The 72,089-nt window shown below is 41.3% G+C and overlaps 3 protein-coding genes across 6 annotated transcripts in view; 2 read left to right on the plus strand and 1 right to left on the minus strand.

Moving 5' to 3' along the window:
* Positions 1-950, plus strand: part of hpse2 (heparanase 2) — a 125,802-nt gene extending 124,852 nt beyond the window's left edge. The window contains exon 12 of the mRNA XM_080449480.1: positions 180-950. Coding sequence (XP_080305606.1) covers positions 180-342 — 163 coding nt within the window. The 3' untranslated portion in view covers positions 343-950. The remainder of the gene's footprint in view (positions 1-179) is intronic.
* A 13,452-nt stretch (positions 951-14,402) lies between these two features.
* hps1 (HPS1 biogenesis of lysosomal organelles complex 3 subunit 1) lies at positions 14,403-49,670 on the plus strand. 4 transcript variants are annotated; one of them, XM_080449111.1, is made up of 18 exons: positions 14,403-14,540; positions 18,516-18,747; positions 19,824-19,958; positions 22,307-22,449; positions 23,012-23,120; positions 24,637-24,797; positions 28,253-28,352; positions 28,890-28,980; positions 30,569-30,624; positions 31,140-31,307; positions 32,989-33,168; positions 35,556-35,632; positions 36,562-36,702; positions 40,130-40,194; positions 43,021-43,166; positions 44,289-44,402; positions 45,294-45,376; positions 46,908-49,670. In XM_080449111.1, exons 2-18 carry the CDS (start codon positions 18,631-18,633, stop codon positions 47,068-47,070), a joined length of 2,049 nt encoding a protein of 682 aa, XP_080305237.1. In that variant the 5' UTR covers positions 14,403-14,540; positions 18,516-18,630; the 3' UTR covers positions 47,071-49,670. The 4 variants fall into 4 exon arrangements, with proteins under 4 accessions (XP_080305237.1, XP_080305239.1, XP_080305238.1 ...); XM_080449113.1 differs by having other exon boundaries at positions 14,423-14,544; positions 18,523-18,747; XM_080449112.1 differs by lacking the exon at positions 14,403-14,540 and adding an exon at positions 17,766-17,859.
* A 1,732-nt stretch (positions 49,671-51,402) lies between these two features.
* Positions 51,403-56,147, minus strand: st3gal7 (ST3 beta-galactoside alpha-2,3-sialyltransferase 7; the record flags this gene model as incomplete). The annotated part of the gene is made up of 7 exons (XM_080449727.1): positions 51,403-51,489; positions 51,644-51,793; positions 52,369-52,509; positions 53,039-53,225; positions 55,089-55,435; positions 55,765-55,888; positions 56,023-56,147. The coding sequence occupies 7 exons, from the start codon at positions 56,145-56,147 to the stop codon at positions 51,403-51,405; spliced, it is 1,161 nt and encodes a 386-aa protein (XP_080305853.1).
* Between the last annotated feature and the right edge of the window lie 15,942 nt (positions 56,148-72,089).

Consider the following 72,089-nt stretch of genomic DNA (forward strand, 5'->3'; position numbering starts at 1 on the left):
CGTACAGTACAGAGTAAATGTAATGGTTACTTTCCACCACTGTCAGCATCTACAGAAAACCACCTCACTCAGTTATCTGCACTCTGACTCATCTGGAGCATGCATGAAACAGCTCCTCTCTCCCTTCTTTATGCTTTAGAGATGATGTGTTTTATTTATTGATGACTTTTTCCTGGCAGGCACATCCAGCTGAATGGAGAGAAGCTTCTCATGGTGGACAGTGAGACATTCCCAGAGCTCAAGCCCAGGACACTGAGGGCTGGACGGACAATAGCCATGCCCCCCATGACCATAGGCTTCTACGTCATCAAGAACATCAACGCATATGCTTGCAGAAGATAATATTCGACTCCTCGAGCCTGACGGTGTCGTGTGCTGAAAATAGCTTGACTTACGAGCTCACAACGCGGCCAGATGCGACACGTTGTCAAGTCAAGTACATTTTATTTATAAAGCACCATTTAAAAACAACCCAAGTTGACCAAAGTGCTGTACAACATAATAAAACAGCCTAAAAAGTGTAAGATAGTAAACAACATTAAAACTACTGGATTAAAACGTTAGATGACACCAATATACAATGGCAGAAGGTATGGTTGATAAAAACAAGGTGCGTGGATGAGATGGAAACAGTCTATACTGGTTCAAAGGCCAGCGAGAAGAGGTGTGTTTTTAATCTAGATTTAAATGTGTTGAGGGAAGAGGCTGATCTGACATGAAGTGATAGGCTCTTTCCATAGTTTTGGGCCAGCCACAGTGAACGCTCCATCACTCCATTAGTTTCAGGCGGGTCCGTTGTCTGTGAGCATGTAGGTCGACTATTTTGGGCATGTGGCACCGAAGTACGACAAAGTATAAATCAGGCTTCAACCCCATGAGCTGCAAGCCCCCCCCCCCCCATTGGCCCCATTGCCCCCATTGCCCATTGGCCCCACCCACACAACACTTTGCCCAGCCCACCGTCTTGACCAGCAGCAGAGTTGATTAGAGCCATATCCTTTCACCTGCCTTCACCAGTCCTGCATAAGGGAGACTTATACCCTTCGTTCACAACAAGGGTTGCACTGAACACCTTTCCGCCGGTTTTCCTTCACTATTCCTCACATGCACCGAGACTCATGATGTGGACAGTATACGTCTTTTGCATTGTTTTGAAACTCTGTTTGAAGTGTTTTGAGTTGTGTTGCGTGGCTGAGGTTGTGTGTGTGTGTGTGTGTGTGTGTGTGTGTGTGTGTGTGTGTGTGTGTGTGTGTGTGTGTGTGTGTGTGTGTGCGTGTGTGTGCGCGTGCGTGCGTGCGTGCGTGCGTGCGTGAGAGAGAGAGAGAGATATATTTCAGTGATTCTCAACATAAGGCCTGAGGACCCCCAGGGGTCCTTGAAGGGGTTCCAAGCTAAATGAGAGATAGGTAATATTCACTATTATTACAACTAGAGAACGTTTTAGAGATGTTTGCGGTTACTGTATATATACGTACAGTAAACAGTTAAGGAATTGTGGATCAAATGACACACCATATCAGACCAAATCATGTCTAACAATAAACGTTTTCTATATTAGATTAAACAGCTGGTGGGGGGTGGGCAAATTTGGTGTACTTGAAATTAAAAAGGTTGAGAATCACTGATAACAGTATATTTCAAGTCTGCCAAGAACATTCCTTATGTGAAATCCTTTTCCTAATATTTGACTTACTGACAAAATAAAAGAATATGAGAAAGAACAAAAAAAGATGAAATTTAAAACACTTCGAACAGCACCGCTAAAGAATAATTAAGTAAATTACAATAAGTCAGTTCGACCTGTTTGGAGTTTGACTTGAACCTGCCCTGTGTGTGTGTGTGTGTGTGTGTGTGTGTGTGTGTGTGTGTGTGTGTGTGTGTGTGTGTGTGTGTGTGTGTGTGTGTGTGTGTGTGTGTGTGTGTGTGTGTGTGTGTGTGTGTGTGTGTGTGTGTGTGTGTGTGTGTGTGTGTGTGTGTGTGTGTGTGTGTGTGTGTGTGTGTGTGTGTGTGTGTGTGTGTGTGTGCGCGCGCGCGCGTGTGTGTGTGTGCGCATGTGTTGGTGTGAGCATGTGTCCCGACAATGCTACTGATGTGTCCACTGTCTGTCTGTCTGTCTGTCTGTCTTCTCTGGCTCGTTGACACAGCTCAGTTCTCATCACAGCTCAGTTCTTCGTCCACTAGCTACAGGATTCAGGGTTATAAAACAGTCTACTGTCAAGTGTTTATGTTCAAATGTAAAACCGTTGCCTTTTTTGGTACACTGTGAAATCCTGAGCGTTGCTTTACTTAACACTTGAGATTTCACTGTGAATGGTGTCATTGATGTGCAGAGTTGGAGGCTGCTACGTCACGTGTCACCGTCACATTCCAAAATCCTAGGTGTTTTTATGACCCCGCTGAGTCTATCTGTCCCATATGATCCCCTGTGTACACTGTGAAATCCTGTGTGTTCATTTACTGTAACTCTGAGAGGGTACAAATGGGTTCCATTTTCACACTCACAGAGGTAAACACCAGTAATGGTCCACACTCATTTGTACACACTCAGAGTTAAATTAACACGCAGGACTTTACTGTGTAATAATTCTATCATGCTGCTAGCTTTGTTTTTGTTTTTTACTTTTTTATACATACACACATTATATATTTTACATATTTTGTACAGATTGACCTTAGCTATGAGATTATGCAATGTACATAAACGGCACGTTGAAGGTGAGAAATGCGTGCTTGGTGTTTATTTACACACATCTAATTTATATGAAATAATACATTTTTTTTGTGATAATGATTTCTAATGTAGATGACTCGACCATTTTGGTGTTAACTGAAGCCCCAGCTCAAAACCGGAAGAAAATTGTCATCCTTATTCAATATGATGCAACTTCTCATTCTTGCATTCATGTGCTGTAGGTGATATTTTTGCGGGTAAAACAAAGAGTTGATTATCAAAAAGCTGAAGCCTTGTAGATTTGTCTGTGCAGTAGCAGGGGTCTCTCCATCTCTCCAGCTCTTTAGTGATCAGAAAATAAATTTTCAGGGTGGGTGCAATTCTTTATCTAATCAGGAGTGAGAACCTACTCAAAGATCATTCATCAGCTTGTGTTCCAGTTCCAATTTTGTCTGTTCATTAATTTGTTTATCCTGCACACTGTATGAGTTCTCTCTCCTGATTTGATGAAATTGGTATCCCCACTTGAAGATGTATTTTTTTGTGTTTACTAAAGAGCTGGGGAGACTATTGTTATGGGAATATAGAGCTATTTAACATTATTATTTTAACAAAACAATATCACTTACAGCACCTTCTATATATTTACTATATAGTATAAATTAGGCTTCAGAATGGCGTGGTTAGCCTACTATATAACAGCATTTTGTTTTGCAAAGAGCAGGAATGTTTTTGAGGTGTTTATGGTTCATTGTCAATGTCTGACAACTGTAATAACTTCATTTTCTCTCAATTGCTGGTTGCTTTCCTTTTCAAGACAGGCTTCTTTAGCAGTGGTGGAAGAAGTACACAGAATGAATATGAAAGGAACACGTCACCCCATTTCCGGCTCCTCACTAATGCTCATTATCAGATGGCACCATTTCTGTCTAGTCACTCTATGCCTCAGAGGTGGGCTGTGGAGTGTGGACAGTTACGAAACCTGCCTACCAATGACACCATCGATGGGGATTTCAAGCTAATAGAAACTACAGCCTTTCTCTTCCTGGAAAGTTAGCATGATGAAATAGAAGCCATTGTTCTTGCATCAATAAATAAAAAAAACATAAAAAAATGACTAACGATGATGTCATCGGTAGGCACATGTTATAACCATCCACGTTCCACCTCTGACACACGAGTGTAGACAGAAACGGAAACAGTGAGGACCCATATATGGAGAAGATGATTTAGAAAAAAGGCAACATTTTCATTTATGTAGAAGTAGCAATACCACAACGTAGAAATACTCTGTTTCAAGTAAAAGTCCTGTGATAAAAATGTTACTTCAGTACAAAGGCACTGGCATCAAAATAGACTTTCATTACCAAAGGTAAAAGTACTCATTATGCAGAATGGCCCAATACGCAATCACATTTTTGGACTGTAAATAGTAATGCATTAAAACATCACTTTATCGTAGCTGGTGAAGGTGGAGCTGATTTTAACTACTTTATTTGCTGCTGGGTAGATGAACGACCTATAGTGTACAATATAATAAAAATTGTGCTGAAGTACAGTGCTTGAGTAAATTTACGTAGTTACTTTCCACCACTGCTCTTTAATAAAGTTACTGTTTTGAATAAGTACAAGAAAAGATATGAAGTTTGAAAGGATATTGTAGTTGTATGACTCACTTGTAAACGATAAAGGATTGAGAGTTAATCCAGTGCCTGAATGTGTGGAATAATAAGGATATTTGTCCTCTGAATGTGTTTATAGTTCATGTAGAGGTGTTTATATTTCGTATTGAGAGCATTATTTTATTATGTAAATTGTGTGATTGAATATTATTTTTTTGTAAAAGAATTGTTTACAGTGATAATAAAAACTTTTCAAGTATTTAACTATTTGCAGTTTGAGCCTGTGTGTTTATAATGCTTAGCATCCAGTAGACAGTAAAATCCTCAGTGTTTATTTAACACTGGGAGTGTACAAATGGGGTACTTACTGTACGGGGTCTGTAACCAATTGGTCAATTTGGTTTCATTTGTACTCTCACAGATAAATTAACATTGGATAATCATACAAATTGCCAATAATGCCCTAAACGGCATCCAACAAAAAAGTTTATCTAAAAGTAGATCAACAGGTCTTGTGTAAAACGACTCACCGTTTAACATAAACATTCTAAATCAGTGTTTCTCAACGGGGCAGTACAGCCCCTCAGAGGGCATACAGAGAAGTTTGGGGGGATGCTGACATGATACTGATACATGTCATCAGTATCATGTCAGTATCATGTCAGTATCATGGTCAGTATCATGTCAATATCATGGTCTGTATCATGGTTGGTCAGTATCATGGTAAGTATCATGTCAGTATCATGGTTGGTCAGTATCATGGTCAGTATCATGTCAGTATCATGGTTGGTCAGTATCATGGTCAGTATCATGTCAGTATCATGGTTGGTCAGTATCATGGTCAGTATCATGTCAGTATCATGGTCAGTATCATGTCAATATCATGGTTGGTCAGTATCATGGTCAGTATCATGTCAGTATCATGGTCAGTATCATGGTTGGTCAGTATCATGATCAGTATCATGGTTGGTCAGTATCATGTCAGTATCATGGTCAGTATCATGTCAGTATCATGGTTGGTTGGTTAGTCAGTATCATGGTTGGTCAGTATCATGGTCAGTATCATGGTCAGTATCATGGTTGGTCAGTATCATGGTGTAACTAGAAAAAGTGCTCCTCGGAGCACAAGTCTCCGCCAGGTCAGGTAGGTTATTATGGCCTCCTGGTGGCGCTATAATAGGCCAATGTGAAAAGGGTGCCATTTATTCCTAGGCTGTGCACGGCAATCTGACACTGTATGCATGATTTGAGGCATTTTGTTCTAAAAATGTGTTTTGCAAATTTTGACCTGCTGGTGGCGCTATAACATGCCAATGTTAAAAGGTTCCTCAACGTAGTGCAAATGTGCATTCAAAAATTCACCACAATCGGACGCTGCGTTCATGATTTGCGGCATTTTGTTCAAAACGGGCCACTCCTGCAAACATTACATGTCAATGTTAGCCAATCAGGATGGAATACGAAAAATCAAACAGATCCGTCTTGATCACATGACTATAGAGATCATGTGTACCTATTTGCGTGAAATTTGGATCAAATCTGAAGGCTTAATATCAAAAAAATTGTTTTACATAAGTCTGCCTCCTGGTGGCGCTATAAAAGGCAAATGTGAAAAATGCAGGGCAAAGGTTTTTCCTTGGCCTCTAGAGAGTGTGCATACAAAGTTTTACACAGATCGGTGCAGTTATAGGTAAAAACACGAATCGGCCTGTTACAGCGCCACCATGAGGCTGATTTGAACATTTTCAAATGGCATTTCTTCCTCGGCCTAATGGAAATGTGTGAGCAAAATTTCACGGAAATTGCATGCTGTGTTCATGATTTGAGGCATTTTGTTCGAAACGAAGTACTCCTGCAAACTTTGAAAGCCAATTTTTGCCAATCAGGATGGAATATGAAAAATCTGAAATTAGCCGTTTCTTTTAATGACTATAGAGATACTGTGTACCGATTTGGGGGATTTTTGGCCAAAATCTGTAGGAGTACTGTCCAAAAATGTGTTTTGCAAAAAGCGGCCTCCTGGTGGCGCTATAACAGGCCCATGTGAAAAATTTGGGGCAGAGGTTCTGCTCTGGCATCCAGGGAGTGTGTGTGCACAGTTTCTCTGCGATCAAGCCAACGGTGCCGGAGATTAGCTGTACACAAAATGACAGAATGACGGACACACACACGGACGGACGGACGGACGGACAGGGGCGAAAACATACTCTCGCCATGCCTTTCGGCCTGGCGGAGACAATAATCACATACTAACAGTCCAGTTTAATGTAAAAACTGATATTTGGAAAATCCGGATGTTTTCTAAATTATACACAATGCACAATAACAAATAAAGCTTACGTTTTAATTGTGTGTGTGTGTGTGTGTGTGTGTGTGTGTGTGGGGGGGGGGGGGGGGTAAGGGACCTGGATATTGGATAGGGGGCACTGGCCCAAAAAAGGTTGAGAAACACTGTTCTAAATAGACCTTTTCCAAGGCAGCCATATAGACATGAATTTGTAGGGTAAACACATGTGTTACCAATGATACTAATTAAGGCTTTGTTCCATTGAGTGTAGAGAGACTTTACAGTGAGCCAACATGAACAACAGCAGCACCCTGACTCTCATTACTATAGTAACACCTGTGTCTACCCTACTATTTAATGGGCTACCGTGAAAAGGGTATTGGTCCAAGTTAGTTTCATGTTGCAGTGTATGTGTATATCAGTTGCTGACAGGAAAAGAAAATCTGATTTTTTTCCCCCCAGCTCTAGGAACCACAGGCTGCATGGATGCCCACCACGGGGCTCTCTTAGTCGGGTAATAATAATAATAATAATAATAATAATAAATAATAGTAGAAGCAGTGCAGTTGTCCCCATGGGCACTGCCAGAGAGGAATGATGGCAAAAAATAAACAAACTGTTCCCATAGCAACATATTTCCTATATATGTGAAACCTAACATACTGTACTGGTTCTCAATCTGTGGGCCGGGTCCCCACATGATTTTTTGGGGGGGTCCACAGATGACAGTGAAGAGACAATTTAAGGACTTTTAAGACCTTTTTAATCCCTAAAAAAAAGAAAAGAAAAAGACCATTACTGCATCAAAAGTAAACAACAAAGTATACTATAAAAACTGGTGAAACATTGGCCAAATTGTCAAATAATGTACAAAATAGGCACATTTTTTGAAAATAGCTGATCTACAAGCTCACAACGGCTGGCAACGCGAGGCGTTGTGAGCTTGTAGATCTGCTATTTTCAATAAGAACGTAAAGTATACTATTGATCCATGGTCGAACACAATCGATTGATTTATCATTAAAATAAACATGCTCTGAAAATGCATGATTTAACACAGCCACCTTCCATTGTAGTACTGTATATGTTTAGGGTGCTGTGTGTAGGTCCAGCCTTAATAAATGTGCAGGTTGTTTGCCTATTTGTGTGTGATTGTGTAGGCCTACTAGGCCCTGCCTCTGAGTGTGTGTGTGTGTGTGTGTGTGTGTGTGTGTGTGTGTGTGTGTGTGTTTGTGTGTGTGTGTGTGTGTGTGTGTGTGTGTGTGTGTGTGTGTGTGTGTGTGTGTGTGTGTGTGTGTGTGTGTGTGTGTGTGTGTGTGTGCGTGCGTGTGTGATTGTGTATGCCGGCCTCTGAGCGTGCGCGCGTGCGTGGGTGGGTGCGTGCGTAACAAGCAGACAGGCAACAGGCCGGTGACCACTTCAAACCCCAGCATCTAAATTCTGGGGAAAAACTCTTGCAGAAAATAGATCTACAAGCGTGGCTATTTTCAGAGAAGATATTTATTTAAGAGCGAAAAACAGAAAAGAAACTTGTAGTATAGAGCCTGAGGGACTCCGGTCAACCAACTTTGTGGGTGTGAGTGGTTAAAATCCACTGTTTATAAGCCTGGTTGCCTGGTGGATCAAGCAGTGCAGGAGCCTGCTGGTGTGCTGCAGTACCACTCTGCCAGACAGTAGCGGCTGAAACACTCGGGCTCTTTGAGAATTCTACCAGCTGTACTGATATATTCGCCGTAATAAAGAGATGAAAGCATGTGATTTATACGGGACTCATACAGAAGCACAAAAGAAAAAGAGAAGTAACCTGTTACAGAAGGAGCCTATAAATATTGTCTGAGCCGCCTTTACCGGGCAACTCTCTCGCCAAATATCCGTGTCTTTCTCTGCTCCACAGTCAAGCCATCAAACGATAACGAACGAGAATTAACGTTCCTGCCCTATGCCTGCAAATCCTCAGCAGCATTAGGTGTTGCCTTCTGAACTCACTGTCTCTCTCTCTCACATGCATGCAGAGACCCGAGGTACACGTGCACCCCTGCACACACACACATGCACTAACGCATGCACGTGTGAAAAGCACGCACGCACGCACGCACGCACGCACGCACGCACGCACGCACGCACGCACACACACACACGCACATACATAATACACAAAGGCTCTCCTTTGCTCTCTTTTGTGTGTGTCTTTCTCTCTCCCACACACACACACACACACACACGCGCACGCACAAACACATGCACGGACACAGACACACTTACGTGCACACTCGTGCATGCACACACTAATGCAGCCTCTCTTTAGCTTTGCCTCTCTCTCTCACCCTCAAACACACACACACACGCGCGCACACGCACGCACGTGCGCACACACACACACACACACACACAGAGAGAAACTGTTACACTCTCCGGCCCCAGATGTAAAGGCAGCTGCAGTGAGTCTTTGTAGTGTGTGGAGTGCTGTCTTGTCGCTGCATGAGGCAGGCCTTGATGGGAAGCATGAGTCTTCATGGGTTTGTTGGGCTGAACCTCTGGACCCGACGCTATGGCCCAGACAGGATAAAACCTGACCCAGACTCCACACAGTGTCTACTGATCCGTGGACCAACTGGGATCTGCTTGACAGCGCGATGAGGAGGTAGAGGTAGAGCAGGGGTTCCCAAAACCTTTTTTCTAGCTCGAGACCCAAAAGACACACATTTGGGACAGTGGTGGAAAAAGTAGGCTACTCAAATGTTTTACTTAAGTAAAAGTATCAATACTGCAATGTAGATACTCTGTTACAAGTAAAGTCCGGAATTAAAAATGTACTTGAGTAAAAGTACAGTAATGGTATCAAAATGTACCAAAAGTAAAAGTACTAAAATGCTTGAAATAGCAGTTCTACAAGCTCACAACGCGTCGCGAGTAAAGTAACTAGTAACTAAGGTTTTCAAATAATTGTAGGGGAGTAAAAGTACAATATTTGCCTCTGAGATGTACTGTAGTGGAGTAGAAGTAAAAGTATAGAAAATTGGAAATACTCCGGTAAAGTAAAAGTACCTCAAAATTGTACTTAAGTACAGTACTTGAGTAAATGTACTTAGTTACTTTACACCACTGCAAAAAAAATACATTATGAATTAATCACTTAAGCCCTGTAAGACCTCAGGCGATTCTACAAATGCCAGTAGCCTATAGTTTTCAAACATTTTCCCATCTGAAAATGTTTTGTGCCAGGGACCCCCAGAGGAGAAGATTTGAGCTTAAAAAAAATCAACATCTTTGATATCTTTCAAAAATGTTCAAAAATAGCACATGTACAAGCTCAAGCTTGTATCTGCTATTTTTGAGAACCACTGTTCTAAACCGATGTTCTAAATCCTAAAGAGTTTTCTGAAAAACTGAAATCTAAAATGACACAGATGCTTTCCCGGTTTGAATGGGTTAGGCCCTATTTGAAAAATAGTGAAAATAGCCTATCTACAAGGTCACAACGAAATGGTAGATTGTGTAATTTCAAAATTTTGAAAAAGACATTTTAATTCATGGAAGTTTGTACAATTGTATTTGTTTCCTGAAACATTCTTTGGAGAAAAGAAAAAAAATCTTTTGAAATTTTGTCGAGCGTAAAACAAAGGGCTATCCCGACGCATTGTTTGGGAACCTCTGAGGTAGAGGATGGTTTGTGCTGAACTGTGTTCCCAGTCCCCATTTTATCATACATGAGGGGCTACCCCCCTCGCTTTCCTCTCTCAGGCGACCTGAGCTACGTCCAGTCAAGCGTGACACTGGAAAACTGCAACACAATGGCTTCTCCGTAGTACGGACAATTGAATTACAGTACAAGACAGACTGAACTGTAGCCTGTTTGAGTTTCATGACAGCGACTTGTTACTCTGGCAGCCCTTCAGTCGTGATCCCGAACATGTCGTACCTTTGATTTTGCATTATTGCTTTAGGTTCCATTTACGGGAAATGGGCTTTTTGGCTTTTATGTAAATAATAAAGTTGGAGTCAGAAAGCGTCCGCAAGAACTCCCCCCCATTCCAGTCTCCTTGTCACATATGGTTCATTTTAAACAGGCCAACTCGGTTGACTTGTAAACAGTGTCCCAGACTCGTTCACACTTGGGTTCATTTATTCAGGAAGGCCCTGTGAAGAAGAGTTTCTGTCTCCCTGTCGTTGTCGTGTTATCTTACCATGAAGGCCACGCATTGATCCATCACTTCACCCTCACAGTTGCACAGGGATTTTCTTAAGCACAAACACACCACTGCTGTGCACGGAAAGGAGAGAGGGAGAGAGAGAGAGAGAGAGAGAGAGAGAGAGAGAGAGAGAGAGAGAGAGAGAGAGAGAGAGAGAGAGAGAGACAGAGAGAGAGAGAGAGCAAATATGTCAGGACAAGGAATCAAGAGCAAATTGAATTGGACTGTGCTTTCTCAAGCCAGCAACTTCACAGAGGGGTCAAGGTTAGTTTGAGAAGAACCATAGTGATCCGTTGTACATTAAACATTTCTCTGTTGCAGCGCAGTCTAGTGGGGCTTGACAGGGCAAGGTCAATATTAAGGTATTTAGTGGTGCACAGAATTGAAAGTATTGTGTGGTTACTGGAAACGGTAACTCAATATCTCATCTTCAAACAGAGCTACAATAATGAGGTTTTGTAGGTAAACTGAGTGACCTTAAGCACTTAAACCCTGTATACTTTGTTGACCAGAGTCCCCCAGGGCAGAGTTTCCCAACCTGGGGTTCTGGGGTGTGTGTGTGTGTGTGTGTGTGTGTGTGTGTGTGTGTGTGTGTGTGTGTGTGTGTGTGTGTGTGTGTGTGTGTGTGTGTGTGTGTGTGTGTGTGTGTGTGTGTGTGTGTGTGTGTGTGTGTGTGTGTGTGTGTGTGTGTGTGTGTGTGTGTGTGTGTGTGTGTGTGTGTGGGGTGGGGGGTCTGTTTGGAGGTAGTCCAAAATTGTTGCACAAAATCATAACTTGGTTTCATCCACTGTCTGCCAGTATGCTCGATTTGATATCAGTCCAACTTGTCATATGGAAAAACTTTTTTGAAAGAGCTTGTATCTTGGCTATATTCCCCATCTATATTTCCCTACAAGTATATAGGGTTTAATTGGTTACATGAAGTGAGTGTGTGCGTTTGCGCACGTGTGTGTGTGTGTGTGTGTGTGTGTGTGTGTGTGTGTGTGTGTGTGTGGGTGGGGGGGGGTCTCAGCTTTAGTCAGATGTAAGAAGGGGGGGGGCTGCAAGGAACAGAGGTTGGGAACCACTGCCCCCCCCAGGGGTCTATATAAGCCCCCTCCTTTTTTCCCTCTACACACACCAGGCATAGACGCTATAGGGTTCATGTGGTTTGTTTAAGTAATGACTTAAGAAGAAATGACAAAATGTATAAATTATCCTAAGCGAGGTTCTTTCAAATAGCAGTGAAGCTGCTGACATTCGGGCGAACTTAGTAAGCGGGATGTTATCGCCGGGGCCATTTCATGGAAATAGTTCTGTTTGAAAGGCTTTGGTTCTTATAAACCTTGCGATAATAACAGTTGAGCGTCACTTCCTCCGACAAAAGCCTGATTGTGTTGTGGGCTTTCGGGGCAACTGAACTGTACCATGTCTGGCTATAGTTCTGCGTGACAGCGCCTCCTTAGTGGACGTAACCATAACCAAGGCTTGCTTAACACTGTTTATACGCACTGATCCTTTTTGAGACATGCAAGGCCCCCTCTGCTCTGTTAGCAAACATTGAGGATTTGGTGATGTTTACTCTATATATACAGGAGTCAGCTTAAATAAGACTTCCACCAAACGCTGGGTCTCTGAAAACTGATGGACTAGATTAGATCCTGACCCGACACTTGGATCTCTTGGCATTTTGTACCGTTTTTTTTTTTTTACCCAAGCAAGGTTAATAAAACATAAATATTTATGTCCCAATGCTTTTCTTTGCTTTGCTCTGCCCAAGCAAATGGATGTCAGAAACCAAGCAAGCATAGCCTAAAATCTGAACGGAATACTCTGAAGAGAAAAAAAAAGACAGATCTGTGTATAAAGAAAGACATCTATCTAGGAATGGCGTGGCATTTTGTATGCACATGTATGCCATCTTGAATCAAATATTATGTTTTCATTTCAAGGACCCCCAGTTTGATATGCATTAGGCCACGGACCTCCATTTGATATGCTTTTTTAATCTCTGGGACACCAATCTATATACCGTAGAATCCTCAGTGTTAATTAAACTCCAGTGTGTGCAAATGTACAAACATTTGTACTGTAGCCTACTCTCTTGGAGTTACAGACCTGTAGCCTTGGACCCCCGGGGACCCCCTCAAGGACCCCTGGGGGCCCCGAGACCCCATGTTGAAAACCACTTATCTACCGAATGCATTTTGAAGGTTCATGTGGTCACTTTAATCCCATCAGATTCTCAGAAAGGTGTTGCAATGAAAAAGGCCTCTAATCCATGTTAAACATGCCTATACTGTTGAATTCCAGGAATACCAAACCATTGTTATACTGACTCTCAGTCCTATGCCCATGTTTAGCCTATAGCACATGACTTAGTCAGTCAGTCAGCATTGTATTAAGCACTGATCCTAAATAACTTTCTCACAAAGTCCCCCTTTTTACATTGATGCAGAACATACTGTAGCCGTTTCAAGATATTTATTCCTTACAGGATCAACATTGCAGTCGGAATGTTTTCTACAATAATGATAGGTAATACATGTATTATATAATCAGTTTGTTAAGTTTTAGCTGAATTTCATTATACAATTACACATTTTGCAATTCAGCCTTTATTCTTGAAAATGACACCAAACAGTGAATTAAAACAAATAATAAATAAGAAAGCTGCGCAGCACAAATTGTCTTATTTGTGTTCATTAATTAAAGTCTTCTCATTCCCCTGTCTGTGTTAATGACTTATTTGTTTGTAATGTGCTTTTTATTGTCAATAAACAGTGGTGGAGAGTAACTAAGTACATTTACTCAAGTACTTTACTTAAGTACAATTTTAAGGTATGTTTTACTTTACTGGAGTACCAATTTTCAAAGATTTTACTTCTACTCCATTACACCTCAAAGGCAAATATTGTACTTTTACTCCACTCTAATTACTTGATTTTTATACATTTTATACATTTGAAAACTTGGGAAATGGGACCTTCTGCATATGCAGTAAAAATGTACTTAAAGTACCAAAAGTAAAAGTACTCATTAACGCTTTTACTTTTGGTACTTAAAGTACCAAAAGTACTGTACCTTTTACTCAAGTACATTTTTGAATGCCAAACTTGTACTTTGTAACATACCATTTCTACAATAGGGGTATAGACCAATTATTTGTTTACTAACATTGAGACTGGATGCACAGCAGGTGATTGTTTCATGCAATCAATGTTGTTTTGGGATGCACCCCAACCCCCCTCTTGTGTTGGCTAGTGAGGCGCGTCCTAGCGAGACCTGACAGAATGGGTTTCATTTGCAACCAGTATGACACTAGTTGCAACCAGTGTGACGTCGTCTGTTAAGGGGTCTATAGATACTTTTACTTAACCACTTAAACCCCAGCATCCGTATTGTGGGCATAGCTTTCGCAGAAAATAGCCGATCAAAGCTTTCCCCCACAATAACAGAAAACAGAAAACAGAAAATACACTAGTATAGAGCCCTGACTCCACTCAACCACATGGGGTTCAAAGTGGTTGTTAAAGTAAAACAAATGTGAGTGCTTCTTCCATCACTGTCAATAAAGATGTGTAAAAAAAAAAAAAAGAAGGAAAAAAAGAGAAAAAATAGGAAGCCTGGCGGTGATAATAATAATGTCACATGACTCACATGGACCACGGAAGCAGCAGACAGTTTGGAACTGTTTAAACTGTTACATTGTTGCTACAGAACTACTAAGTCTGAACTGTGATCGACTTTGACATTGGAGCGCAGTGTCTGCCTCGTCACTACTATATGGAGTAAGTTGATACATTACAGGTTGCTTTATTATTATTATTGTACAGTTACAGATACTTCACACTGTATGTCCGTGCGGTCAGGAGTTTCGAGGGGAATTTTATACGGTAGTAAACAGTGGTGGAAAAAGTACCCACATTTGTTTTACTTAAGTGAAAGTATCAATACTGCAATGTAGAAATTCTCTGTTCAAAATTCGAAATTTTACTCGAGTAAAAGTTCAAAAGTATTGGCATCAAAATGTACCAAAAAAAAGTAACAAAAGTAGAAAGTACTCATTGTGCAGAATGTCCCATTCAGTTTTCATGATGTCTAAAATGTATAAAGATTTTTTTTTAAATAGCCGATCTACAAGCTCACAACGTGTAGCAATTTATGTTTTGTAATAATAACCTAAATCTACAAAGTAACTCAAGTTTTCCAATAATTGTAGTGGAATTATTGTCAATGTTGTCTCTGAGATGTAATGGAGTAGAAGTAAAAGTACTGAAAACTCAAAATTGTACTTAAGTACAGTACTTGAGTACATGTAATTAGTTACTTTACACCACTGTACAGTAGTAGTCTAGGATGGTATCGCTTGTCAAAGAGAATAGATCTACAAGCTCACAATGCATCATGCCTTATGTGCATGGTTTTATATCTGTTCAATTTAGTGTTGAATGTCATGTTAACTAACTGTTGTCACAACAATTCAAAGCAACTTTTTAAACCACAACAGATGTTTGCATTACATTATTATAGCTTATGCATTTAATACTTAAGCATGCAATTAAAAATGTAATATAATGTATAGACACAAAATGTCACGTAAGTGACTGATAGTCATAGTAGTAAGGAATAATGGCGTGTGTGTGTGTGTGTGTGTGTGTGTGTGTGTGTGTGTGTGTGTGTGTGTGTGTGTGTGTGTGTGTGTGTGTGTGTGTGTGTGTGTGTGTGTGTGTGTGTCTGTCTGTCTGTCTGTCTGTCTGTCTGTCTGTCTGTCTGTCTGTCTGTCTGTCTGTCTGTCTGTCTGTCTGTCTGTCTGTCTGTCTGTCTGTCTGTCTGTCTGTCTGTCTGTCTGTCTGTCTGTCTGTCTGTCTGTCTGTCTGTCTGTCTGTCTGTCTGTCTGTCTGTCTGTCTGTCTGTCTGTCTGTCTGTCTGTCTGTCTGTCTGTCTGTCTGTCTGTCTGTCTGTCTGTCTGTCTGTCTGTCTGTCTGTCTGTCTGTCTGTCTGTCTGTCTGTCTGTCTGTCTGTCTGTCTGTCTGTCTGTCTGTCTGTCTGTCTGTCTGTCTGTCTGTCTGTCTGTCTGTCTGTCTGTCTGTCTGTCTGTCTGTCTGTCTGTCTGTCTGTCTGTCTGTCTGTCTGTCTGTCTGTCTGTCTGTCTGTCTGTCTGTCTGTCTGTCTGTCTGTCTGTCTGTCTGTCTGTCTGTCTGTCTGTCTGTCTGTCTGTCTGTCTGTCTGTCTGTCTGTCTGTCTGTCTGTCTGTCTGTCTGTCTGTCTGTCTGTCTGTCTGTCTGTCTGTCTGTCTGTCTGTCTGTCTGTCTGTCTGTCTGTCTGTCTGTCTGTCTGTCTGTCTGTCTGTCTGTCTGTCTGTCTGTCTGTCTGTCTGTCTGTCTGTCTGTCTGTCTGTCTGTCTGTCTGTCTGTCTGTCTGTCTGTCTGTCTGTCTGTCTGTCTGTCTGTCTGTCTGTCTGTCTGTCTGTCTGTCTGTCTGTCTGTCTGTCTGTCTGTCTGTCTGTCTGTCTGTCTGACTGACTGACTGTCTTAAGCAGTAATAGCAGTTAATAAGAAAAATGTAACAGAACTGAGTCACCAACATGCATATATTTGCTTGATAATAATACATTTTCTTAATTCAAAAATGGGAAAAGATTAAGCCAGTTGAAATATTTAGCATTTTTATGCCAGTAAGAATAGACTGAAAAGTATTGAGCTTTTAAAGCCTTGATAATATTTATGCAAAGACTTGCATCCAGATCATCCACACTGGTCCTCTGATATCGTTGCTGTCGGCCTGAAACCTTGTATCTCCATTATTAAAACAGGTCTTTTTTTTCTTTTCGTAAATGAATGCCCTACTACGTCATACAGGAGTGTCGCACATACGAGGCATTGTGAGCTAGTAGATTCACTTCACTATGTTCAAAAAAAAATTAAATGTATGTTTTCAATAATATTAAAAAAGTAATGGTTTTGGACTTTCCAAATTTTATGTAATGTAATTCTCTCCTTGATGCGGGTGAACAGAAGAATTGGTCTAATCTGCAGAGCGATAATATCAGCAAATCTAACGCAATCTAGATGGGATGGGACACGTTATCTTGAAGCGCCATCCCTTCTTTTTGACAAGCCAGTAGCCACACCATGGTACTACAGAGTACAAATTAGGTTTAGGATGAGATGGAACCTTTTGGTTCAGATGACGGTCTGTAGGACAACAAATATTTAAGTGTAGTATAGATGTATGTAACATTCATCGTCTCTGTCGGGTGGAAAAAACCTCATATGTCCAAAACTAACTTTTTCAGGATTCAAATTCAAAAATAGCAAAAGCAGCAGATCAAAACGCAGCTTCGAGCTTCGAGCTTGTAGATCTGCTACTTTTGATACTTTTGTGTGACACTGTAGTATGATCAAGTAGGGCGTTAATTTATGAAAAAACACAAAAAGTCGGAATATGGAGATAAGAGGTTTCTGCCCGACAACAACGATATGTGGGTCTCACAGTTGACGTATTTTTTTTAACATCTGTAATCGACACACGAATGCTGGTGTTCCCGATTTCTTTCCATAAATCAGTGTTATTGAACACCCTTTACAACTGTGTGTTGGTAAAACAAATATTGAACCAAAAAAATAAAAAATTTAAAAGTGCTTCTGACAGAACCAGCTAACTCCATTGGATCCTCAAACTTTCTTCTAAACCAGCTAACTCTAATAAAGGGGGGTGGAGTTAGCTGGTTTTGCTGAGTCCAGGCTCCACCCCCTTTTGACCTCCAACCTCATTGTGAGCTTGGAGGTCCATTCAGCTGTTCTTATCAATGATGAACAAAACCTCCTAACTCACAGAGATATACAACTGGGGGTCCTTAAATGGAAAAGGTTGAGAATCAGTGCATCATACAACGAGTAACGCATGATTTCATGACAATCAGATAAGAGAGAAGGAGGCCAATCGAGGCAACACATTTCTTTCCACTCTGACATTCCAGGGCTTTATCAAGACCTTTCAGATATGCCTCAGGACTCAGGTGAGATTTACATTCCAGGCACTGAGCATCTTGTTCTAGTGAAGATAACCGAAATACCAAATATTCCTCTCCTCTCCCATACAGTTTCAGTGAGTCGCTAAATGACACTTTCACTGCTACAAACGCCGTTGCCGATTTTGAGTCACTGAATGATTTGCTCACCAGTGGTGGAAAAAGTATTCACATTTTTTACTTAAGTAAAAGTATCAATACCGCAATATAGAAATACTCTGTAAAAGTCCGGAATTCAATATTTACTTGAGTAAAAGTGCAAAAGTATTGGTATAAAAATTGACTTAAAGTACCAAAAGTAGAAAGTACTCATTATGCAGAATGTCCCATTTCTCAAGTTTTGTATATGTATAAATTGTATACACATCTTTTGAAAATAGCTGATCCACAAGCTCACAATGCGTCGCATCGCAACACATTGTGAGCTTGTAGATCGACTATTTTCAAATGGCCGAAATGTATATGGCTGAAGTGGTTAATATATGTCTTAATAATAATCTGAATCTACAAAGTAACTAGTAACTAAAGTTTTCAAATAATTGTAGTGGAGTAAAACTACAGTATTTGCCTCTGAGATGTACAGTAGTGGAGTAGAAGCGAAAGCACTGAAAACTGGAAATACTCCAGTAAAGTCAAAATACCTCAAAATTGTACCTGGTACAGTACTTGGGTAAATGTACTTAGTTACTTTACACCACTGTTACTCACATGAAATATTATTATTTGTTCATAGAGCCCAGTGCTGCCAACCCCTCCTCAAAACGACACACGAGTTGTGCGCCATGGGTGCAGTGAACGGGCCACTACAGTGATACATACAGCAAGACGGGATTGGATCCGTGCTCCAGATGAAGTGTCTGCTGATAACCAGCGAGAGCGCCGAGGTTCTCTTCCACTGGACCGACCCGGAGTTTCAGCAGAAGATCACACAGCAGTATGGAGCGTCTCAGGAGGAGGACCAGAGTGTAAGCCTCGCAATCATCCTCCTATAATTCGACAAAGCTCTGTGCGGGTGGTGAGACCAACATCTCTTCTGCCCGGTTCTCCTCAGTGGCTGGATCAATTGATCTGAATTTGCACACAGCCATTGACCATTACCATGTGCACAGAACAGCGAAGCCCGTTTTTCGCTTGCCCCAAATGTCAGCTGTTTATTGGCGGTTTTGTGTTCGCTGGCTCCCGGGTTGCCAAATCATGTGTGCATATCCCCCCACGGGTATGGTCTAGTTTGAGATAATCGCAATTATTTCGTGGCAATTATTTTCATGGTGAAAAATTTTCACACGTTTTCAAACGTATTCCAAAAATAGCGGGACAATTGATGCTCAACAAGCTCACAGCGCATCGCTTCGCCTCGCATTGTGAGCTTGTTGATCAGCAATTTTTCTAAAGTCTGAAATTATTACAAATATCAGTCATTTCTTTATAGCCTACATTTAAGTTATTTGTCTGCCCTGTGCAACTTTTTTTTACAAAGCCTAAAAGTCAAATAGAAATGCAATTTTTATTTATATGTTATGTATATATTCAATGCCAAAAACATTATTTAAGTGTAAGGAGGAACGATGGGTGGTTTTAAGTCACTCTCTCTTATGGTTGGGTTATTTCCCTTATATCACTTTCACATTATGTGTAGGGCTGCAACAGTTAAAAGAAACTAATCAAATATAATAAATATATTTAAAATAAATTGTGAGAGTGCCACGCTACAAGCTTGTAGATCTGCTTTTTTTTTTTTAAGTGAAAATGTGTGCAAATCTTTGAATATATATGTTTTCTAAAGCAGTTTTATTTATTTTATTATGTTGCTATAATATCATTGGTTCTCAAACTTTTTTCATGTCAAGGACCACCCAAAACGTTGTTCCAGGGACCCCCCAGAAGCAAAGATTTGAGTTAAAAATGTTCGCTTTAAAAAACTATATATATGAATTGAAAAAGTAATGGATAGTTGCAGCCCTATGTATGGATTGTTGTTTTGCTTCAAAGTGTGCCGTGTGTGTGTGTGTGTGTGTGTGTGTGTGTGTGTGTGTGTCCTCAGCCTCCAGCCTTTGAGGACAGCATCAACACGCTGTTTGCGCCCATCATCATCTCCTGCAGTACCATGGTGGACAGACTGGGGGACAGCTATGCTTGTTTCACCACAGAGAACGACCACACCTACGTGTTACACCAGGTAACCACTAACAACCTCTTAACCCATTAACCCCTTAAGACCGGGGACGCATCTGTGTCGTTTTAAGATTTCATTCAAAAATAGCAGATCTACAAGCTCATTCATTCAAAAATAGCAGATCTACAAGCTCAAATAGCAGATCTACAAGCTCATAGCACGGCACCGAGTGCCGCACTATGAGCTTGTAGATCTGCTATAAATCGTGATATTTTTTTTGCAAATCTTTGAATATATTTATTCAGTTTTAACTCAAATCTTTGCTTCTGGGGGTCCCTGGAACAACATATTTTGAGATGGGGGGGTGGGTCCGTGGTTTAATTAACGCCATACGTGATCATACTAGAGCGTCACACGAAAGCATCAAAAGTAGCACATCTTCTGCTTCGCGCCGCGTTTCGAGCTTGTAGATCTGCTACTTTTGCTTTTTTTTTTTTTTTATCCTGAAAAGTAACAGTTTTGGACATATGAGGTTTCCACCCGACAGAGACGATTTGAAGCAGATCGTAACACGGAGCAGTGAGCACGTTGTGATCAACATGCAGTGTCTCTTTAACACATTATATCATGTGGTGTGAGCCGTGTTGGCGCATCAGAGCAGGCTTTGTCTGACTGCACCGCATGATGTGAATGCTGATTCACTGGTTCACTTCCTCTCCTCACTGCCTGATGGGGCGTTTCATATTAAGTTTGGATCATAAAGGAGGAAAAAAAAAACATACAATGATGTCAATAACAATTCAGAAATAAAATGCTTGAAATGCATGAGATGCAAAAAATGTGTGACTGTGACCATATTTTATGTGCCGTTGCATTCATCCCCCTGGCTAGTCCTACACACATGTACTATGTACATGTACATATACCACTTGATCATATTACAGCGTCACACAGAAGTAGCAGATCTACAAGCTCGCGCTGGGTTTCGAGCTTGAAGATTGCTACTTTTTGCTGTTTTTGAATTTGAATCCTGAAAAGTAACAGTTTTGGAAATATGAGGATTTCCACCCGACAGAGACGATATGTACATACTATTTAGAAGTAGGACCCATGCCCACAGCACCTTCAAAGCACCTCAAAGTGTGCTACTGTATGATTAACCACTTACGCCCTATTTTATACTTGGTCATATGATAGTATCGTACGAAAATATCCCAGCGAAAATGGCTCACAACGTGTCGCCGAGGTTGTAGATTTGCAATTTTTGCTATGTTTGAATTTTTTTTTAACATGTTTTCCTATAATGACATGCCCAAAATGGAGACACCAGGGTTAATGTACGCATTTGCCTTTCCTTTAAGGCTTTAACTTACTACTTATTGTTATTCTTAATGATTTGTTTTGTTGTTGTTATTGCTGCTACGATGTTGCAAACCAAAGTATTTTACTCTTGTGTACTCGTGAGATAACAAATCATCTCTGTCGGGTGGAAATCTCTTTTGTCCAAAACTGTTACTTTTCAGGATTCAAGTAAAAAAATGGCAAAAGTAACAGATCTACAAGCTTGAAACGTGCCACTTCGCGCCGCGTTTCAAGCTTGTAGATCTGCTACTTTTGATGCTTTTGTGTGACGCGGTAGTATGATCACTTGACGTAAACCCTTTTGCTCTTTGAGGAGCATTAGGTCATTTGTGAATTTCCTCCAGCTGGTTCGGTGTTGGGCGATCTTCTCTGCTTCCTTCCAAGATGTTCCTTTTTCCCCCAGAGTTCCGCCACGACAGACATTTTCCAGCTGTTTCTGGGTCTTCCTGGTTTCCTTTTCCCCTGAGGGTTCCAGGTTAAGGCCTGCCCGGTTATGTTGGAGGATGGTTTCCTCAGGGTGTGCCCAATCCAGCCCCATTTCCTGCGTTTAATTTCAATTGGTTCTTGTTGTGTGGTTTGCCAGAGCTCTTAATTTTGTGATGGTATTAGGCCAATACATTACCAGGATGTGTCGTAAGCATCTTTTGATGAATGTTTGCAGTTTGTTTGATGTTGCTTTTGTGGTTCTCCATGTTTCCGCCCCGTAGAGTAAAACTGACTTTACGTTGGCGTTGAAGATGTTAGATTTGTGTGAAGATGTGTTTTGAGTTCCATACTTGCCTTAGTATTAAAAATGCTGTCCTAGCCTTCCCTATTCTTGCTTGCATGTCTTTGTCGCTGCCTCCGTCCTTCCCAACAATGCTTCCCAGGTAGATGTATGTGTCCACCTCTTCTAGTAGGGCATTAATTTACGAAGAAACTAAACAAAAAAAGTTAAAATATGGAGATGAGCGGTTTCTACCAGACAGCAAATGAAATAGAATCTTGAATCTAGATTAAAAAGTCAAATTTTCATGAGTGTCTATACATTTATTTTGCTCCTGTCACAGTTTGACGAGTGTCTGTACATCGCTGTGAACGGCGACGGCGAGGAGGGAGAGGACGACCTGCGGAGGAAGATCTATGCGCTGAAGAAGATGATCGAGGTTCTCTTCGGCATGGTGACCCTCAGCAGTAACCTCCTCAGGAGAGAGTGCGTCAAGTTGCAGCACATCCATTATTTTATACTTTTGTAGGGGTGTGCCGATTTCACGATACGATACACGATATTGGGCTCACGATATTGAAACGATACGATATACGGAAATATCATATTATGAAAATGTATGGGGGGGATAAAAAGCTTATGAAAATATATGGGGGGGGGAAAAGGAAATGCAAACAAATACTTCTGTTTTTGCATTATTATTGCAACAACAAAAAAAGGTTTTGAAAAAAACGGCAAAACGATACATATCGTTGAAAACGTATCGCGATATATCGCAGGACGATACTTGGGCTATTAAAAAAAAAGCCAAATATTTAGCAATTGTTCGTTTGAAAAAAGATATTAAAAGATTTGCACACATTTTCCACGATAAAAAAAAAATAGCAGATCTACAAGCTCGTAGCGCGGCACCGAGTGCCGCGCTACGAGCTAGTAGATCTGCTATTTTTGAATGGCCAAAGAAATCTTCAAATGACACGGATGCGTTCCCGGTCTTAATGGATTAAGGTTCCAATGAATTGTTGTTGTGTGTTCGGCGTTTGGCCAGACTACGCCCTCAGGACACAGAGCAGAGGACCAGGCTGTGGAAACATCTGCAGGGCCTGCTGGAGACCTACAGCCACCTCCGTGCCAATGACCAGAGCTTCTTGGTGGAGGTACAGCGCTAGAAATGAAGGGGTGACTGCTAGTCCACACATAATTATGCAGAGAATCCTGAACTTCAATTCTGAATCCCATTAACCATAATCTGAATGATTATGCTTAGTCTTTTTCCTTTAGGCTGTTTTATGTTATTTTTGGGGATTATATATATATATATATATATATATATATATATATATATATATATTTAACCCATTAACACATCCACTGCCAAGGGCTAATCTCATAATGTACTCACCAGTGCCAAGGTGTTTTTGTTGTTTTTTTGTTTTTTTCATGTCGCCATAGATCTTGTTAAAATCCTTAAGATTGAGCGCTACACGGTCTGTTTACATCCGCGCGATCTCCCTGTATCTCCCAGTGAAAACCACGTGTCAAACGGGGCATCCATGTTTGAGTTAGAGCGGATTACGTTAAACAGTGAAATGCGAGGAGAAAAAACTACAGGAAGAGAATTGAGTTTCAGTTTCGTCTGTAGAATGGGAGCGGGCGTGAGCGTCAAAACCGGATCCCAAATAATTCTATTTCCTGTCATCAAACCGGAAACGGAAGTGGATCAAAAAAAATCCGAAAGTGCACCCGGACCGCGCATGCGCGAAAAGACCGCAGCCCGTAGGGCTACGGTCTCGGCGCTTAACAGTTGGATTTAACGGCCCGTAGGACTACGGTCTTGGCAGTTAATGTGTTAACTCATGAGTGCCATTCACGTGTTTCACGTGTTTTACCGCTATGGTGCAACGTGAAAAAAATAGAAAAAATAAAAGATTTTTTTTTTTAATTAATTTTTTTTGTTCAGAACCCAAGATATCATTATATGAAGATTTGCAGCTCCATACACTCCTTGTTTAACTTATAACTGAAAAAGGCTGTATCTCGCTACCTAAGCACTTTTTTTTTACTTTGAAAAAAAAAAAAAAAAAAAAAACGTACTGGCCAGAAATAGCCAGAAATAATTCAGGCACTCAATGAGTTAAGACCTGAGGCCGATTCTACAAATGCCTTCTAAATCAGTAGTTCTCATACAGTACTTTCAAAGTACGAGAACTGTCAGCGCGTGACGCGCTGTGAGCCTGTATATCTGCCATTTTTCCCCAAAATGTCTCTCATAATACAGCACTGAGCACACTGGCCAATACAAAAGGCGAGTGCGTTCCGGTGCGCAATTTCCGAACGCACCCTATATGATAATTTTGTTACAGTGTTGTGAGCTTGTAGATCGGCTATTTACTTTTTTTTTTGCCTCACAATATTTCATAATGTGGCCAATGTTTGACCAGTATTTATAGTATAATTTGTTGATTACGTTTGATGCAGTAATCGTCTTTTTTATTTTATTATTTTTTTGAGTTATTCAAAAGGTCTTAAAAGTCCTTAAATTGTCACTTCACTGTCATCTGGGGACCCCCCAAAAATCCTGTCTGGGGGGGGGGGGCGACCTACAGGTTGATAACCACTGCTTCTGATTAATATTCTCCTCTTGTTCCTCTCACCTTCCTCTCGTCCCATCAGGCAGTGGAGCGATTGATCCACCCCACCCTGTGTGAGCAGTGCATTGAGTTCCTGGAACGGCGCTTGGTGCAACAGCTCAACAGCAGCGGCGAGCGGGCGGGAGAAGAGGTGCTGCACGCCTTCATCCTGGTGCACACCAAACTCCTGGCCTTCTACTCCAGGTAGTCATCATGGCAGATGTTTCAACACAGCTTTTTTACTTTCACTGCAGGTGTAGTTTTGCTCTTTCCAGCAACTTCTCTTGTAAATTTCCGCTGTGAAAATTCCTTGTTGGAATGTCCAGCCGCCTCCACCCAGTCACATGTAAGTCGTGTATCATTCCAGAGGTGTAGCTCGGAATATATTTTTCGTAGCCATTCCCTATGCAAAAGGCTTAGGTACTACAGAACTGTTTTAATTCATGTCACGGACAGATACCGAACAATACCTATTTTGAAAATGGTCTGAGATCTGCCCGTCACTTTTTGTGTTTTTTTGTAAATGAATGCCCTACTTCATTATACTACAGCATCACACAAAAGTATCAAAAGCAGCAGGTTCGAGCTTGTCGATCTTCTGCTTTTGCTATTTTTGAATTTGAATCCTGAAAAGTAACAGTTTTAGGACATATGAGGTTTCCACCCGACAGAGACGATATACGTTTATAAAAGGCAATTCTGTTAACAGTTCACAATTTCAACCACTATGTTGTCTACACCGACTACACCTAGATCTCGGATACATCAATGTTGAGAAATCATGCTTAAACGGTTGTTCCACTGCATTATTACGTGTAGGAAGTCCAAAATTCCGACGTGTCTGGAACGCAGCATAAGCACATCTGCTTCTTATATAGGTACTGAATTATTTGCATTTGTAATTCTTATTACCACTGCCAAAGGAGTTGGACAAGGGTTATTCTTTGCTGTTTGTTGTAGGATACAGGATACAGGATCTCTTAAGTTCTGATTTGCATGAAACTTTGTTAAAAGTGTGGTCATGGAAGAATAGAAAGAACTGATTACTCATTTCCTACCAATAGACCTTTTTTCACGGCAGCCATATTGACATGCGTAAATAGTTCGGTCAGGTTACATCCTGTACAGGTGTTACCAATGATACTAATCAATGTTCCATTGCATTCAGGTCAAACTGGAAAGACACTGATACACTAAATGGAACAGAGCCTTAATTCGTATCATTGGTAACACTGTGTCAATATGGGCTGCCATGAAAAAGGCCTATTGACCAAAGTGTGGCTTCTCATCAGGGGTGAAAGTAGACAGATGTAGACCATTATTATTATTTGTTTACAAACATTGAGACTGCACACACAGATGCCGGTTGCATGTAATAAATTCCCAACCGATCCCCAAACCTGTTTTGAGGAGCGCTGGTTTCGGTTCATTCAGCGTCCTCCTGTGCGTAGTGCTGTCGAGGCGGCCCCTATAGCGACGCACATACTTTTATTTTGATAGGGAGAGCTCACAAGTAAACATCCTAAGCCTTCTTCCTCCACACTGGGAGGTGTGGCGCGTTGTGAGCTTGTACATCTGCTATTTTCGAAAGTTGTAAGTTCTCAGGGTTCGTACTAACCATCTGAGCAGGGCAGCAAATTGGGTTCTGAGAACCGTATCCGAAACCGAGCCGCAGCATATGAAAAACACATCCAGAACTAGAGAAATACGGTTCATGACACTGCATCAAGGTCAAGGTCAAGTTTATTAATATGTCCCAAACATGGTTCAGTGCCAGTACGCAGTACCTGGAAGAGGGCACATTAGCCCCCTGCCAAAAGACACGTACTGTGCACCATCGCATTTCCAACAACAGAACACATCTGGTAACTTTAGGTCAACATAAACAACTGTTTAAGTTTTCTTATGAATTCCTTCTAAATTGTTCCAGTGTGTTTTTGCCCAGCACAGACCTGTGGCTTTTTAACCACTTGAACCCTCTGTACTTAGTAAACTAAGGTTATTTGACCGGGGTAGTCTCTGTACCCCAGCAGTGGTAATCAAACTTTTTAATTTCAAGAACTCTCATAAGTCAGAGTTACAGACCCTGTAAGGGTCCATTTGGAACCCCATTCACGGAACCCTGAGGGTCCCTGGAATCCACTGGTCTACACCAAATCTCTTCGCCGAAAATAGCCTATCTACAAGCTCACAACGCGTTGCGACACGTTGTGAGCTTGTACCGTAGATCTGCTATTTTCTGTGAATGTTCCCCCACCAAAACAGGGATGCCAGGGTTCAAGTGGTGGAGGGAGGAGGACCTGACACCCCCCCCTCCCCCACCCCGCTGCGACGCTCCCTTTCCAACACCGTTCAGTTATTGGCTAACGCCAACTAGCGCTGTAACTGACTGTCTGATATGCAGCGCTGTGGGTGTCTGGCAACCAGTCGCCGAAATATTCCCATGTCAAAATGACAGACAAAATAAGTCATGCTTCATGATGTTCAATATTCCAATAACAAATAGAGCAGATCAAACAAGCTTTGTTATGTAAGTCTGGCATGAGAACCGTGTGTGTGTGTGTGCGTGTGTGTGCGTGTGTGTGCGCGCGCTCGCATCTTTAGCTCATAAACGCACATTAGCCCCCCTGTAGCTCTGGAACTCGGTGCTGTGTAGTTAAATTCCAGCTGATAGGCGAAACGGTCAAATTCGTTCTTTTTTTCCGAACATACTGTAGCATCAACAATGTAAAAAGGTAGAAAAAAAGAAAAGGTAGTGGCGAGAAGCAGATACTCTGAATGCGTTCACGTAACCATGAAAAGCAAAATGGGGGTGATGGAGAGCTCATTAAATATAGTGCTGAACTATCCGATGTGGAGATGGCATATCTTTCTCTGCATGGCATTAGAGGTATGCACTCACTCCACTGAGTGCAGTCGACTAGTTTTGTAGCTCTCAACCTTTTTTGAGCTCAGCGCCACTAGTATTTCAAAGTATCCTCAAAGACCACCCCACTCCACTAACTCACACTATTAGTATATGCATAACACTGTCACTTCTGTTTTATATCGTCTCTGTCGGGTGGAAACCTCATATGTCCACAACTGTTACTTTTCATGATTCCAATTCAAAAGTATAAAAAGTAGCAGATCTACAAGCTCGAAACGCGGCGCGAAGCTGTAGTATGATGAAGTAGTGCTTTAATTTACGAAAAAACACAAAAAGTTAGAATATGGAGAGAAGAATGGTTTCTGCCCAACAGCAACGATGTACTGTGCAAGAAAAAAATAAAACAAAATTAACATTCATTTTACTTCGTTGCACGCCAGTGCCCACCAAAAATAAAGGATCTGCAAGATCGGTAGATTGTGCAACCACCTCGCGCAGAAAGTATATCAAGCGCTTAACGGTCAATATTTCAGTTTAAACTTTTTTTCCCCCACAGTACGCCTATTAGTTCAAGAGATGATCTTAAAATTGATGGACTTCTGAAATATTATTTGGGTTGAGGGTCTGTGTTTGAGAAAACTAGTGTTCATTCAACAGTTCATTCAAGACTTTCCCACTATAGTGAACCACCTCTTTGCTTCTCTTCCTGCCCACACATGCACTGTCCAGTGTTTCCACTATAGTGAACCATCTCTTTGCTTCTCTTCCTGCCCACACATGCACTGTCCAGTCGGAATGCCAGCACGCTCACCACCTCCGACCTGCTGGCCCTCATCATAATGGTGCAGAATATGTATCCCAGCATGGACCTGGATGACCCTGGCACCGAGGTAGGTCGCTACCAAGCAGTGGTGGAAAAAGTACTCAAATGTTTTTCTTAAGTAAAAGTATCAATACTGCAATTTAGAAGTACTCTGTTACTGGTAAACGTCTGGAATTCAAAATGTACTTGAGTAAAAGTACAAAGGTCAAAATGTACTTAAAGTAAAAGTACTAAAATGTTTGAAAATAGCAGATCTACAAGCTCATGTAGATGTAGATCGGCTATTTTCAAATAGCCTAGGTATAGAATAGGCCTAAAGTGGTTAATGTATGTTTTATAATGTAATAATTTATATCTGCAAAGTAACTAGTAACTAAAATGTTCAAATAATTGTAGTGGAGTAAAAGTACAATATTCATCTCTGAGATATAGTGGAGTAGAAGTAAAGGTATAGACAATTGGAAATACTCCAATAAAGTAAAAGTACCTCAACATTGTACTTAAGTACAGTACTTGAGTAAATGTACTTAGTTACTTTACACCACTGCTACCAAGTCACCATTGGACGTGTGTGTGTGTGTGTGTGTGTGTGTGTGTGGTGTAGGATGTGGAGAGCACCTCTGGTTCAGGTCCTGATATCTTCTACACCCCAGAGCCCTCCCCTACTGGTGGTTCGCTCCCATCAAACAGTTCAGGTAGACTTTGAATGTGCGTGCGTGCGTGCTTGTTTGTGTGTCAGGAACAGAATCCGAATCAACTTCATTGTCACATGGTTTACAGGTGTAAAAAACAGTGGGTGAAAAATCTGTTTTTGTGCAAGCTCAATCGTTTTTGTTACTTCCATAAAAAGAGAAAGGGAAGAAGAAGAGGGGGGGGGCAAGGGGAAGAGAGAGAGATAAAAAGAAAAAAACAATCTCTCTACTACATATTTACACAATCTATTCGGTGTGTTAAAGGGCAAGACCACTTTGGTAGAGGTTTGGGTTGTGTTACCTTGCCATGATGTAACTCCAAAGGTGGGCAAGAAATAAAAAATAATTGCTCCATTGATTAGAAATTGATAATTCAAAATATGCTCCTCATTGACTTACATTGTATGGTAAAACTGCTCTCAAAGTCACTCTTTTAGCACAAAAACGAATGCAAACAAAGTTGATTCAGACAATATAGAACATCACCAATGTATCACCCAGTACTGTTTTTTTTTTAAAATAAAATTGTCAACTTCCTGTTGATTTTGCCATTTTTGATAAGTAGAAAACCCGGACTGGATCGGCGGATCCGGATCCAGATCTTCAAATAGTAAAATCAACAGGAAGTTGACATTTTTATTAAAAAAACAAACAGTACTGGGTTTGGTGATGTTCTATATTGTCTGAATCAGCTACGTTTGGGTTCATTTATGTGCTAAAAGAGTGACTTTGAGAGCTGTTTTACCGTACAATGTAAGTCAATGAGGAGCATATTTTGAATTATCAATTTCTAATCAATGGAGCAATTATTTTTGATTTCTTGCCCACCTTTGGAGTTACATCATGGCAAGGTAACTACACAACCCAAACCTCTACTAAAGTGGTCTTACCCTTTAAGTACCTGAGGTAGAACATAAGGTGCAGTAAAGTAAGTACCTGAGGTAAGATATAAGGTGCGTGAGCATAGCAGCAGATAGACTGTATATACTGTAGCACTATATGCTATGGACGTTAGTTAAGAAAAAAATTAATCTGCGTGTTGTACATGGGATTAAGGTGCATAGTGTCAGTGCATGTCGACCACATAGTATACGTGTGTGTGTGTGTGTGTTCACATTATGCACATGTTTAGTTATTGATATCTGTATGTCGTTGCTATCGGGCAGAAACTTTGTACGTCCAAAACCGTTACTTTCCAGATAATTGTAAAAAGAACCTGTGGATGGATTGTCATAAGCTCTTAATATTATTCATTGGCTCAGTATCTCACAGACAGACTTCCAGGCGGGTTCTGCTGCCTCCAAGGGTCAGCCTGCTGTACATGAGCTAAAAAACTCACCACTTCCATTTATCATACTTTCAAAAGGTTTATATCTAGTGAAAATGGCAGATCTACAAGCTCACAATGCATCGAGACGCACTGTGAGCTTGTAGATCGTCTATTTTCACTACTTTTGGGGCATTAATTTACAAACTAGGGCATTAATTTACGAAAAAACTTAAAGAATTTGAAATATGGAGATGCAAGGTTTCTGCCCGACTGCAACGATATGCAAGTTATAGTGACATGACTCTCTCTCTATGTCCTCAGATAGGCCAGAGCGGGGGGGCACTCCTCTGTTTGAATTTGTGGATCCAGACATACAGGTAAGGTGTTATTCAAAGCCTGTGGTTAATAATTAGTGTTAGTCTTTGATAACAAACAATAGTGTAATCTTTAATAAGACCACGCAACTGGTGACATAATTCTAGGGCTGCGACTATTGATTATCTTATTAGCGATTATTCTGTCGGTTACTTTTTCGATTAATCGCATAATCAAGAAGCGTGTGTTTTGTTGGGATACTTATAAAAATATAGTTTTATTTTATTGACCAAATCAATTTGTCTGATGAACCACTTATGCCCTATTTTTTGTCACACAAAAAATAGAGAAAGTAGCTAATCTACAAGCTCACAATGCGTCACATCGTGATGCATGGTGAGCTGGTGCTTGTATGTAGTCCTGCTATTATGGCAATAATATTTTTAAATTAGTCAAATAAAATTCCCCCCAACATCCTTTTTTTTCTTCAAGTAGATTATTGGTTATTTTTTTATAATCGATTAAATTGGTTAGTTCGATAAACTGTTGCACCTCTATATAATTCTGTCTTTTTAAGATGGCAGAGGACACCTTGCAGACTCTGGAAGTCCCGCCCCATGACCCTTTGACCCCGTGCAGAGTCTTCTTGGAGGTGTCACTCAAAGAGGGCCTCTATCCCATGATGCCTCACTCCATGTACTGCCTGCCGCTGTGGCCGGGGATTACGCTAGTGCTGCTCACAAAGGTTTGTGGGTAATATCATACAACCCAAGCCCACGCTCACTCACTCATACTGTATGCTTTACTTGTCTTTATACTCTACTTAGCGGTAATGTTTATCAGCAGCAGCAATGTATTGGGGTTTGCAAGTTTGACGCACAGCAGCGGTACCAGTACAGCTGGCACTGGGGTGGCCGTAGCTGAGGCCATCTGGGAATCGGAAGGTCAACGGTTCGACCCTCGGCTCGCCTAGATACATGTCAAATTGTCCCTTCGCAAGACACTTAGGCCATAGCATTCCCACCCATGCACTCATCTGAGCAGCCATCTACTGAGTGAATGCAGAAAAGTAAAACCCCTCCTTCAGGGAAAATACTGCCTCCTTCTTCTTCAGTATCATCAGATGGCCAGCTCAGTGTCATGTAGACATGCTTTCATCTCTGGTCTTACGTCGAAGAGGCCTCTGTATAAGGCGCAGGTGTTAATTATTATGTTTGGCAGTCTGCTCACACTCGTCTGCCAAGGCCCACTTCTTCATAGATGATTTGAAGCGACCGACCCAGTATGTACTATGTAGGCGGTTCTGGTACTGTAGGTCTTCACCTTTTGATGGCATCCCGAGTCCCAGACGTAGCGATGTGGGCCCGGCTCCCACTCCTCCCACTCTCCCACTCCTGCATCCAAGATTCTGCCAGCCATGTGTTTACAGACAGGTCCTCAGGGATGGAACGGAGCATCTCTTGTGCCGCCTTATTGTAGAGATGGCAGGACTTGATTGGAGGCACCGCTATCGTTGTGGCAACCCATCATGCAGGATGTGCCATGTGATCTCCAAATAAACGGGAAGAGGGACATAGTATTTGACATAACATGTTTGCTGGTTAGAGGTGGTTGTCATTAGTCAGACACCCTACATTAGGAACGCCTCATCCACAGCGACAGTTTAGGGTCACAATACTGGGAAATGTCAGTGCTACCAGGATATATACGTGAGCTGGGTATTGGTTGAGTGCGTCAGATCATTATCTTCTCTTCAGACTAGACTATATGGGGCTCCTACAAAATTAGAGCAGGCAGATCCACAGCCCAGACTGGAAATAATCATATTTAAACATTAATAATCCCGTCTATAGAGACTGAGTGGTTTTGTGAATTTAGCATTACATATAAACGTTACATTGAGATGTGTTTTTTTGTAAATTAAAATATCAATATAATAATGAAAACGAGGCAGTTGCGCCGATTGCTAGGCCTTAAGGCGAGCAAGTGCCCTCTTCGAGCAGCCGATCGCAAGCCGCGATGGACATCGTAGGTTATCGCCCGTTTTGAAATCGCACATGTGAAACAAAACGAGTGCACCCCCCCCCCATCATATGTCGTATGCGAGAATTTGAGTGAGGCAAAACAGGGATCCCTTGGTCGGCTCACTTGTACGTCAGCAGGGTAGCCAAACCGCCTGGGCCATAGATCTGCCTGTGCTCAAACTCGAGGCCTCTGTGTCTTTCAAATGCATTTTCCTCGTTTCATTTCATAGCCAGCAGAGGGCACACTTCACACACATAGTCTTATTGGATTGTGTCTGTATGTTGACATAAAACAGAGCTTTCTGGATAGTTTTAGTTATCAACGTTTCATGAAAAATTCACAATATCTTTGCTTGGTTCCATTCAACATTGACCTTTCGCTGTCTTTTTTTGTGTGTTCAGATTCCCAACAGTGCAGTGGCCATGTCCGTTTATATGTTCCTGGAAGTGTTCGCTAAGCTGGAGAAGCGTTTAAACGAAGGCCAGGCGGGTTCTGCTGCCTCCAAGGGTCAGCCTGCTGTACATGAGCTAAAAAATAAACTGGATAAGTTCATCAAAGCCCTGGTCCCCAGCGATATACAGGTGTGTGTGTGTGTGTGTGTGTGTGTGTGTGTGTGTGTGTGCGTGCTTGTATATGTCTATACTTGTGATGGCCAAATGTCCCCACAAGTATAGTAGAATTTGAGAAACATTTTCCTGGTCCGCAAAATCCAGATTTATGGTAAATAATAAATACATATATTAATTTTAACTCTTAAACTGACAGGGTTTTTCAAAAATAGTACTCACAGACTGCCAGCATGTTTACAGCTTAAAGGAGAATTCCAGTCATTTTACATGTTTGCTTTGATGTGTCGCTTATCACTCACCAACATACAAAGGGCCGTTGAATTCTTTCATAGAAGCCCCTGTTGTCCATTGTGGAGACCCCTTCCACTGGCATAATGGAGTAATGCGGATAAACAAAAATCGCCTATTTTAGCAGCTCCAAAGTTCGTTTTTTTTCCACTAATCCTCATTATGCAGTGTACTGACACTCAAACATGCACTGAATGTCCCTTATGAGCTGCCGTTCATGCAGAACGACATGGAGCTGGTTGCTTGTTTCTCTCACAGAATCTGGCAACGTCATTGCACTAAGTCATCTGACAACGGGTACAACGGGTACTCTGACAATGGCCACACGTGGTACTGTGTAAACGAAGGGGCGTGCAATCCCAACGGGCATTGCCCTAGTCCAAGGAATTTTTTATGGGAATTTTCCTGCTAGTTTTACTAATACTTATTGAATAAAAGGTAGGGTATGTGATATTTTTGGGTGAAAAACTAAAAGTTTTTGTTAAAAGGTTAAAACACTACAGTATATTCTGATAGTAATCGTTGCTATAGAGTGTTTGTTCAGTAATGGGAGTCTCCCTGTCTCTTTGGCTCTTTAATAAACAGAAATTACATTTTCAGGTACTGTAGGTGGGAAATTTTCAGCCAACCCATTTATCAGCTTAAAATGTATAGTGTTACAGTTCCAATTTTGTCTGCTCGTTTCTTTGTGTCATCACTTCCAATTTCATTTGTTTATCCTGTATCCTGTGTGAGTTCTCTCGCCTCATTGGATAAAATTGGTATCCCGACCTGAAAATGTGTTTTCTGTTTACCAAAGGGCTGGAGAGACATGGAAACTCCTGTTACTGAACAAGCAGTCTATGGCAATGAGTACTATCAGAATATAGAGCTATTTAACACTTATTTTAACTAAAACTAAATCGCTTACCCTACCTTTTAGTTTTAATTTAGGAAGCACAAGTAAGTAAGTACTACTGGAAAATAAAACAAAATCTTGATCCTGGTTAAAAATGTCGATATAGTTAAGTAACTATATCGTTAAGTTAAGTAACAAGTAAGAAATAAAGAAAAAATCCTTTGTTTTGGTCAATTTATTTGACACAGAAGCCTGGTATTTTGGGTGGACATGAAATCTATATCTACCAATGTTTTGGGTGTGCCAGTTTTAACTATGAATACTTCTGACCTGTTATTTACCTTGTATAGCCTGCTATACATGAACTACGTAATACACTGGATAAATTCATCAATGCCCTCGCCCCCAGCCACATACAGGTGTGTGATTGTGTGTGTGTGTGTGTGTGTGTTCACATATGCACGTTTTGGGGTTTTAGTGTCTACAGTAAATGTGGTTGTGCATGTGTGGTTGTGTGCATGTGCATGTGCACATGTGATGCCAAGCAGCAACGGTTAGAATTTCACCAAAAGTCACATACCTTTTCATAATCATCATGAAATAATTTGTAGAAATATATATATATAGAATTTTTCCTGCAAGTTTTACTAATACTTTTGTGAAATAACTACTTAAGTTTTAATTTAGGAAGCACTCTCAGCATGGTCAGTACTACTGGAAAGTGTAGACGGTTTGATGATTAATAATGTCCATAACAATGGACCTAGAAGGACTAAAACTAACAAAATAAAGAAAACTATATAGAAATAAACCCTTTTATTTAACTATAATACAACTAAAAACGATGGCGGATAACGGAAACTGTATTGTGTGTTTGCAAAACTAACTAAAACGAACTGCAGTCATGAGAAAGAAAATGTCCATAGTTTTTATGTCTTTGTAAATGTAAATAATCTACGGTATATCTTCCAATATTTTAGCTGTGCCAGTTTTAACTGTGAATACTTAAATGCTATGTTTTTTTTAGGGTTTTATTATACTTGTCCTGATTATTTTTTTTACTGAGGTACCAAATATTACAATAAAAAAAGAACTTTTAAAACTAATAAAAAGTGAACAAGCCTTTAAAAAGAAAACGGACTTAACGATTAAAACTACTTTAAAACTGAATTGATAAAAAATGCATTAATTAAAACTAAACTGAAATTTAAAACAAGAAAATCAAACGGAAATAAAAAGGAAAACTAACACGTTTTTTCTCTCTTCCTTGTAGTCGTCTCAGCTCCAGAATGCATGGACTGAGTTCAAGAACCGTGCATTCACCAGAGGAGGACCAGGCTTTAACAGAGAGTAAGTCTAACACTGCCCTCTTTTGGCCACAATGGTTCATATTCCTTTTTTTGTGATACATAGGCACATAGGAATATAACACTGGGAAAATATCAAACATAAAGAGAGAGAGAGATACATACACAAATATGTAAAAACACTAGCATACATGGTCTACAGTACTACAAATAAAAGGATGCATAAAAGAGAATGAGAATTAAATTAAATCACGATTTTATGTCTGGGAGCGAGAAAGACCCTGCTAGATGAAATCAATAACCTTGCACCAGTTAATACTAGATGGTCTCAACTCTTGACATCAATCATCCTGGCAGGAGCCCTTTCATGTAATCAAATATCTAAGAAGAAGTGTCAGCTATGTTCTCTTCAGCACGGTAAGGTTGTACAGTATGTTAAAACCACGTTGTTAACAGGGTTGCCAGATCTGCTTATTATAATTTCCCCGCAAGATTTTATTTGGAAATAGCCGATCTACAAGCTCACAACACGTCGCATCGCAACGCGTTGTGAGCTTGTAGATCTGCTATTTTCAAATAGCTGATGTACGGTATATGTTAAAGTCCTCATGTGGCCCATAGTCGCTTCTTTTGGGCTGGTTTTCCTAGACCTGGTTGCTTGTTTCTCTCACAGAATCTGGCAACACTGGTTGTTAACCACTTTAACCCTAGGAATCCCAAATGTGGGCATGTCACAGGTGAAGTTTTTTTATGGGGTTTCTGCCCCCCGCAGAAAATCATGACGCATTGTGGGCTTGTAGATCTGCTATTTTCGAAATAATTTAGAACATGTTTGAAAATATTTGAAAATAGGGCTTTAACCACCAGCATCCTTATTCCGCTCAACCATATGGGGGTTTAAGTGGTTAAGTGGTTCCTGAGTGTATCTTTGAAATGGTTTTCTCTGTGTGCGTGTGTGTGTGTGTGTGTTAGGTTGATTCCGTGTTGCGTCAACATGAAGACCCAGCTGTGTGGGGTGTACAGACAGTGCTTTCTCTCTGAGAACCATGCAGGGACGGACACCGTGCAGCGCCTGTCCCCCGGCCTGCAGGAGCGAGCTCAGTCTATGTTGCAGTGCGTATCAGACCGTATTTTCTCTTGAAACCTTTGCGTTTTCATAGTGATACCAATAAGAACTTAAAGTATACAGCTTGAGGAACCGAATATAACAAGGCGCCACTTCTCCATTGAACTCAATGGACGCGACCGCCATGTTCTTTTCTGTTTCGAATGGTGTGTCCACGTTCTCTCTGCTCTACATTAGATCCATTGATGAAGGCGGAACACAATCAATTGACTCATAATTAAAATAAACATGCTCTGAAAAGTGCACGCGGCCCACCCATCTGACCACTTAAAGGGATACTTCACTTTAGGGCCGGGGACACATTTAAAAAAAATATTAAAAATAAATGAAAAAAGTTATGGAAAATTCATGGCCCCCTCACGCATTAGAGTGTCCTACTAATGTGTGAGGGGGCCATGAATTTTCCATAACTCTTTTCATTTATTTTTTATATTTTTTTTAAATGTGTCCCCGGCCCGAGAGTGAAGTATCCCTTTAACACGGCAGCCGATAGGCCGCGAACGCTTTCAAGGTTTTCAAGAGGGATCCTGATCCAGACAAGGTTGCGAATCGTCACTACTCGAGGGCAAACATTTGGCAAAAAAAATTGCCGATCAACAAGCTCACAATTGCTTCTCAATGCGGCGTGTTCTGAGCTTGTAAGTTGGCAATCCGAGCGGATCTAGTATAGCGCCTTGAGGGATCCTGGTCAATGAAGTACAATAGGCTAATATCTCAATCAAATTAAAATTTATATTGCACATTTTGATCATTAAAATGCAATGCACTAAATTACATTAACCCATTAAGGCCTGAGACCGATTTGACAAATGTCTTCTAAATCCCAACAGCTTTCTGAAAAACGTATGTTTCCATATCAGTGGTGCTCAAACTTTTTCATGTCAAGGACCCCCAAAATGATATGCATTCGGCCGCCGACCCCCATCTCAAAATATTTTGTTCCAGGGGACCCCCAGACAGGGCCGTAAGAAAGGGGGGGGACGAAGCGGTACCGAACCGAACCGATTTTTTTGCGCGCGCGTAGCGCGCGCATGTCCCGAACGTGGGCCGGTACAAATATATCCCCCCCAACTGGGAATGGCTTCCTACGGCTCTGCCCCCAGAAGCAAAGATTTTTGTTAAAAATGTTCGCTTTAAAATAATATATATATTCAAAGATTTGCACATTTTCATGATAAAAAAAAAAAAAACAGATCTACAAGCTCGTAGCGCGGCACTGCTACGAGCTTGTAGATCTGCTATTTTTGAATAGCCAAAGTGTAAAATTATGCTTTTTAGGTCAAATAAAAAAAAATATGAAAATTACATAATGATAAAATAACAAAGCTGAGTCAAACGACTAAATTAGACACCTGTTTTGCTGGATAAAATACGCTATGCTAGTCATACTGTGTAACAGTAATTTTAGTAGCCTTTTTGGCAGCATCCCTTGTAGCTCTGTTGTCATTACATTGTTTGTCTATACTGACGTACCGCCCAAAAAGGAATGCTGCAGGGTCCTACTGCCTGAGAACATTTTGTGACATTTTGCAACAACAAATTGTCAGAAATGGTATTTATTAACTGTTAACTCCATAAATACATTTCTGGTGCTTATGTCATTTTGGTGCGAGTGTAGGGGGCAGACAGTTGGGAAATGGAAAATAGTGTTTAATAGTGTTTAGCGAAGTTGTCAAAAAACACATTGGAAACACGTGGAATTCTTATTGTGAAAAATATACCAGTAACAGATTATATAGAAAATAACTTGTTTAATTGAAAAAGTGACACAGTATGATTTTAATTTAAAGCAAGCAGAAGGAAATCCTGACTGACTCGAGAAAACGAGAAACCAGGAAAAGAATATATGTATTTAGAGCATTTATTTCGGCCTACAGTTTACTTTTCTTAAAACGTATACATTGAAGACATTGAAGTTATGGCAAAATGTAAAGGTTGTGGATTGTTTATTGAACGAACGTACCCAAAGTGCGATATTTTGGGGAAAAACGGGCGAACCGGCGTGAAATGCAGCCAGCGGCGTTGTGTGGGTGGGCGTAGGTTTCCCCAGCATTATCCCACACAGCCAGTAAGATCTCTCTGTAGGTCGTCCTTCGGACGGGCCCTCCAGCGGCGTCTCCAATCATCTCGATCCTCCATACATCTGGCTAGCTCGCCAGTACTTTAGGCCCCCTGCATCTTTCTTATATGCAGACATGTCATTGTGGTGTGGGTGATGGCTGATTTAACTCACTCGGACCTGAGGCCGATTCTACAAAATGTCTTCTAAATCCTAATCCAAATGTTGCTGTATCAGTGGTTCTCAAACTTTTTCATGTCAAGGACCCCCGAAATGATTTTTTTTTTGTCCGCGGACCCCCATCTCAAAATATTTAGTTCCAGGGACCCCCAGAAGCAAAGATTTTAGTTACAAATGTTCGCTTTAAAAATACTCGGTGTATATGAGCTATGAGCTTGTTTATCCAAAGAAATAGCAAAAGAAATCAGATGCGTTCCCGGTCTTGAAGGGTTAAGCAGTCACACCTGGCATGTGTGAACGCTCAAATCAGCCGTCACCCACACTACAGACATATTTTACCATTAGACGGTCATAAGACTTTGGTGTTGTCAGCGACGGCTCTGCGCAACCTCAAACAGATGCCAAGAGCGGATGAAGTAAAAATTATCTGAGGAGGGGAGAACAATCCTATAAGAAGCATTTCTCAGTTAACAACTTGAACCATAGCGTCCTTATTCTGGGGGAGACTTTCGGTGGAAATCTGAAAGCTCGAGCTTGTAGATCTGCTATTTTTGGCGAAGAGATTTGGTGTAGAAGGAGAAAAAGAGGGGGCGTAATATAGACCCCTGCGAGACTCCGGTCAACAAAGTATATAGGGTTTAAGAATAAGCCCCATTTATAATCGCCAAACAAACTACGTGCATCCATGTAGACGTCAGGGTCTGCTATGAGTCCGAGCGGACGGTACACTCTGAATATCGTTGCTGTCGAGCAGAAAACTCTTATCTCCATATCCTAACTTTTTGTGTTTTTTCGTGAATTAACGCCCTACTTGATCATACTACATACAATGTCACACAAAAGCAGCAGATCCACAAGCTCGAAACGAGCTTATAGATCTGCTACTTTTGCTATTTTTGAATTTGAATCCTGTAAAGTAACAGTTTTGGACAGTTTCCACCCGACAGAGACGATATGCTTCCAGTACACTGGACTCTGAAAAGCAAAAGTCTGATGGCTGTCCACATCCTCCATGTCTCTACAAACACCTTAAGAAATGGTTCAGGGATGTCCGGTGAGGAGCCAAATAGAACCTGGTTGTATGTGTAATTATCTATCTGGATCACTAAGGCTTTTTTCTCTATTTCTCTATGTCTCTCTCTCTCTCTCTCTCTCTCTCTCTCTCTCTCTCTCAGGGAGAAGCTGTTGGACTGGAAAGACTTTCTTTTGGTGAAGAGCAAGAGGAACATCACCATGGTTTCATATCCTCTCATAATCTCATGCTCCTTTGGGTACCATCATGTCAGGGGCTGATGATCACTTTACTTAGCAAATATACGCCCAGATCTAGCTTTAGAGTTCACATTCACACAAGACTTATCATCTTCTATTCCTTTTAATATTTCCTTCTCCTCCCAGTGCTCTTCAGCAAGAGCTGCATTATTTAGGGAGTTTGACAAACGCTGCATGCAAAAAAACACACACACACACACACACACACACACACACACACACACACACACACACACACACACACACACACACACACACACACACACACACACACACACACACACACACACACACACACACACACACACACACACACACACACAAAACATGCATGACGTGGGCAGAGATGAAGGCAGCTGTTTTATTCATTAGACCAGTGATTCTCAACCTTTTTAATGTCAAGGTGACCCAGTTTGATATGCATTAGGCCAGTGTTTCTCAAACATTTTCTTGTCGCGGACCCCCATTTGAAAATGTTTGGGCCAGGGACGCCCAGAAAAGAAGATTAAAACTTTTCCAAACATTTTCGATATGTTTTATTTAAATCCAGACCCCCTGGAACCCTGCCAAGTACCCCTGGGGGTCCCCAGACCCCACTTTGAGAACCTCTGCATTAGGCTACGGACCCCCATTTGATATCATTTGTATGTCTGGGGTCCCAATCTACACTCTAAAACCCTCTGTGTTCATTTAACTCCATTTGTATGCTCTTGGAGTTACAGAGCCTTATAGTCCATGAGCCAGACAAGATTTCATTATCGAAAGAGTGGGCAAAACCATACCTATATTAAATTGTTCATAGGGTCAATACGAGTAAATAAATATATGATAACCTCTCCACAGGAGCAGCTTTTTCATGGTTATCACACATTTTGTTATTTTCCCCATACGTACATGACAGGTGAAAAAATGACAAAATTTTAAAAAGAGTTATCATAATGAAACTTCCTGAGTTGATTACTTACATGAAGACAATGATTTATCGTACTACAAGTTTTCTGAAATTGTATATTTAAATATGCAAATTAGGCATTAGGAAAATATGCCTGAATTTGCATAACTTTCCAGAATCAACTTTGGAACATTGGACAAAGCCAGAGTCAACATTCTTATTTCATTTTGTTAAGATGTTGGAGTCAAAGGTTTTTAACAAGGGAATATTCAATATCTGGCTCAATTTTGGGGCTCTGGTTCATGGACTAAATGCCTAATTTGCATATCTAAATATACAATTTCAGAAAACTTGTAATACGATAAATCATTGTCTTCTTGTAAGTAATCAACCGTGGAAGTTTCATTATGATAACTCTTTTTTAAATGTTGTCATTTTTTTCACCTGTCATGTACGTATGGGGAAAATAACAAAATGTGTGATAACTATGAAAAAGCTGCTCCTGTGGAAAGGTTATCATATATTTATTTACTCGTATTGACCCTATGAACAATTTAATATAGGTTTGGTTTTGCCCACTCTTTCGATAATCATTGCTCATTTTTGGGGCTCTGGCTCATGGACTATTAACACATCAGGTGCCAGCATTTTTTCATAACAACTTACGTTGGGTGCCAGCATTCTCCCCATTGACTGCGCTTTGCTGTTTAAAGCTCTAGACTCCACGAGGAGCAAATCCATGTAAAAAAAAACATCCATTCATGTTGCGCGATGACCCTGGCTACAGCCTGGAACGATAACATTTCACTCGCGAGTTACAATGGGGGGGGATCGCGCATCGCGCATGACCGGTTTTCCCCACCGGAAACAGATTCGGAGATATAGGTGTTTTAAAGAAGGAAATAGACAGGAAGTGGATGGCAGCCATGTTTTTTTTTCCGGTGATCTATCTGGCCTATCCTTCTCAAGATCACAAAGGGTACTCCCAGAGCTGCTCTAGCCCCGCCCGTGTGGAGAAAAACGAAAAAAACAAAAAGACATATTTCACGGTCTGGACCGTGTTCGGCACCGGACCGCTACTCTGCGCAAACACGGTTCAGACCGTGTTTGGCACCCGATGTGTTAAGGGTGTATTTTGTTCCTAACTATCAATATCTGGGGACCCCCTTGTACCCCCCTCAAGGACCCCTGGGGATCCCTGGACCCTATGCAATCCTGTGCATTAGACCTTTAAATTGATTTGGTTGTTTAAAACGATGGTTCTCAAAGTGGGGTCCAGGGACCCTCAGGGTTCCTTGGGGGGGGTTCCAAATGGACCCTTCCAGGTCTGTAACTCTGAGAGAGTGCGAATGGATTCCATTTTGTACACCCTCAGATTTACAGGGTCAGGGGTCCTTGGAATTAAAAGGTTTGAGAACCGCTGGTTTAACCCATTTAGAACCGGGAAAGCATCTGTCATTTTAGATTTTAGTGTGTGTGTGTGTGTGTGTGTGTGTGTGTGTGTGTGTGTGTGTGTGTGTGTGTGTGTGTGTGTGTGTGTGTGTGTGTGTGTGTGTGTGTGTGTGTGTGTGTGTGTGTGTGTGTGTGTGTGTGTGTGTGTGTGTGTGTGTGTGTGTGTGTGTGTGTGTGTGTGTGTGTGTGTGTGTGTACAGCAAGCTTGTACATCTGCTATTTCTGAAAAATCTTGAAAGTGTGAAGAAATTTGAATCATTTCGAATTTTTTAACACAAATCTTCTCTTCTGGGCGTCCTTGGCACAAAGATTTTCAGTATTTGGGGGGGGGGGGAAGAATGTAGAACTACTGATTTTAGAAGGCATTTGTAGACTGGGCCTCAGGTCTTAATGGGTTAAATTAAAACATAAATATCCAGAGTGTGTTGTTCTTGACCCGGGTCCCTCTCACGTACCTGGAGGACTTCCCGGGCCTCATCCATTTCATCTGTGTGGACCGATCCACCGGTCAGATGATCGCCCCGTCCATCAACGTCACGGACCGCACCACCTCCGAGCTGGGCAAGGGCCCACTGGCGCACTTCATCAAAAGCAAGGTCAGGCCATCTATGAACGCCAGATTTTTTTTAAACTTTTTGGGCGGTGAAACCGCCCCTATATGTGAGGTTTGGACATTGCACCCCCCCAACCCTCCGCTGTGATTGGCCACCAGTGTACCCCCCTAACCCTGCACCGTGATTGGCCAATCACAGTCTATTCAGGACTGTGATTGGCTAGTGAAACATGACACATGTGCATAGCCCTATAAATAGGACTATGCACTTAAAAAAACCACATTTATGTTTTTTTTTTAAGTTGTACAAAGGGGTGTACAATGGTTGGTCCACAATATTACTTTTCTTTAAGTGAACTTCCATCAATGTGATGACCACTGTGACCACACCGCCCACTTCTTCTTTTTACCCCTTCTCCCCAATAGGCCATATTATCACTTCCTTCACAGGTGTTACCAATGATACTAATGAAGGCTTTGTTCCATTTAGTGTAGCACAGTGGTTCTCAGATTTTTTTATTTCCAAGACCCCCATAACTCTGAGAGTGTACAAATGGAACCAAATGGACCCGTAAGGTTCCATTTGTACACTCTCAGAGTTACACCCCCGTAAGGGGCCATTTGGAACCCCCTCTAGGAACCATGAGGGTCCCTGGACCCCAATTTTAGACCCACTGGTGTAGCAGAGTGTTTCCAGTGAGCCAACATGCACAATATCAGCAACCCTGACTCTGTTTGACCAGAATGGAACAGTGCCTTGTCAATGCTGTTCTATCCTACTGACTCACCTGCCAGTGAGGAGCCCCCACCGGGAGGACGTAGAGCCTTGGTCCTACTCCTCCCGCCCCAACACTCCCAGCTGACAGGTGCCGCCCCCCCCCCACCCCAGCCCGTAGGAATACATGTAGAGACACCCTCCCTCCCCGTCCGGCTTCCCTCTGGCCAATTGTATTCGTATAGACGCTTGACAAAGCTGAATGCACCACGGTGGATTCGAACCCACATGGTGGTGGGCAGATGCCTTACCACTGCGTCACCTGAGCCCCATGAACGCAAGTTTTAATGTCAACGGTATACTGTACATTTTCAGTGGATTGTTTTGATGGTTCCTTTCCAGATGTAATGACACTGTGTGTGTGTGTGTGTGTGGGTGGGTGGGGTGAAGGTGTGGGATCTGGTCAGAACCACCCGCCACTATCTCCAGAAGGGCTACTCTACCGTCACGCTGCGAGACGGGGACTACTACTTCTGCCACTTCCTCTGGTTTGAAAATGAAACGGTAAGCGGTGGTGGAAGATGTACTGCGATATTTCACTTAAGTAAAAGTAGCAATACCACAATGTAAAAATACTCTCTGTTTACAAGTAAAAGGCCGGTGTTCAAAATGTTACTTGAGTAAAAGTACAAAAGTGTTGGCTTTGATTGTAGCTCTAATCAAATAGGGCTCAATGTAAATGCCCTGGAATGGTATTTTGTCGCTGTCGAGCAGAAACCTTTTTTCTTCACATATATTTTTCGTCACTTAACGCCCTACTTCCTCATACAAGACTGTCAAGCTAAAGTTGGGAAAATAGCCGATCCACAAGCTCACAAGGCGTCGCATCGCATCCTGAAAAGTAACAGTTTTGAACATACAAGGTTTACACCTGCCAGCCACAATTTTGGACTCAAAATGATATGTATTTGAGCCCGGAACCCCAAAATGATATGTATTTGAGCCCGGAACCCCAAAATGATATGTATTTGAGCCCGGAACCCCCATCTGAATGTTTTTTGTGCCAGGAACCCCTGGCACAAACATTTCTTTCAAACACTTTAAAAAATGTACAAAAATGTTCAAAGACAGCAGATATACAAGCTCGAAGTGAGGCACAAAGTGACGTGCTTGAGCTTGTATGTCTGCTATTTTTGAGAACCACTGTTCTAAATCTTAAGCGTTTTCGGAAAAAGGTATGGTGCTATGGATATAGCTTTAAAAAAATAATGACACAGATTTTTTCCCGATACTTTCCCTTGGTTGAATGCTTCATTCTGAATGGTCAATCCCTGAATTCAGTGGTCTGTTATTTTTTAATATCGTGTTGGGGTCTCTAATCACCCTGTTAGGCTTTATTTCTCAATAATGACCCGATTCCCCATTGATTATCCCTTGCGTGATCTGACCAATCAGGGTTATAAACTGGAGGCTGTGGACCTGCCCATCCTGCCTGATGACTCCGCCCCCATAGGAATGCTTGCCTGGGACTATTACAGGTAACCTGCGGGACTGTTCATTAACACATTGAGTGCCAAAAAAATGAATATTCAGTTTTTGCAAATACAGCCGTGGAGTGCCATAAACAGAATATTCCGGGTTTTTTTTATTTAAAAAGGACCCTTTTAATATGGGATTCCCAAAGTCTGGACTAGATGTCATTAATCATTAGTCAATCATTAGTCAAAGAGAACATCACTTAAAGGATCTACACCATGAATTTAAAAAATATATATATATATTTAATATCATATTGTTTATGTCCCTCAAACGTTTTTCAAAAGGTTTGAGCCTAAATCAAGCTTCATATACTCATTCCAACTAACTTCTCTCTGGCTTATAAAGCACTTTCACCTGCAATACCACATTGTCCTGTTTGGCACGGGCGCTATTGAGCCAGTTTGTATGCATGTTATGTCCTGGTTCTGTGTGGTTAGTTATTTTTATTTTGTTTTAACTGAAAAAACGGGAGGGATTGTACCGAACGGGTGAAAATCAGTTTGGTCTGTTTTGAGACCAATTTACAGAAAACCCCAGATATGCTGTGAAAGCCTGAGTGTTCAAACTGGGGTGTTTTTTGGGATAGAAGAGAGGTAGGGGAGACCAAAAAAGAAGGAAAAGTTAAAATTTATGGTGTAGTCCCTTTAAAGGTTGATGTAAGCGATATACTTCAAAAAAAAAATTGTTAAAAAGTTCAAGCTCTATATTTCTATCATTGCTATGCTATCGAGTGTTTGGGGCTCCCCCACCTCTCCAGCTCTGTAGTAAACACAAAATACGTTTCAGGTCAGGATACCAATTTCATCCAATAAGGAGAGAGAACCCCACAAAGATCATTACAATTTTGTCTGCTCATTTCTGTGTTTCATCACTGCCATCTCTTTCACTTGTGTATCCTGTATGAGTTCTCTTTCCTGATTGGGTCAAATCGGTATCCTATCCATTGTTGCATTTTCTGTTTTCTAAAGAGATGGGGAGAACCCTGTTAGTGAACAAACACTGTAGCAATGATCGCTAACGGACTATAGAGCTATTTAACACTTTAAACATACAAATATCACCTTTTTACACCCATTTTAAGCCTAATGTACTGTATACTTCATCATCATAAGACAAAGAATAACTATTGATTTTTACTTTGTTGCATGGCGCAAGCTCACGATGCACTGCGCCACATTGTGAAGTGTCATTTCAGCATATTGTCTCTGTCGGGTGGAAACCTCATACTGTATGTCCTAAACTGTTACTGGATTCCAATTCAAAAACAGCAAAAGTAGCAGATCTACAAGCTCAAAACGCGTCGCTTTGCGCCGCGTTCCGAGCTTGTGGATCTGCTACTTTTGATGCTTCTGTGTGATGCTGTAGTATGACCAAGTAGTGCTTTAATTTACGCAAAAAAAACACCAACAATTTTATATGGAGATGAGAGGTTTCTGCCCGACAGCAACGTTGTATGACACAGGCGCACGACTGTGTATAAATCGAGCTTTAATGAGGCTTTTCTAAAGACCTGGTTGTGTCCTGCTGCAGGAAGCTGCTGCGGTACTACAGTAAGAGCCACCAGGGGGAGGTAGTGAAGTGCTATGAGCTGTTGACCGTCCACCTGGGCGTCATTCCCACCGAGTGCATCCTCCAGCACTGCAAACAACTGGCCAGCAAGCTGTGGGAGCCATCACGCAATCCTCTGCTGTAGACAACAGTGGTTCTCAAACCTTTTTCATGTCATGGACCCCCAAATTGATATGGATTTGGCCACGGACTCATTTCAAATGTGCGTTTTTGCTAAATATCCATGCTAGCGTGGACAGGGCCTGAGACTACACTCTTTTACAGGTTCCATTTTTTAAAGGAGCTACACCATGAATTAAAACAAATTTTTTGATATTTAATATCATATGGTGTATGTCCCTCAAACCTTTTTCAAAAGGTTTGAGCCTAAATCATCACTCAGATATACTCATCCCAAGTCAATTGTCTCTGGCTTATACAGCGCTTTCAGCTGCAATACCAAAACGTCCTCTTGGGCAGGGGGGGGCTACTGAGCAATTCTGTCTGTTAATACAAAAAAATATTTAAAAGAATTATTAAAAAAAAGGAAAAAAAATGGAAAAATTCTGCATAAAAAGAAGCATCTAAGAAAAATACAAAATCGAAAAAGAAACACTTTGAACATTTTTTAACAATTCCACCAAGTGTTTGAGGTGCCTGTTTCACCCACTTCCGGGGGGCGGAGCCAAAATCCGAGCCCGAAGTATTTGTTCGTAGACCCCCACTTAGGGGGGGTAGAAAAAGTTTCGGAGCGATTCGGGCACTTTTCATTTAACATTGGGTTTGCCATCAATAGTGTTTGTGACATCATAAACATTTCCATTCTGAGATCGCCTGTTCAGACACGCCCATTCTGGAAATCCATGAAATGAGAAGGAATGACTGAATTAAAAAAAAAAACATTTTTTTGGGTACAAGAGACACTGGGGACCCCAAAAAATACAAAAAAACAAGAAAAAAGTGATTTTCATGGTGTAGACCCTTTAAGTTAAATTAACACTGAGGATTTTACAGTGTGCAAAGGGGTCCCAGAGAGATAAATGCCATATGAAATGGCGGTCTGTGGGCTAATGCAGATCAAACTGGATGTCCTTGAAATTAAAACGGCTGAGAACCGCTGAACTAAACGATACTGGAACCCTGAGCTACACTGTGAAATACTCAGTGCTTATATAACTCTCAGAGTTACAGACCCGTAGCGGCCAATTTGGACCCCTGGTGGTACCAGAACCCAACATTGAGAACCAGTGCTGCAGACACACTCCCAGACACGTTGGCTCGTGCACCATTCCTCCGGTATAGACACCCCTCCCAAACACATTGCTCATGCATCATTTGCATTGCCAAGCAAATATTACATTTTGTGCCAAGGAAACGATTTGGTTTTCGTGCCGTCCCTTTGTGTGGAACATTTTCTGGAAATGCCTTAATGTTGTGAACTGCATTTTAATGATGCACATATATTTATGCTCCTCATAAATCCACAGTAAATAGGACTTGACCGAAACCACTGATTATGTTTTTGTCTAGCACTTTGATTTATTTATTTTTCTTTTTCTGTTTTTAATTTAGAGCAGCCAATCATTTCTTACCCCTTTTTTTTCATTTCTCCCAATGTTAGTCGTTACGGCAGTTAACCCTCCCTCCCTCCCCTCACATTTCTGTGTTGCACCCTACTGGCTCACATGCCAGTGAGGAACCCCAACCGGGAGGACGTAGCGCCTCCCATCCTCCATTCCCCGCTGAGAGGTGCTGCATCAGCCTGTCGGAGTACAGTATGTGCAGTGACAGAAATCAGCCGCCCCCGCCTGGCTTCCCTTCCCCGAACACGGCCAATTGTGCTCATGTAGACCAGTGGTTCTCAACCTTTTTGGGCCGTGACCCCCCCAAAATAATCATGTTTGAACTGGGGACCCTCCCCCCCACCCTGACAAGCACTTGGAATGCAGGAGTTGAGGCATTCAATTTAGCTTGACTCGGTTCCACAGATAATAGCAGATCTACAAGCGAGGAGTTGAGCTTGTAGATCGGCTATTTTCAAATGTTTTTGCCTCTTTGTTATATTATTTGACAATTTGGCCAATGTTTGACCAGTTTTTATAGTATAGTTTATTATGTTGAGGTTCTAAAAAGGTCTTAAAAGTCCTTAAATTGTCACTAAACTGTCATCTGGGGACCACCCCCCCCCCCCCCAATAAAAAAAATTATAATGACAAAACAAAACAAATGTGGCGACCCACAGGTTGAGAACCACTAGTGTAGACGTTTGGCCAAAGCCAATGCACCGCGGTGGATTCGAACCCTTTTAGACCGGTGGTGTGCAGGTACATTATTAACCCTTAAACCGCCCAAGCGCCCCTTGTCTAGCACTTTTTAAAAACGCCGTTATGCACATTGTGCTATTGTTTGAAGTATAATTGTTTATTCATATAGTGTCATCTGTTTTTGTTTATTGTAATATAATCATTATCAAATTATTTGTCTTATGCTTACTATTAATGACAATACCATATAGAGACTGAGGCTACTCAAGAATCAAGTGATATTGCTGTATTTCCCAAACATTATTTTGAAACGATTGAATCCTGCTACAATTACCAATATAGTGCAGCTACAATTTACTATGGTACAGCACCCTCTATTTATTTCAAATATTGTCAAATATACTGCATGTTTGACAAAAAATGTAATAAAGCCACTTGTCTATTGAACTGTTAAACATAAAATGGATACAGTACAGTTACATTCATCTATGATTAATTATTTACATCGTCATCACTGCGAGATGCTTGTGCACATAGTGTTTAATTCTGAGGGACTAATTATTCAGCCATGTGATAATTGAGTGAACAGCTGGTGAGGCAACGAGCTGTTCAGTGAACACAGAGGAGGAAGTCTAAAGCTTAACCACTTAAGCCCTGTTTTATACTTTGTCATACGACGGTGTCGTGTGGCCAAAATAGACGACATATAAGCTCACTATCGCGACGCATAGTGAGCTTGTAGGTCGGCTATTTCCACAGTTTTTCCGCCTGGAGTGACTTGGCTAAAATAGTAGTCCCTCGAGACAAGACTTGTTGACTCACACAATGTTCAAATGCTTCTGCGTAACAGGCTCTATATATATAATACGTAGAAAATAAAGTGGATGTCCAGTCTCCCCGCATTTCCATTTCGCCTTTACAGTCGCGTAAATAAGTGCTACTGGAAACCCAATTGGTCAAGGCCTATCTAGCTTGCGGCTTTGCTGAAATTGAAATTCAAAAATATATTTTAAATATATCCTCTCTGTCGGGTGGAAACCTCATATGTGCAAAACTGTTACTTTTCAGGATTCAAATTCAAAAATAGCAAAATTACCAGATCGACGAGCTTGTGGGTCTGCTACTTTTGTTGCTTTTGTGTGACGCTGTGGTATGATCAAGTAGGGCGTTAATTTACGAAAAAACGCAAAAAGTTAGAATATGGAGATGGGAGGTTTCTAACCGACGGTGACGATGTATTTTCATGAACAGAAATGACAAAGTTAAGGGATAGAGTTATGAGTCTCTGTAGCTTTTGAGGATTGCGAGAGATTGGTCTGGCCAGAGAGACTACAAAAATAGGGACGGCAGGTTGAGCGTGGTTCATTTCTATTCCATCGCACAATGGTGGCGCTTAACCAGAAAGAACAAATCTTCAAGCTAACAAGCTGCGTCGCATCGCTAATCTGCCTTCTCATTGTGACATCTCGATGGCTCATTTATAACCCTTAGGGCAGAATCCAGGCATGTGAACTGTCGGGCCGCTTCCGGCCAAGCACAGATGGAGCTCTGTGGTTCTTCTCATTTACACACTCACACAGGGAATGTGTTATTGTAGATTTCAGTGATGAATTGTCTCTACAGTCAGTACTTTACTTCCTCACAGCACCCCTGTGAGGTCAGACACTGCTCCTGCAGCCACTAGACACTTACAGAAGAGCTTCTCAGCACTGACATTGTGTGACCTGCATATTGAGAATTGTAGGAAGAATCAAGGAAGTATAAGCGAAGTAAATAAAAAAAAAAGATACACATACATTTTCTAAAATAGCATATCTACTAGCTCATAGCGCATCACAGCGCTGCGCAAGCTTGTAAAGTAAAAAGCAAGCAGCCTTGGGAACCAATCGTAACCATGTGCCCAGAGGTCAGCAGCCTCTCCCTGCAACATACACTAGTATGTTGCAGGGACTTATAGTAACCCCAGTCTAACCCTTGATGCCGAGTGCCAAGCAGGGAGGTATTAGGTTCCATTTTTTGTCTTTGGTATGACTCGGCCGGGGATTGAACCCCAACCTCCCAGTCTCAGGGCGGACACTCTTAACTACAAAGCCGCTGATTGTGAGATTTTGTATTTTTTAACATTTTTAAAGCGTTACAAATCGGGACACATCGTCTGCGTAATTGGCCATAACAACGTTGTCCAAAAAAAGTCTCTACTGTACATTGCTCCCTCACAGCGCCCCTGTGAGGTCAGACACAGCTCCTGCAGCCACCAGATCCCTCAAGAAGAGCTTCTCAGCACTGATATCATGGACAACCTGTGTATTGACAATAAAAGGAAGAATCAAGGAAGCTCTGTGCTTATTATGAGGGGTTATGCCTGGAATTATGAACTTGGAAGTTATGCAAGGTCTTATCATTATTACCCCATATCCCACAGTCTGAGTTGAGTAGTTAGTGGCCTTGTGTTACCTGAACCTTCATGGCTGCCATGCGAATGGTCTCATAGTAGTGAAGCCTGGCTTCTGGGTGCTGCATGTCGTAGCCAAACCCTGCCAAGCTCACCTGGTCACACAACTGCAAGGCCATCACCACAGCACTGGCACCTAGCGTGGGCACCATCTATATGGGAGGAGAAAAGACACATCTATGCATATCCAACAGACTCTTCATCCAGGCAGGAGAGGATATGCGGCTACCAATAGGACTAATGCTCCAGTGTGCTACATTGAAGCAAAGGAGAAAAAAAGATAATACACAGAGATGGGCGAAAGAGAACTGTTATTCAAATCTCCGAATGCTAGAGTCTGGAACTTATTTTGATTCATAAGACTAATTTGCGCGACGGTAAAGACGAAACTGAAGCGGGAAGGAGGCGTCACATCCGCTTTATCCTCTGGTCATTTTCAGAGCTTCCGTGCTCCAGACTGTATGACGGACACATTTGAAAATTGTGGGAGGCAACAGTCTGGCTCACGAGACTAATGGAGCAACGCCATGTTTATTGCAGTTAAGACATTGTCGCAATCACCTCTCGCTGTTGGCAGAGGGAGACAATGCATAATAAAACATGTAGCTTTAAATAGTCATATATATTTTTTTATATAACCCATGCTGGTGTCTACATGCTAGGCACACCTAAAACACAACATACTGTACATCGCCTCAGCTTCATTCGCCTGAAAACAGCCACTGACCTTCCCCTGGTTGTGAGCATAGCTCTGTAGGGCCTGTCCCGTCCTGTGGACGATTTCCGGGTGGAGAATCCTGAAGTTCTCCGGCCTCAGGGGAATGTCCTCCACAACCTCCCTCCAGAACCACAGCTTGGACCAGAAGGTCTACACAGCATCGACAGGAGACACACAACTGAGTAAGACCGGGATCTTCAACGTTTTCCAGCCCAAGGACCCCTTGGCTGAGATAGAGCTGAAGCAGGGACCCTCCCACTAAATCGTGTTGCAGATTAAACCTTTTCATAGATTCATAGACTTGTTTGACAGCATTATCATCAGTGTATGTTGGATTCATATTAATGTGTATTTTCAGACATTTAACCATTTAAACCGTCAGTACTTGGTAAACTTCACTGCTCGTTTTTCCCTCTACACCAAACATCTTTGCTGAAAATAGCCGTGCTGCGAGGTGTTGTGAGCTTGTAGATTGGCTATTTTCGGCTGATGTTCCCCTCAGAATAGGGAAGCAAGGGTTTAAGTGGTTAGTGTAAAACATCCAATCACACTCTGAGGACCCCCTGTTGAAGACCCCTGGAGTAAGAAGTCTGTGAATGTGACATAATATGGATTTGTACCGTTTCTCAAAATTCTGTATGTGATTTAGAGGTTGTTGTTTTGTTTCTCTCTCGCCCACCAGAGGTTGTTTGGTGACGACAGAGGTGAGCCAGTCCAGATCCAGGCTCTTGAAGACCACCAGAGCGACCATGACGGTGTTGGTGTAATCCCCAGCGGAGTGGGGGGCTCCCTCTGGGTAAACCAGACGAATGGTGGTCTTGGAGCCAGCGTCTCTCTCAAAGCCCGGTACAGGAGCGTTGTTCAGCCTGGAGAAGATAAAGAACATGAGGTAAAGTTTGGGCAGACAGCTGCCCACATACCGTACATTCATTAAGAGTGAGTGGCAGCATACTATATCATTGCTGTCGGGCAGAAATCTCTTATGTCCATATTCTAACTTTGTGTGTTTTTTTGTATATTAATGCCCCTACTTAATCATACTACAGCATCACACAAAAGCATCAAAAGTAGCAGATCTGCAAGCTCCAAACGCGCGCTTCGAGCTTGTCGATCTGCTACTTTTGCTATTTCTTTTATTTGAATCCTGAAAAGTAACTGTTTTGGACATGCAGTATGAGGTTTCCACCCGACAGAGACGATATACAGAATCTCTCCTGCAAGCACCCACCGTAAATAACCATACCGGTAAAAATGTTTTTGACTTTTAGCCATTAGCCACTAGTGTTTACTTTTGTAGTCCTCTGCCTACATATTTAAACATCATTCACTGCCATTCATGTTGAAACTGTGTGTGTGGGGGGGGGGGGTACTTTAAAGTCACCCTTTTCAGTCACTATGGCATTTATTTATTTTAAGATGACTGTATTGTTCTGATCCAATACATTCAAATTCATACATCAGTGTAAATTATCAATCAATAAACAGTTACAGCTAACATTGACATAAATGTTCAAGTACACTTTGTATCGTTTTATTGAATATAAGGCCAAAATGTAAACAAAAACACAATACCTAAAGATAAAACAATTTTGGAAAGGACTGTGGAGGTGTATGTAAACTATGTGCCTGATGTTGACAACGGACAATGGCATGTAACGTTATTGTCCTTTAACCACATCAACCCTATATACTTAGTTGACTGGGGTCCCCCAGGGCTCTATACTTGGTCCGCGCCTTTTTTTAACCTTTACACCAAATCTCTTTGCCGAAAATAAACGAACTGCTATTTTCGCGGAATGTTCGCCCCCCAGAACAGGTGCACTAGGTTACATGTGGTTAAGGCCTACAGTATAGCAAATGAGAGATCAGGGAATGATGGTAGTAAAAGTCCCCCAAGGGAAATCCCCCAAGGGAAATCTAGAAAAGCATACAGGATGGGTGCTGGGGTGGGGTGGAGGAGGGGGTGATGAAGTTCAGGGACAGTGACGGGCAGCAACAGTTGCAAGTGTGTTCCACAGCTTAACCCATTAAAACCGGGAAAGCATCCGTGTCATTTTAGATTTTAGCTTTACAGTATATGGTCTCTGTCGGGTGGAAACCTCAGGCTTCAAATTCAAAAGTGGCAGATCTACAAGCTCTCACTTTCACATGCCCATATATGATGACACCAGGGATCTCCATATTTGGGCATAAAAGGGACATGGAATGACAGATACAGAGATCTCCATATATCGGTCAGATCGGCCGTGCGACGTACTGAGTGGTTAGTGAGCCCGCCTGGGAAGCCAGAGCCTCCGGTTGTCCCAGGTTCGATTCCAGGCCAGCAATGTGTCGATGTGTGTCCCTGAGCAAGACTCTTAATCCCTAATTGCTCCCCGAGTGCCGTTGAATCGCGCTCACTGCTGACAAATTTCACGGATGTGCAAATATACAGTGACCAAAACACTCCAAAGAGTGGGGACTATTGTTCTACTATTGTAATGGTGCGAGGGCCTCATTGCGCCCCGAACTCCTAACCTCTAGTACATTTAAAAAAAATCAGAAATTTCACAATTATTTCCCCTAAAGTTAGCATAAATTGCAGATCTAAAAGCGGACACCGCATCGCGACGCGTCACATTAAATCCCAGGCGATATCTAGTCTCTTAACAAGGCATCAACATAAATAACATCCATATAAGATGTCCATCTGTCATTGTCCTTATTGTCTGGCCATAACGCGTACCAACCTGATGATGACGTCGTACTGGTCAATGTGCGAGCCAAGGCGGCTGCCGTGAAGCACGCCTCCACTGCCCACCACCACACAGCGCCTGCAACTGCCCTCTCTCCCCCCCAGGGAGGGGGGCAGCCCCGGCTGGGGCAGAGAGGAGAGCGCCGTGGCCAGATGCCCCTCGCTGCCCCGAAGTCCCAAGGGAGGGGACAGGTCCCAGGAGGACGCCGAGTTCTCCCCCGGCTCCACGAACACGGGGATGTCCGTGAGACCTGCGGAACAGGACAGGGCTTTGAGGTGGGCCACACTCCATCTAGGCTGACAGGGCGCTGATAGCAGGGAGGCTGACTGGTTTAGGAAGACCTAGAGAGAGGGGGAGATAAAGAATGGGTTAGAACAGTGGTTCTCAGAACTTTTAAGCTCTGGACCCACTAGCATAGCGTTGCCGTCTGGGCAGAAACCTCATGTCTCCATATTTGAACTGTTTGGGTTTTTTTCGTAAATGAATGCCCGACTTGATCGTACTACAGCATCACACAAAAGCATCAAAACGCAAGCATCAAAAACGCAAAAAGCATAAAATAAAAAGCTTGTAGATCTGCAATTTCTTTACGATTGTTCAAAAATAAATACGATTATCTCAAATAATTGGGATTAGACGATTATGTGAACAAACACTTGTGCGTTCATACCAGATCTTTGGGCTCTTGGTGGCCATCGGTGGCTGTCAGCTCATCCGAAGGGTAATATGCTGGAATCAGAATAGCAGAGTAGCATCCCACCAACAGCAACAGACTCAGGATGAGGTTGTTGGTCCTGCATCCAAAAGTAAAGCGAGGAGGAGAGAGGGAGAGGCATGAAGAACCTTGTACACAACATCAGCTGACGGGCCCACACGTAATACATACATAATAATCATGGGTGCTCAAGTACGCAGAAGACATGTTTACCTGCTGATGAAGAATTCTGCCGCATCTGTCTTCTTGTCCTCTGGTAGCCTTTGGATGACAGATGTTAATAGTGTAGTCTCACTCTCACTGCTGTCATTTGAGTCCTCTACACTCAGAGTCACCATGGCCGAAGTACATCCACCCAGTTAATAATCTAACTCATTCAACTACAAAACATAACACTTCGGTTTTTCACTGCCTTACATAGAACAACAAACATTGTCCCTAGCAATAGCTCTTAGAGACTGAAGGACAAATCTTGAGGACAAATGGAATGGGACATTGACATGCACAAAATAACTCAGCCACTATTTAGTTCTCTGTTCACCTGCTCCAGAGAGGAGACTGTTCTGCCTCTAAAATGGCTGCTGCCACGGCTTTCTGTCCTACTGAAGTCTTGCCTCGTCCCTCAACCACATGGTTAATCATTAACATGACACTGTCATGCTCTGGGAGGAGTGCAGGGGAGTATGTCACGTGTGTGTGTGTGTGTGTGTGTGTGTGTGTGTGTGTGTGTGTGTGTGTGTGTGTGTGTGTGTGTGTGTGTGTGTGTGTGTGTGTGTGTGTGTGTGTGTGTGTGTGTGTGTGTGTGTGTGTGTGTGTGTGTTTGCATCAGTAGAAATGGGAATGGCACAGGAGAGTGTGGTATCTGAACAGTGTACAAGTTAAAACATATAGAAATAATACTGGATACTACAGTTAAGGAATAAATAGTGTTTGCATAGGTAATTAGGGACACTGCATAGAGTACATTTCCTTTGTTTAACCTGGGGACAGTCTAACTGTGTGATCTATTGTTTACTCAGACTGCCTGCAGCTGGCATCTGCCATTCAGAGTGTGATATACATCTCCATTGAGCTGCTAAATCAGGTAGAGAGACAGCAAGTCTACCAAACAGGTGGGGGGAGGCTATTCAAATGTGGATCTTCTATTGTTAAACTGGGAGACTTCACTCCCTTCCTCCAGTCACTTGCAAACCATGTCAACCAAATGTTCAAAGGAGTTCAACAGGTGGGGGCTCTCCCCCACCCCACATGCTAATGCATTCTAATGTGTATAAACAGTGACTGTAAATGACTAGTTAGTTAGTACTGCCAGGCCGTGAGGCTGGACAGGAGCTCTGCTCCCGGATGATATGCTGCTGCTGCGATGCTGTACTTGCGATGCTGTTTGTTTGATGCTGAATAAACACACTGGAGATTCTAGAACCTGGAAACCCTGACGTCCGTCTCTTTCTCTTCTCCTCCATATTATTACATCTAAAGCCTGCTATTACGCGGTCTAATGCCTCATAATATACGACATTTGGCGAACCAGCGGCTATTGTTGCTTTCCTTTCCGGAGGCGCTTTAGAGAAGAACCTTTGAGGTGGCCGCAGGAGCGGGCCTGGAGGAGGATCGGACCCGTGGATGTCTTCCTACGGCGAGGAGGACCACCGCGGAGCAGACCATGGAGACTTCGGGGCGACCTACGATGAATGCCTCGCGACGGCGACGTTGTGATGACTGCGCGGCCGCTCAGATGGCTACACAACTGACTACTCTACTCTTCTCATGGAGACGGCGGTGCGGAAAACTTTCTGTGTCAAAGTTGTCCGTGGGGGGAGGGGAGGTGAGCATGGAGAGAGGCTATTTTTTGGCTGGAACAATGAACCATCTGGAACTGCGCTCAGCTATTCTGTTGACGTGCGTGGACATTAAGGTAGAGACGACGAAAGCAGCATTATTGGATGGAACACTGAACATTCGGGACAAGAGGTTGTATTTTAGTGATAAAGTGATTTGAACCACGGAGCGTTATTTTTGTTGCCGTGCGTAAAAGTGTGATGTGAGGATTTAGTTGTTACACTCTCTGGTCTATTTCATTGAAGAAACACTTTCTTCTGTTCAATGTCGGCACCTCCGTTGGTAGTTAGCATGTGTAGTTAATAGGAGTACTCGAAAGGTTCTATCTTTAGTTACAAGTTTGGTGACTCGGCGTGGGGGACATTGGTAGGGGGAAGGGTTATCTTTAGTGTGAGAGTTTAAAGTAAACAGAGAGACCTGCGCACTAATTGAATGAGAATGCATTTTGACTGGTGTTTTTATTTTCGAGACATGGTTATGATGAATTGAAGAAGTGGTATAAAGAGAAAGTTCAGCACCGTATTGATGTATTTTCTGTGAATAAGGTTTTCTGAGTTGTTTTATTTTTAAGCTTGTTTTATTTTTAAATAGTTTCAGTCTTTGCCTTTGGTGTCAGTCGAAAGTCATGTGATCCATGACGCACGCGTCCAATGTTAGCCGATCCGTTACTAAATATTGATATTCTTGTTTGATTTTGTGAAACAGTTTGTCTATTTTTATTTTGAAATTTAAGGTAAATCACTGTATGACCATTATGTAATTTTGATGCTTGTATCTAAGTTGTTTTGTCTGATGTGATGTTTGATGTTAATTCTTCCTAAATGTCCTTTGTTTAAGTTTCAGCCATTGATTGGTCTTGGGGGGTGTAGCAGGATGTTGTTTTTTGATGTTTTCTCTTGCAAACTGTTCTATTTAATATACCTGGTTGCGGAAGAAGTTAAATTCTTCCGTGGGGGGAATAGTTGTGTGGTATCTGAACAGTGTACAAGTTAAAACATATAGAAATAATACTGGATACTACAGTTAAGGAATAAATAGTGTTTGCATAGGTAATTAGGGACACTGCATAGCTGTACATTTCCTTTGTTTAACCTGGGGACAGTCTAACTGTGTGATCTATTGTTTACTCAGACTGCCTGCAGCTGGCATCTGCCATTCAGAGTGTGATATACATCTCCATTGAGCTGCTAAATCAGGTAGAGAGACAGCAAGTCTACCAAACAGGTGGGGGGAGGCTATTCAAATGTGGATCTTCTATTGTTAAACTGGGAGACTTCACTCCCTTCCTCCAGTCACTTGCAAACCATGTCAACCAAATGTTCAAAGGAGTTCAACAGGTGGGGGCTCTCCCCCACCCCACATGCTAATGCATTCTAATGTGTATAAACAGTGACTGTAAATGACTAGTTAGTTAGTACTGCCAGGCCGTGAGGCTGGACAGGAGCTCTGCTCCCGGATGATATGCTGCTGCTGCGATGCTGTACTTGCGATGCTGTTTGTTTGATGCTGAATAAACACACTGGAGATTCTAGAACCTGGAAACCCTGACGTCCGTCTCTTTCTCTTCTCCTCCATATTATTACATCTAAAGCCTGCTATTACGCGGTCTAATGCCTCATAATATACGACAAGAGTTTGAAGGAATTCTATATATTCCCACATGGGTGTGATCAGTAAATGTTTGTCCACCTTGAAGTCCCTGTTATGTATTCTGAAGCATCCTAGTGCTTGAATAGGAAATCATGGCCATTTGACATTGTACAACACATGCATAAAACACCTACCCGCTTGAACCCTAGCGTCCCTATTCTGGGCCGAACATTTGGCAAAAATCTATATTAACAATATCTAATATCAACGCATTGTGTTGCAACGGGCCGAGTATAGATGCTTGGGACTCCGGTCAATCAAGTATTTGGGGTTTTAAGTGGTTAAATCGTCATGTTGTGAGCGAGTAGGTCAGCATTTTGGAAATATTTTGAAAATGTTCGCCTACAATGACATGGCCAAAATAGTGTTGAAAGTGGGTTAAGTAGCAGCCTCACACTGTGGTCTGATCTCACATGCATTTAATCTGTTTTATAGTGAGTCAAGTCTCTTGTCTTGACAGGAGCTTGACTGATATCCAAACTGACTCCCTCAGTCATCATGCTGTTGTGCATCTTTGCCCTCCCTGGATCTGACTGTGACCTTTACAGAATGGATTGTGTCCATATATTTTTAAGCATCACGTGTGTGTGTGTGCATGCGTGCCAGCTAGGCTAGCTAGGGACCCCCATACAAGATTTTTGTTGAAATATTGCAGAAAATTTGCAGATTCTAAAAAAATTTGGGGGGGTTTATAGCCAAGGCCATACAGCAGTAGTCGCAAATGCATTAATTCAAGGCAAGTATAGTAGTGAAAAAATATTGGGCTAATATCCGTTCTCACTGCAAATTCATAGACATGGCTATAAAGATAATGTACATTTTGCTGTATGACACGTACAATTCAAATGCGGACCACGTGGACTCAACCTGCCAGTAATTTGACATGAAACTAAAGCCTAACCCAAACCCTTACCCCATCCAAAGTAACCATGCCTAACCCTAATCACATTAACAATGCCTAACCATAACTAATATAAATAAAATAACAGTTTGACAACTAAACAAAAAAGCACCCGAGCCTAACCACAAGTAAGTCACCTTAAATCTGTAATGAAACACCGGAAGGTAGAGTGGACATGGTCCACATTTGGATTTGTACAATATGCATACAACTGTTCGTAAGCTATTAGGCTACTGAGAATTGGGGGCAATGGTGCTTTTCATAGTACATATACGAACCCTTCGAGTTCACACAACCCATGTGTGCAAGTGGAACAGGTTTGTTGAAGACACATGGGTGTTATTTCTGGGGCAGTATTTCAATGCTCATTTTGCATTTCAATGCTCCAGTTGAAAGCAGCATTGGATTGTACTGTACCTCTATTAAAGGACACTGCAGTGCATCAGAGGGTCTACAACAGGAGCTGACGTCGACATTTAAGATTTTGTTGAGACACAAAACATTGCTTGTTTTGAAATGTCGTTGCTGGCACCTATCTCCATATTCCATACTCCATATTCTAACTTTTTGTGTTTTTTCGTAAATTAATGCCCTACTTGTTCATACTACAGCGTCGCATAAAAGCATGAAACGATCCACAAGCAGATCCACAAGCTCGTTTTGAGCTTGTAGATCTGCTAATTTTTCTGCTTTTGCGTCATGAAAAGTAACGGTTTTGGACATATGAGGTTTCCACTCAACAGACGATATGTTACAGTTGGACAGATTATCAACACTATTAAACACTTTTATTTCTTTACTTTAAAAAAAAATAGCAGACCTACAACGAGCACCGATGCAATGTGTGTTGTGAGCTTGTAGTTCAGCTATTTTGGCCGTAGACGTCAGGATTAAGTTCTTAATTGAAAGGTCCGACCAACCTGAACCTATTGTGTTCAGTTCCCCTCCAGGGCTAGGCTGACCTAAATGTTAGGGACAAGGTGTGTGTGTGTGTGTGTGTGTGTGTGTGTGTGTGTGTGTGTGTGTGTGTGTGTGTGTGTGTGTGTGTGTGTGTGTGTGTGTGTGTGTGTGTGTGTGTGTGTGTGTGTGTGTGTGTGTGTGTGTGTGTGTGTGTGTGTGTGTGTGTGTGTGTGTGTGTGTGTGTGTGTGTGTGTGTGTGTGTGTGTGTGTGTGTGTGTGTTCGCATGTGTGCGTGGGGTCTTACACCTGCGCTGGTCTGATTCTGTCACTTGACTATATTTGTGTGTGTGCGCGCTCTTGTGTGTTATTATCTGTGTAGCTCAGTTTCATAATTTTCTGCAGTCTCATGTGCAGTTGTATTATATATTGCTCCTGTGCATGTGACCACGATGACATGGTGTTGTGTCTGAACATGAACTCCAGAGACTCCAGAGACTGTAGGGGAAAGATCAATTCACATACAGTATGAATCACAGTTCTTACTGTGAATCGATTTCCTACTTTTACTCGATTACTACTTTTTTTTTTACTTTTTAAAAATGAATATTTTTATAGTTTAAAATGTCTCCTCAGCAGCTGCCAATTGTATTTATGTAACAGCATTTGTTTGTTGTGTTATCTGTTATTTCTTTGTGTGTTTACATCATTGCAACTACTCTGCTTTCATGCCATAATATTCCACACTGCCTTTCTTAGAACACAACATGTTTCGGTAGCACTTTACAATAATGACCCGTTATAAAGCATTTATAAACGTTTATAAGCAGTTTGTAGACTATTAACAAATCATTAACAACCTGTTTGTTGACATTCGTAAATGATTACTAAAACCTTTATAACTACAGTTACAAATCATTTATAAAGTATTAGTAAGTAGTGAACTATTCATGAATAAGCCATTTATATACATTTGTAAATGATTATTAAATAATTTGTAACGACCCATTCTAAAGCATTTATAAACGTTTATAAGCAGTTTGTAGACTATTAACAAATCATTAACAACCTGTTTATTGACATTTGTAAATGATTACTAAAACATTTATAACTACAGTTACAAATCATCTATAAAGGTATTAGTAAGTAGTAAACTATTCATGAATAAGCCATGTATAATACATCTGTAAATGATTATTAAATCATTTGTAACTGATGTTACATAATATATACAAGCTATTGGTAGCTTGTTCATGTTTAACATATGCTTTGTTAAACATTCCTAAAGTATCTATAAATCCTTAGTACATGTTATTATGTGCCCTATAGTAAAGTGAAGACAGTTAATCATTTACAACTGTCTGTTAATGTGTTTGTTCATGTTTAACATATGCTTTGTAAAACATTCCTAAAATATCTATAAATCCTTTGTACATGTTATTATGTGCCCTACAGTAAAGTGAAGACAGTTCATCATTTATGACTGTCTGTTAATGTGGACTTTCTCCTTACCTGTTGCAAACTACCTGGCTTTCATGAATGCAGATAACAAACAATTACTAGAATTATCTTTCATGTTTAATATATGATTCGTAAGACATTCGTAAAGAGTATGTAAACCATTTGCAGACGTTATCATGGGCCTGAGCCTAGTTGCTTCTTTTGGACTCATAGACCTGTCCGCTTGTTTCTTTTGCTAAATCTGGCAACACACTGATTACCTGCATTACACCTGCAGTAGCCTACTAGGGAGGAAGTGAACAGTGATGCAGTTGCAGACTGGACAGAAATATGTCTAATTCATGTTTGTTTTAACTGTCTTGTTGCAGGTGATCGAGTAACATAAAATGGCTAATCTTACACACATGAAGTAGCATTATGACCAGGGGGTATTTTGATGGTGGCTGTTTGTATCCACAATGTTTGTTTTGATGTGTAGGCTAGTAATGTCCTCCATGCTTAGCAGTTTAGCTTAGCAGCTAAAGCTAACTTGCACTGGGAGGTGGTGACTGCAGAGGCTCCTAGCTGCTACTCTGTGATTCTGTTGTGATGAATTTCTTTGTTTAAATGTTAGTGTGTGTGCTGTGGCCAAGAGTTGCTACATTCTATATCTTAATGAATTGTTTTATACTTTTATACTCTATAACGTTACTTCTGCCACTTTTTGATGTCACATGTTTTACTAATCATTGTTAAACATGAAATAATAATGCATAGTCTTCACTTTACAACAAGGCCCATGATAACGTTTAAAAATGGTCAACATACTCTTTACGAATGTCTTACGAATCATATATTAAACATGAAAGATAATTCTAGTAATTGTTTGGTGTCTGCATTCATGAAAGCCAGGTAGTTTGCAACAGGTAAGGAGAAAGTCACATTAACAGACAGTTGTAAATGATGAACTGTCTTCACTTTACTATAGGGCACATAATAACATGTACTAAGGATTTATAGATATTTTAGGAATGTTTTACAAAGCATATGTTAAACATGAACAAACACATTAACAGACAGTTGTAAATGATGAACTGTCTTCACTTTACTATAGGGCACATAATAACATGTACTAAGGATTTATAGATACTTTAGGAATGTTTTACAAAGCATATGTTAAACATGAACAAACACATTAACAGACAGTTGTAAATGATGAACTGTCTTCACTTTACTATAGGGCACATAATAACATGTACTAAGGATTTATAGATACTTTAGGAATGTTTTACAAAGCATATGTTAAACATGAACAAACACATTAACAGACAGTTGTAAATGATGAACTGTCTTCACTTTACTATAGGGCACATAATAACATGTACTAAGGATTTATAGATACTTTAGGAATGTTTAACAAAGCATATGTTAAACATGAACAAGCTACCAATAGCTTGTATATATTATGTAACATCAGTTACAAATGATTTAATAATCATTTACAGATGTATAATACATGGCTTATTCATGAATAGTTTTACTACTTACTAATACTTTTATAGATGATTTGTAACCGTAGTTATAAAGGTTTTAGTAATCATTTACAAATGTCAATACACAGGTTGTTAATGATTTGTTAATAGTCTACAAACTGCTTATAAACGTTTATAAATGCTTTAGAATGGGTCGTTACAAATGATTTAATAATCATTTACAGATGTATATAAATGGCTTATTCATGAATAGTTCTCTACTTACTAATACTTTATAAATGATGTGTAACTGTAGTTATAAAGGTTTTAGTAATCATTTACGAATGTCAACAAACAGGTTGTTAATGATTTGTTAATAGTCTACAAACTGCTTATAAACATTTATAAATGCTTTATAACGGGTCATTATTGTAAAGTGCTACCCATGTTTCATACCTTTTATCATCCTGGCGATGATATTAATGCTTTCCAATCAAGGACGACCAGCAATGATAGTCATATAAAAGCAAGTTAAAAACAAGTTACTCACAGTAATAAACATATAAAAACAAACTAAAAATGTATCGCAAATGATTATAGTAAGTCAATTATAGTATTTAAAGACTTTAAATACTGTAGCAAAGACATTTTAATTAAAATGCATGTAGTGGAAAGACATAATGGACATGGGGCAGTCTATGCTGTATGTCAACAGACAGCAAATCATGCACGCGTTTCCATTGTGTGGTTTAAACTGCAGATGATTTTGCATGGTGCTTGTTGACTGTACATGGCAGTAGCAGGGGGCATGCTTCCGTGTGCTATATGAGAACCTGTACTGTACGTCCACACATCACTGTACATATGTTACAAGGTTGCTAAGAGACTGACAGCGCTGTCTGTGCATTGCAGGGGGGGATGACGACAATGGAGTCTGACACCATGGAGACACGCAGACCCTAGAGGAGCTGAGGTTTGGTGCTGAGAGAGGAATGCTTACAGCCTCCGTTATCATCACTGCACTGTAGTACCAATGCAGTACCCTGTAAAATACTGGTCATTTAACTATTAGAGTGTGCGCAAATGCAACCAAATGGACCCGTAAGGGTCTGTAACTCCAGAGAGTGTACAAATGGACCAGTGCATTTGTACGCTCTCTGAGCTAAATTAACACTCATGGTTTTTACTGTGTGTACAATGTCAATGGTGCATTGCAAAAATCCTAGCTTCTTCTGCGTTGAATTAAATATCACTAGCTATAACCATCCTGTTATCTTCAACTGGCACTTGGTAAAAATCCCCTGTCTTAATTTAACTCAGAGATGTCCATTTGGTTACATTTGTACCACGCTCCTGGGGGTTAAATTAACAGTAAAGCTTTTTCTGTGCAGGAACAGCAAAAATGTTCCAGGATCAAAATGTCCCAGTGCATGTTTAATCATCCACAAGACATCATAAACCAGAGCAAGCCTAATACACATTGTTCTTACCTCCATTACGAACCATTCAACCAATATTTAATGCAGTAGTGTTTTGAATGCCTCACAGTCCATGGGTCCATATGATAATTCACTTGTTTTCCATTCTAGCACATGGACCCTATTGACCCTATTCTGGGCATGTCATAATAGGGGAACATTCGGTGAAATTAGCCAGCAACAATATCCAATCTACATTGCTTGCAACACGAGCCACGTGAGTTTGTAGATTGGTTATTTTTGGTGAAGAGATTGATTTGGTGTATAATGGAGGAGACCAAGTATAGATCGTTGGGGGACCCTGTTCAACGAAGTATATAGGGCTTAAACAGTTTTTTCTGTAGGCTACATTGGTAAAACCTAGATATAGGTTTACACTTTAGTTACTTACATTTATTGTCTCTGAAGTCCGAAGGACGGAGACCTGTTTTCGCCCCTGTCCGTCCGTCCGTCCGTCCGTCTGTGTCTGTGAACACCTAATCTCCGGCACCGTTGAACCGATCGGCATGAAACTTTGCATGCACACTCCTAGTTGGCCAAGGAAGAACCTTAGCCTCATGGTGGCGCTACTCACGGAGCCCAATTCACATTTTGAACTCTTGAACCGTACAGTAGGTTATACAATCAAAATCTTCTTTAGCTTGGATCATGACGCAAGTGAACTCCAAATTTAGGCCTGGTTTGTGCCAGACTGCAATTTCGCCATTTTGTGTTTTCTTCAAAACATTTGTTTTCCAAAACTCACACAGATCAGTACACATCATCTCTGGGGTCATGTGATGCAGTACAATTATTTTTTTCTTTCAGATTCAGATTCCATTCCAATTGGCTATGACTGCCGAGTCGCGACGGCGTCGACCCAGTCTCGTCCTGGCCGGCTAGGCCGACTGTCAGGAGCGACTTGCGGTCGTCGCTTGTTGCGTCGCTGGCTTGGCGACGCTCGCCGGTGGTCGCATGCGGCAGTCGTTGCGTCGTTAGGTACTGACCAACCACCAACGGACGGTCGGTATGCGGCTGGACTGCTGACAGTTTTTCAGTTCAATCTATAATGTTAATATTAAAACAAGAGGGAAATCATCGCTTTTCATTCTGCATATAAATCCGTGAGTAAAACCGTGTATTATGCAGCTGTGATGCTCCAATATGAATCATATTATCAATTATTACCTTCTTTCGCCATGAATGAGCTACATACATACTGTACAGACTGTAATTGTGTACATAATTGTGACCCATATCTCTGACCTGTCCCACAGTCATAAATCAATTTGCATTTTCCCAGGTGTTGTTGCTATCATCTTGCAATGTTATTATGTATAGCATACATAGATACAAAAATGAATGTTAATATAGGCCGACTGTTTAATTTTTTTTTTATCAGTATACAGTTGGACTATAGCTATCATTAGTTCATGTAGCCTAATTAATTGTATTCTACTGGGGCACGGAAGTCTTGAAGAAAAAAAGGCACATTTCTTCACACTTCACATGTGTGTTATAATGTTACATCATATTTCATTGCATAATGATGGGTTATTGCTTCGTCACCGAATCATCATGACATCTCCACAACCAAAAATGTATTTCCGGGTATAACGCAGGCAGCATTGCATTATTTGGAACAGTAATATTCATTAACCTTATTTCCGTGAGAACAGGACACTTACACTAACCCTATTAAAAAAAAAGACCGTTGACAGTCATTTATATCTAGATAATAATCCTCTGACATATTAAAACCTCTTTGTGTCTGGCTGCGATATTACGCTTGAATCTTTTCTGGAGAGTGACATTGTAGTATAGGCATTCTATGGATATTAAGGGGTTAACCTAGAACAAATTGCAACAGAAACTCTTTCAACTTTTTTGGTTTCATAATTATGTATAGTAATAGTGTAAGTAATAGTGTAATGTAGTAATAACATATCAAAAGTCCTAGGAAATCCCAGTGGTGGAACATATTGGAAAATGCTGAAATAGGTGATGTCACAATTTCCCATTGGCGCCCATATTAAAAAAGTATTTAAGCATGTTTTCTTTCCATACTTAATTCCATACAAAAGGTTCAATACTGTCCGTTATCAACCAGAAACTGTTGGATGCAGTACAGTGCTTGTAAAAAAAATCTTAACCCTTCGAGTGCCATTTCTGTACTGTATGTTATGCATTATGCATTTGTATGCACTTGGCTTTCATGTTCATTTCATATACATTCTTATGTGAAGCACTGTGCATGTGATTTTGTTGATGTAAAGCACTGCATTTTCTGTATGAAAGTGTGGACCACATCCAATAGTGTCCAATAGTGGAACCATCACCCAAGCTACTCAAGAGGATCTGATGTATCGTCAGATGGTTAGTAGTCTGCTCAGGCTCGCCACACTGGCATGCTGCGCTGTTTGCCAAGCCCCACTTCTTCATTGATGATTTGAAGCATTCGACCCCAGTGTGTAGGTGTATCAGGAGAGTCCATTGCCGGCATGGTAGGTCTTCAACTTTGACGGCATCCCCTGGGTCCTTGATGTAGTGATGGATTTATGTGGTCCTGGCTGTCTCCCACTCCTGCTTCCAAGATCTCGTCTGCGTTGATGGACCGTTCTCAGGGATAGAACAGAACATCTCTTGTGCTACCTTATTGGAGGGATGGCAGGACTTGAGTCTGCTTGGAGGCACTGCTCTCATTGTGGTGTGAAGCAGGATGTGCCGGTCATGTTTCTGGGCTTTCCTTGCCACGGCGAGGTTAGCAGCCTCCCGCCGATGTCTGGCCAGGTTCATCCCTTGAGGACTGGCAGGTAGAACACGGGGGTAGGCTTCAGGCAACCAGCTATGATCCTGAGGGAGCTTTTGATAGCGACATTAACGGGTGCTGTATTTCGTTGCAGAGAAGACCAGGGCTTGCGTGGATATTTGTAGTGTCTTGGCGGTGGCTCACCAGGTCATGCCAGTAAGACCCTTGATGACACCTTGGCCTTAACTTCTTCTAGGTGTTGCTTGAATAGCAGAGTCCTAACCAGATGAATGCTGACATGGGGCTTGCTCGAATTCCAGGTGCATGTTGTCAACGAACATGTCCGGTTCCATTTTTGCATCTCTATTGTGAAGATGGTATGCCGCGGACACTGTCTTGCTAATGCTGAGCTACAAACACCACCTGCGGAGGTAGGCTACCAGTGTGCCCATGTCTTGGTTGAGACCGTCTTCCATCACCTTCAATAATAATTAGACCTATTTGATCCCGTGGGAGAAATGCAGTTTTCAGTTGCAGTAGGTGTTCAGTGTATTTGTATTGTTAACTGTACTTCCATGTACTTTTTCCATGTCTTTCTAAATAAAGTACTTCAATCAATCATTCTATTGCATAGGGACACCTCGACAATTTGGCAGGGCCGGGAATCGATGGATCAAAAATGTTTTTGATATCAGAACATTGATTTTTTTTGTATTACTAAGCCCGAAAATACTAGCCTTTACTTCTTAACTGTAACTCGCAAGTATACATTTATTGTGGACCACATCCAAGTCGATGTTGGACTTGACAGCCGCATACGACACTGTCTGGCACCGTGAACTCCAACTGAAGTTTCGGAGGACAATCCCTGATCGGCATATGGTGAACTTCATCATGGAGATGCTGTCGAACCGCAGCTTCACTCTAAAGACCCAGTGATGGCCCCCACAGCTGGCTCAGAAGACTGAGGAATGGTATTCCGTAAGGGTCTGTTCTCTCCTCAATGCTGTTTAACACCAAGAAGTTTTCTGGTTTTGTTTGGAGCGCTTAGCTTTCAAAGACGGTACACGTAATTCTTGAAAATGTAATTGTTGCCACTTTTGATACCCTTTTAGCCTCCAATTTCATGTCCAGGTCAAGTTGACCTGAACAGTATCTCTATAATATAAACATGCAAACACATCAAATAAAACATTTAACATTTTGATAACGGTAATTAAGGCCAAACTTTAAAAGGGCTCAATTTGACCCGCAACAGGAGGGCTAAGCAATAATGTTGTGTTTGTAACATACCATATAGTTCACTATGATCATTCTTCATCACCTCACAGGACTACTGAAATGATTTAATCCCAATGAACTGCTTAAATCGCATCTTCTAATGCAGTAGTTCTCAACCTTCTCTGGATTAGGGCCCACTTGAAAATCTTGAAAGCGTTCGCGGCCCACCCATCTGGCCGATGTGGTCAGATGGGTGGGGAGCATTTACAGAGCATGATTATTTTAATGATCAATTAATCGATTGTGTTGCAACTTGGATCAGAGGAATTAACATTTCAATACTTTAAGTTCCTGTTCATCGGTATCACAATAAAAACTCATATTATTTAAAGACTTTAAAGAGTAAATATGACATTGTCTTTTTTTAATATTAATGTTATATTTTCAATACAATCTTAGTGTTTTGCCAATTATTTGGGGGCCCATTTACAATATCCTCACGGCCCACCAGTGGGCCCCCAGCTCACAGGCTGAGAACCACTGCACTAGATCATCGCTTACCTCACAGCGCTATATGATTTAATTCCAACGTACTGCTTAAATCGCATCTTATAATGCATACTCGGATATGAACCTGTCGACCCCTTGTACCGCATGACGAAATGCATGCTCTCTGACAAAATCTGCCTTTCTAGGACATGGCTGCTTAAAGGAGATTAGTGTGACCTTTGACACTGGGTGCCATCCATGGGTACAACATGACTCAAGATGATCTGATTTAGCTTAAAAAGAGAGGGAAAATATGTCAAACTTCAGAGGGAGTGGACTGGACACACATCGATGATGCATTCCTCCTCAAACATTTCACCTACTTTTGAGAGCTCCATGAGCCGAAAAGCACTCTTACAGATGGTGGCTGTTTGAGATTATATTTAATATCTGATTGAGTGTGTCCTTAAGAGTGAATGAATATTCAAAATGTACAAAGTGCTGGCATACGTTCTGGTTTTACAAAGGCTACAGACAGGGCGTTGCTATACTTCCACTTGGTCAGTGGATGTCAGTGGCCCAGGAGGTATTGAGTGGCCGCTTGGTTCCATCCCCAGCTGGGTTAGTGTTGAAGTGTCCTTGAGCAAGACGCTGAACCCTGACCTAAACATTTATTTTGTGTTTGCTAAACATTTATTTTGTGTTTGCCCTGCAGAACACACAGAATATAGAGCTTTAACATTTTATTAAAAATATACATTGTATTATTATTTTTAAACATCATGCGCTTTAATAGCTTTAATAATTTTCTCTTCTGATTGGATAAAATTGGTATCCAGACCTGAAGATTTATTTTGTGTTTGCTAAAAATCTGGAGAGACAGGCATACCCCCCCTGTTACAGAACAAATGCCTTATAGCAATGCTTGTTATTGGAAGATATAGCTACGGTACTTAACACTTAAAGGAGAATTTTGGACTAAAGTTTTCTTACCTTTTCTATGACGTTATGATATCTTAGGATGAATGGTACAGTAGAAAAATGTCATAACTCCACCCCTGAGCCGCCACAGCTTAAAAGGTACGCGGATAGGCCTTAGGTTAGATCACATATTTTAATAGCTTTTTTTTTTTTGGTGAGATCTGACGTTCATAGTGACAGAACACTATGCAACCAAATAAAAATAAAAAAAAATAAAAAACAAGTCTCGCTAGACGAGATTGAAATCTCGAGATTTCAATCTCGTCTAGCGAGACTTCTGTTTTTTTTTTTTTTTTTGGGACAGTGTTTTGTCACTATGAACGTCCGATCTAAAAAAAAAAGCCATTAAAATATGTGATCTAACCAAAGGCCTATCGCACCTTTTAAGCTGTGGCGGCTCAGGGGTGGAGTTATGACATTTTTCTACTGTACCATTCATCCTAACATATCATAACGTCATAGAAAAGGTAAGAAAACTTTAGTCCAAAATTCTCCATTAACAAAAGAATATCACTTACACTGATTTAGCTTTTTCTTACACATGTTAATCGTAAATGGTGCATTTATATTGTGCCTTTATCCAAAGCCTTTTACAAAGTGCATTATATTCACCCATTTACAAACACATTCACTAACCGAGGGAAACCATGCAAGGCGCCAACCTGCTCATCGGGAGCTATGTGTGGGAAGGAGAAAAATGAAGAAAGAAAGTGGAAAAAAGATGGGAATAGAGGAATTGAGTGAAAAGTAAGTGAATTATGAGTTACTATTGACACTGCTGCCCATTCGAAGTTATATGACGGAGTTTTGACAGTTTGAGAAATATGTCTAAACTTGACACCTTACGTAAGCGGCATAGGGGAGCTGTGGATCAAAAGGTCACCAGTTAGTTTAATTCCCGACCAGAAAATGTCTCTCTTAAGCCTATCTCTAGCACGAGTGATATGGATCTAAATATTACTTAATCAGTGACACAAATAGGTCAGTGTCTTCTTTTAGAATGCCATACAGCCAAATAAAGTAATATATGTGTGGTTTAAAGGTGCCCCATTCGTCTGCTAAACGTCTTTTAGTGTTTTCTGCAGATTAACTTATCAGAGACACCAACCTTTACCTCCTCTCACCAGTAGAAGGCAGGACCATGTCAACAGACGTAAAGTGCAAACACACAGTGTAAGATTAAT

The sequence above is a fragment of the Gymnoscopelus braueri genome, assembly GCF_963280865.1.
Source record: "Gymnoscopelus braueri genome assembly, chromosome: 14".
NCBI classification, from domain to species: domain Eukaryota; kingdom Metazoa; phylum Chordata; class Actinopteri; order Myctophiformes; family Myctophidae; genus Gymnoscopelus; species Gymnoscopelus braueri.

Bases quoted from the DNA above. Each gene is read 5' to 3' on its own strand.
- hps1 (XM_080449111.1), top strand. From the start codon at position 18,631: ATGAAGTGTCTGCTGATAACCAGCGAGAGCGCCGAGGTTCTCTTCCAC. The intron at 31,308-32,988 runs GTTTGTGGGTAA...TTGTGTGTTCAG, and splicing joins CGCTAGTGCTGCTCACAAAG to ATTCCCAACAGTGCAGTGGC. The intron at 36,703-40,129 runs GTGCGTATCAGA...TCTCTCTCTCAG, and splicing joins CGAGCTCAGTCTATGTTGCA to GGAGAAGCTGTTGGACTGGA.